Below are 72,089 nucleotides of genomic sequence, written 5' to 3' on the forward strand. Positions count from 1 at the left end.
ATCACGTCATATTAGCGATGCATTTATGACGTAAATTTCACGTCAGTTTTTTGATGTATTCATCACGTCATGTTGGCGATGTATTTATGATCCAAATTTCATGACAGTTTTGTTACTTGTTCCTCACGTCATACAAGCGATTCATTTATAATGTATATTTCACGTCAGTTTTGCGACGTATTTACGATGTAAATTTTACGTCAGCTTTATTATGTGTTCATCACGTCATATTTGTGACGTATTTATGACGAGAATTTCATGTCAGTTTTGTGACGTGTTCATCACGTCATGTTAGCAACTTATTTATGATATAAATTTCACGTCAGCTTTATGATGTGTTCATGATGTCATGTTAGCGACTTATTTATGATTTAAATTTCACTTCACTTTTCTCAATTGTTCGTCACGTCATACTAGTAATGTATTTATCACGTAAATTTCACGTCAGTTTTGGGACGTATTTATCACGTCTTGTCAGTGACGTATTTATGACGTAAATATTACGTCAGTTATGTTACGATGTATTTATGGCGTGAATTTCATATGAATTTCACGTCACTTTTGTCACGCATTCATCACGTCATATTAGCGACGTATTTATGACGTAACTTTCACATCACTCTTGATACGTGTTGATCACGTCATACTAGCGATGTATTGATGACGTATATTTCACGTCAGTTTTGCGACGTATTTATCACGTTTTGCTAGCGAAGTATTGTACTTATGACGTAAATTTTACATCAGTTTTGTGACGTGTTCATCACGTCATATTAGCTATGTATTTATGACGTAAATGTTACGTCAGTTTTGCGACGTGTTCATCATGTCATGTTAGCGACGTATTTATGACGTTAATTTCATTGCACTTTTGTCACTTGTTCATCACGTCATATTAGCGATGTATTTATGACATAAATTTAACGTCAGTTTTGCGACGTATTTATCATATCTTGTCAGCGATGTATTTCTGACGTATATATTTACGCCAGTTTTTTGATGTATTCATCACGTCATGTTAGGGACGTATTTATGACATAAATTTCACGTCAGTTTTGTTACGTGTTCCTCACGTCATATTAGCCATTCATTTATGACGTATATTTCACATCAGTTTTGTTACGTGGTCCTCACGTTATATAAGCGATTCATTTATGACGTATATTTCACATCAGTCTTATTATGTGTTCATCACGTCATATTTGCGACGAATTTATGACGTGAATTTGAGGTCAGTTTTATTATGTGTTCATCACGTCATAGTTGCGGCGTATTTATGACGTGAATTTCACATTAATTTTGTGACGTGTTTATCACGTCATGTTCGCCTATGTATTTATGACGTAATTTTCACGTTAGTTTTGTTCCATGTTCATCACGTCATATTAGCGATGTATTTATGACGTAAATTTCACGTCAGTTTTGTGACGTGTTCATCACATCATATTAGCAATATATTTATGACTTCAATTTCCCATCAGTTTTGCGACGTGTTCATCACGTCATGTTCGCGACATATTGATGACATAAATTTCACATCACTTTTGTTCTGTTTTCATCAAGTCATATTAATGATGTATTTATGACGTAATTTTAACGTCAGTTTTGTTACGTGTTCATCACATCTTATCAGCGACGTTACTCATGACGTAAATTTCACATCAGTTTTTTGATGTGTTCCTCACGTCATATAAGCGATTCATTTATAACGCATATTTAATGTCAGTCTTGCGACATATCTATCACATCATATTAGTGACATATATATATGACGTAAATTTCACGTCACTCTTGATACGTGTTCATCACGTCATATTACCGATGTATTTATGACGTTAATTTCACATCAGTTTTGCGACGTATTTATCACGTCTTGTTAGCGACCTACTGATGACGTAAATTTTACATCAGTTTTGTGACGTGTTCATCAGGTCATATAAGCGATGTATTTATGATGTTAATTTCACGTCAGTTTTTGAATGTGTTCATCACGTCACGTTAGCGACGTATGTATGATATAAATTTCATGTCAGTTTTGTTACGTGTTCCTCACATCATATAAGAGATTCATTTATAACGTATATTTCACGTCAGTTTTGCGACGTATTTATCACGTCATGTTAGCGATGTATTTATGACGTAAATTTCATGTCAGTTTTGTTAAGTGTTCATCACGTCATATTTGCGACATATTTATGACGAGAATTTCATGTCAGTTTTGTGACGTGTTCATCACGTCATGGTTGCGATGTATTTATGACGTAAATTTCACGTCACTTTTGTCACGTGTTTATCACATCGTGTTTGCAACGTAGCGCCTATGTATTTACGTCGTAAATTTCACATCAGTTTTGTGACGTGTCATCACGTCATATTAGCAACATATTTATGACGTAAAATTCACGTCAGTTTTGCAACGTGTTCGAGTCATGTTAGCGACATATCTATGACATAGATTTCACATCACTTTTGTTTGAATTTCATCACGTCATATTAGCGATGTATTTATGACATAAATTTAACATCAGTTTTGCGACGTATTTATCATATCTTGTCAGCGATGTATTTCTGACGTATATTTTATGCCAGTTTTTTGATGTATTCATCACGTCATGTTAGGGACGTATTTATGACATAAATTTCACGTCAGTTTTGTTACGTGTTCCTCACGTCATATTAGCCATTCATTTATGACGTAAATTTCACGTCAGTTTTCTTATGTGTTCATCACGTCATGTGAGCGACGTATTTATGATGTAAATTTCACGTCAGTTTTGTTACTTGTTCATCACGTCATATAAGCGATTCATTTATAACATATATTTCACATTAGTTTTACGACGTATTTATAACGTCAGTTTTACGACGCATTTATCTCGTCATATTAATGACATATTCATGACGTTAATTTCACCTCAGTTTTGCGACGCATTTATCACATCTTGTTAGCAACGTACTTATGACATAAATTTTACGTCAGTTTTGTGACGTGTTCATCAGGTCATATTAGCGACGTATTTATGACGTTAACTTCACGTAAGTTTTTTTATGTGTTCTTCACGTCATGTTAGCGACGTCTTTATGATGTAAATTTCACGTAAGTTTTAATACGTGTCCCTCACGTCATATAAGCTATTCATTTATAACGTATATTTCACATCAGTTTGTTTTGCGACGTGTTCATCATGTCATGGTTGCGACATATTTATGATGTAAATTTCACGTCACTTTTGTTACGTGTTCATCACGTCATAGTTGCGACGTATTTATGAAGTAAATTTCACGTCACTTTTGTAACGTGTTCATCATGTCATATCAGCGACGTATATATGACGTGTTCATCACATCATGGTTGCGATGTATTTATGACGTAAATTTCACGTCACTTTTTTCACGTGTTTATCACGTCATGTTCGCAACGTAGCGCCTATGTATTTACGACCTAAATTTCACGTCAGTTTTGTGACGTGTTCATCACGTCATATTAGCAACATATTTATGACGTAAAATTCACATCAGTTTTGCGACGTGTTCATCACGTCATGTTAGCGACATATCCATGACGAGAACACCTCGTCTAAATTGAACTCACCGTTTTGAATGTTTACACAAGAGAAGCTGCTATCTTAATCCTATTAGGATTTGACTGCCATACCCAGCATTACCAACGGTTAGCTCTCTCATGACAGAGACCCCCCCCCCCTCCTTTGTTTTTATCTCAGTCTGGCAAGTGTAAAATGACTGCATGCATGGGTGCACGCACACATCAGTGTGCTTTGCCGCTCATTGCTGTTGCTATGTTGTCATGAGTATTCTCTCTGCCATTTCTACATGCCGGGAAGGTTGGAAGAGACTTCCCCACCTCCCAGATGTGATATCTTTATACAATCCAGGTTTTAGACCTTGCAATCCCCTAAAACAATGTTGAATCAATCCCTAGACTTGAGTGGTAAAGAATTGTGAAGTACTATTGCAGAAGAAAACAAAAATCCTGCACAAATAAAGATTGCACTTTCTTGAATATGTAATAAAAAAAAACTCGTGCAGCTTGTGTTTGGTAGAAAATTAACACAGTATTACGATGCCCACGTCACAATCATGCAACAAGAAGTAATTTGGTCATCAGCAATGCATTTCCACTGCTGCAAATGTATAAGTGTCTTTGATGTAGACTACACATCTACAAGCTGGTGCTGAAATAATCCTCAAACCCGAGTTGGAGGAGGAGTTGCACGTCTAAAATCTTTCCCAACTCGGGTTTGGGGATTATTTCGACACCGTTTTCTAGAGAAGGGTAGTCTGAATTCCAGACCCTTTGCCAATTAGATCGATTTTGCCACTCGTGTATTACATGGATTCAAAGGAGTACTTTCTTCTGTCATAGGTCAATGTTTGTACAAGGGATTAACTGTGCAGATAAGAAGCTTGGCTGGTGAGACAAAACGGTGTCGAAAACCCGAGCAAAGCATTGTTTTACTCGGGTTGCCTTAGATGGACTGTATTCCTAATGTATGACATAGATTTCACATCACTTTTGTTTCAATTTCATCATGTCATATTAGCAATGTATTTATGACGTAATTTTCATGTCAGTTTTGTTACGTGTTCACATGTCATGTCAGCGACCTATTTATGACGTAAATTTCACGTCAGTTTTCTTATGTGTTCATCACGTCATGGTTGCAATGTATTTATGACGTAAATTTCACGTCACTTTTGTCACGTGTTTATCACGTCATGTTCGCAACGTAGCGCCTATGTATTTACGTCGTAAATTTCACGTCAGTTTTGTGACGTGTTCATCACGTCATATTAGCAACATATTTATGACGTAAAATTCACGTCAGTTTTGCGACGTGTTCAGCACGTCATGTTAGCGACATATCTATGACATAAATTTTACATCACTTTTGTTTCAATTTCATCACGTCATATTAGCGATGTATTTATGACGTAATTTTCATGTCAGTTTTGTTACGTGTTCACACGTCTTATCAGCGACCTATTTATGACGTAAATTTCATGTCAGTTTTCTTATGTGTTCATCACGTCATGTGAGCGACATATTTATGATGTAAATTTCACGTCAGTTTTGTTACGTGTTCATCACGTCATATAAGCGATTAATTTATAACATATATTTCACATTAGTTTTACGACGTATTTAATCTCATCATCTCAAGCGATTAATTTATAACATATATTTCACATTAGTTTTACGACGTATATAATCTCATCATCTCATCGTATTTAATTTCATCATGTCATATTAGCAATGTATTTATGACGTAATTTTCATGTCAGTTTTGTTACGTGTTCACATGTCATATCAGCGACCTATTTATGACGTAAATTTCACGTCAGTTTTCTTATGTGTTCATCACGTCATGGTTGCAATGTATTTATGACGTAAATTTCACGTCACTTTTGTCACGTGTTTATCACGTCATTTTCGCAACGTAGCGCCTATGTATTTACGTCGTAAATTTCACGTCAGTTTTGTGACGTGTTCATCACGTCATATTAGCAACATATTTATGACGTAAAATTCACGTCAGTTTTGCGACGTGTTCAGCACGTCATGTTAGCGACATATCTATGACATAAATTTTACATCACTTTTGTTTCAATTTCATCACGTCATATTAGCGATGTATTTATGACGTAATTTTCATGTCAGTTTTGTTACGTGTTCACACGTCTTATCAGCGACCTATTTATGACGTAAATTTCATGTCAGTTTTCTTATGTGTTCATCACGTCATGTGAGCGACGTATTTATGATGTAAATTTCACGTCAGTTTTGTTACGTGTTCATCACGTCATATAAGCGATTAATTTATAACATATATTTCACATTAGTTTTACGACGTATTTAACACGTCAGTTTTACGATGCATTTATCACGTCATATTAATGACGTATTTATGACGTTAATTTCACCTCAGATTTGCGACGTATTTATCACATCTTGTTAGCAACGTACTTATGACATATATTTTACGTCAGTTTTGTGACGTGTTCATCAGGTCATATTAGCGATGTATTTATGACGTTAATTTCACGTAAGTTTTTTTATGTGTTCTTCACGTCATGTTAGCGACGTCTTTATGATGTGTTTATGATCTTTATGATGTCACGTGTTTATCACGTCATGTTCGCAACGTAGCGCCTATGTATTTACGTCGTAAATTTCACGTCAGTTTTGTGACGTGTTCATCACATCATATTAGCAACATATTTATGACGTAAAATTCACGTCAGTTTTGCGACGTGTTCATCACGTCATGTTAGCGACATATCTATGACATAAATTTTACATCACTTTCGTTTCAATTTCATCACGTCATATTAGCGATGTATTTATGACGTAATTTTCATGTCAGTTTTGTTATGGTTCACACGTCTTATCAGCGACCTATTTATGACGTAAATTTCATGTCACCTTTCTTATATGTTCATCACGTCATGTGAGCGACGTATTTATGATGTAAATTTCAAGTCAGTTTTGTTACGTGTTCATCACGTCATATAAGCGATTAATTTATAACATATATTTCACATTAGTTTTACGACGTATTTAACACGTCAGTTTTACGATGCATTTATCACGTCATATTAATGACGTATTTATGACGTTAATTTCACCTCAGATTTGCGACGTATTTATCACATCTTGTTAGCAACGTACTTATGACATATATTTTACGTCAGTTTTGTGACGTGTTCATCAGGTCATATTAGCGATGTATTTATGACGTTAATTTCACGTAAGTCTTTTTATGTGTTCTTCACGTCATGTTAGCGACGTCTTTATGATGTGTTTATGATCTTTATGATGTCACGTGTTTATCACGTCATGTTCGCAACGTAGCGCCTATGTATTTACGTCGTAAATTTCACGTCAGTTTTGTGACGTGTTCATCACGTCATATTAGCAACATATTTATGACGTAAAATTCACGTCAGTTTTGCGACGTGTTCATCACGTCATGTTAGCGACATATCTATGACATAAATTTTACATCACTTTTGTTTCAATTTCATCACGTCATATTAGCGATGTATTTATGACGTAATTTTCATGTCAGTTTTGTTATGGTTCACACGTCTTATCAGCGACCTATTTATGACGTAAATTTCATGTCACCTTTCTTATATGTTCATCACGTCATGTGAGCGACGTATTTATGATGTAAATTTCACGTCAGTTTTGTTACGTGTTCATCACGTCATATAAGCGATTAATTTATAACATATATTTCACATTAGTTTTACGACGTATTTATCACGTCAGTTTTACGACGCATTTATCACGTCATATTTATGACGTATTTATGACGTTAATTTCACCTCAGTTTTGCGACGTATTTATCACATCTTGTTAGCAACGTACTTATGACATATATTTTATGTCAGTTTTGTGATGTGTTCATCAGGTCATATTAGCGATGTATTTATGACGTTAATTTCACGTAAGTTTTTTTATGTGTTCTTCACGTCATGTTAGCGACGTCTTTATGATGTGTTTATGATCTTTATGATGTCACGTGTTTATCACGTCATGTTCGCAACGTAGCGCCTATGTATTTACGTCGTAAATTTCACGTCAGTTTTGTGACGTGTTCATCACGTCATATTAGCAACATATTTATGACGTAAAATTCACGTCAGTTTTGCGACGTGTTCATCACGTCATGTTAGCGACATATCTATGACATAAATTTTACATCACTTTTGTTTCAATTTCATCACGTCATATTAGCGATGTATTTATGACGTAATTTTCATGTCAGTTTTGTTATGGTTCACACGTCTTATCAGCGACCTATTTATGACGTAAATTTCATGTCACCTTTCTTATATGTTCATCACGTCACGTGAGCGACGTATTTATGATGTAAATTTCACGTCAGTTTTGTTACGTGTTCATCACGTCATATAAGCGATTAATTTATAACATATATTTCACATTAGTTTTACGACGTATTTATCACGTCAGTTTTACGACGCATTTATCACGTCATATTTATGACGTATTTATGACGTTAATTTCACCTCAGTTTTGCGACGTATTTATCACATCTTGTTAGCAACGTACTTATGACATATATTTTATGTCAGCTTTGTGACGTGTTCATCAGGTCATATTAGCGATGTATTTATGACGTTAATTTCACTTAAGTTTTTTAATGTGTTCTTCATGTCATGTTAGCGACGTCTTTATGATGTAAATTTCACGTAAGTTTTAATACGTGTTCCTCACGTCATATAAGCGATTCATTTATGACATATATTTCAGGTCAGTTTTATTATGTGTTCATCATGTCATAGTTGCGACGTATTTATGACGTGAATTTCACGTCAGTTTTCTGATGTGTTTATCACGTCATGTTCGCAACGTAGCGCATATGTATTTATGACATAATTTTCTCGTCAGTTTTGTTAGGTGTTCACGTCATATTAGCGATGTATTTATGACTTAAATTTCAAATCACTTTTGTTCTGTCTTCATAAAGTCATATTAGCGATGTATTTATGACGTAAATTTCATGGCAGTTTTTTGATGTGTTCATCACGTCATGTTAGCGATGTATTTATGATGTAAATTTCATGACAGTTTTTTAATGTGTTCATCACGTCACGTTAGCGATGTATTTATGATGTAAATTTCACATCAGTTTCGTTACATGTTCCTCACGTCATATAAGCGATTCATTTATAACGTATATTTCACGTCAGTTTTGCGACATATTTATCACATGATATTAGTGACATATTTATGACGTAAATTTCACGTCACTCTTGATACGTGTTCGTCACTTCTTATTACCGATGTATTTATAGCGTTAATTTCAGTCAGTTTTACAACGTATTGATCACATCTTGGTAGCGACCTACTGATGACGAAAATGTTACCTCAGTTTTGTGACATGTTCGTCAGGTCATATTAGCAACGTCTTTATGTCAGTTTTTTGATGTCATTTATAACGTATATTTCACATCAGTTTTGCAACGTATTTATGACGTAAATTTCACATCATATTTCCGACATATTTATGACGAGAATTTCACGTCAATTTTGCGACATGTTCATCACGTCATGGTTGCGAGGTATTTATGACATAAATTTCACTTCACTTTTGTTACATGACGAGATAAACACGTCGCAAAACTGACGTGAAATTCGTGTCATAAATACGTCGCAACTATGACGTGATGAACACATAAAAAAACTGACATGAAATTCACATCATAAGTACATCCCGAATATGACGTGATGAAAGCATAATAAAACTGACGTGAAACATAAGTCATAAATCAATCGCTTATAATGATGTGAGGACCACGTAACAAAACTGACGTAAAATCTACGTCATAAATACATCGCTAATATGACGTCATGAACATGTGACAAAAGTGAAATCAAATTTACGTCATAAACACGTCACTAACATGACATGATGAACACGTCGCAAAACTGACGTGATATTTACTTCATAAATACATAGCTAATATGACGTGATGAAAACGTCAAAAAACTTACGTAAAATTTACGTCATAAGTACAATAATTCGCTAACAAGACGTGATAAATACGTCGCAAAACTGATGTGAAATTTACATCATAAATACGTTGATAATATGACGTGATGAACGTGTGACAAAAGTGACGTGAAATTCACATTAAATTCACGTCTAAATACATCGTAACATAACTGACGTAAGATTTACGTCATAAGTACGTCACCGACAAGACGTGATAAATACGTCACAAAATTGACGTGAAATTTACGTGATAAATATATTGCTAATATGACGTGATAAATATATTGCTAATATGACGTGATAAACAATTGACAAAAGTGAAGTGAAATTTACATCACAAATACGTCGCTATCTTGACTTGATGAACACTTCGCAAAACTGACGTGAAACATACGTCGCAAAACTGACATGAAATATACATTATAAATAAACTGCTTATGTGATGTGAGGAACACGTAACCAAACTGACGTGAAATTTACGTCATAAATACGTCGCTAACATGACCTTATGAACACGTAACAAAACTGACGTGAAAATTACGTCATAAATACATCGCTAATATGACGTGCAGAACACGGTAACAAAAGTGACGTGAAATTTATGTCATAAAAACCTCGCACCCATGACGTGATGAACACGTCGCAAAACTGACGTGAAATTCTCGTCATAAATATGTCGCAAATATGACGTTATGAACACGTAATAAACTTACGTGAAATTTACGTCATAAATACGTCGCTAACATGTGATAGATACTTCGCAAAATTTGAAGTGAATCGCTTATATATGTTGTAAATTTGAATCGCTTATATGACGTGAGGAACACGTGTAACAAACTCACTGACGTGAAATTATGAACACGTCATAAATTTACGTTGCTACATGTATGACATGATGAACACGTCACAAACTGAGTGATGTAAATCGTTTGACGTCGTATAAGTACATAGCTAACAAGACGTGATAAATTACGTCGCAAAACTCACGTGAAATTGATAAATACGTCATAAATTTACGTGATGAATCGCTAATATGACGTGATTAACACGTGACAAAAGTGGAGTGAAATTTATGTCAAAAATACATCGCTAACATGACGTTATGAACACATTAAAAAACTGACGGGAAATTAACGTTATAAATACATCGCTAATATGACGTAATGAACACGTCACAAAACTGACGTAAAATTTACACCATGAATATGTCGCTGACAAGACGTGATAAATACGTCTCAAAACTGACGTGAAAAATGAATCGCTTATATGACGTGATTGACACGTAACAAAACTGACGTGAAATTTACATCATAAATACGTCGCTAACATGTGTCCCCTCTAAATCCGCGATTGCGTCAACCACAAATATCAATATTGGATTAACCAAAAATGTCATTACACGTCGACCGCAAATGTCATAACGCGTCCCAGGGGCGGATCCAGGAATTCCGTAAAAGGGGGGGGGGGCGCCTTTACAAAATCAAAGGCTGGGGCGACCACCCTTTTCTTAGTTTTGTTTCTGTTGGTTTAATCTAATATAGTGAGGGTGCACCAGAGGGGGAAGCGCCCCCTCTGGATCCATCATTGCGTCAACTACAAATGGAAAAACTCATTGCTTGCATTACAGGGGCGGATCCAGGAATTTTGTAATGGGGAGGCGTCTTTACAAAGTCAAAGACTGGCGCGACCTCCCCCCCTCCCCATTTTCTTCTTTTTATTTCTGTTGTGTTGACAAAATAAAGACAGGGGCATTAAAGGGGGATGCGCCCCCTCTCAATCCGTGATTGCGTCAAACACAAGTCAAAATCGGGGATTAACCACAAATGTCATAACACGTCGACCACAAATGTCATAACGCGTCACACGGGTGGATCCAGGAATTCCGTAAAGTAGGGGGGGGGGGCGCCTTACAAAATAAAAGGCTGGCGCGACACCCCCCCCCCCAATTCTCTTTCAAAACTCATTGCTTGCATTACGGGGGTGGATCCAATAATTCAAAAAGGGAGGCAGCTTTACAAAATTAAAAGCTACCGCACCACCCTCATTTTTTCTTTTTATCTATGTTGTTTTTAACCAAAAAAAGGAAAAGAAAATTAAGGGGGCACCGATCCATGATTGCGTCAACCACAAATGACCAAACTCATTGCTTGCATAACATGGGCGGATTAGGGAATTTCCTAAAGGGGGGGGGGGCGCCTTACAAAATCAAAGACTGGCGCGACACTCCCCTCCCCCCAATTTCTCATTAAAAACTCATTGTTTGCATTATGAGGGCGGATCCAGGAATTCCGTAAAGGGGAGGCGGCTTTACAAAATCAAAGGCAACCGCAACCCCCCATTTTTTTCTTTTTATCTATGTTGTTTTAACCAAAAAAAAAAAAAGAAAGGAAAGAAAGGGGCACCAGAGGGGGAAGCGCCCCCTCTAGATCCATGATTGCATCAACCACAAATGACCAAACTCATTGCTTGCATTACAGGGGCTGATCCAGGAATTTCGTAAAGGAGAGGCGTCTTTACAAAGTCAAGGGCTGGCCCGCCCCTCCTCCCTCCCCCATTTTCTTCTTTTTATTTCTGTTGTCTTGATGAAATAAAGAGAGGTGGCACTATAGGGGGATGCCCTCCCTCTCAATCCGCGATTGCGTCAACCGCAAATGTCAAAATCGGGGATTAACCATAAATGTCATAACACGTCGACCACATATGTCAACATTTTCAAACTTGGACAGCAAATGTCATAAGGCGTCACAAGGGTGGATCCAAGAATTCCGTAAAGGGGATGGGCGCCTTTAAAAAATCAAAGGCTGGCGCGACACCCCCCCCCCCCGATTTTCTTGTTTTTATTTCTGTTGTTTTAACATAACATAGTGAGTGGGCACCAGAGGGGGAAGCGCCCCCTCTCGTTCCATGATTGCGTCAACCACAAATATTAAAACTCATTGCTTGCATTACAGGGGCGGATCCAGGAATTCCGTAAAGGGGAGTCGCCTTTACAAAATCAAAGGCGGCTAGCGAGACCCCGCCCCCCTCCATTTTCTTATCTTTTATTTCTGTTGCGTTAACAATGTTTTGTTAACGCAACAGAGGGGGCACCAGAGTGGGATGCGCCCTCTCTCGATCCGCGATTGCGCCAACCGGAAATGTCAAAATTGGATTAACCACAAATGTCATAAGACAACAGAAATGTCGAAATTTCCAAACGTACCGCAAATGTCATAACGCGTCATAGGGGCGGATCCAGAGTTTCGTAAAGGGGAGCCGCCTTAACAAAACAAGAACTGCCGCACCCCTATTTTTTCTTTTTATTTCTGTTATTTGAAAAAAAATGAAAGAAGGCACCAGAGAGGAATGCGCCCCTCTCAATCCGCGACTGCATTATAGGGGCGGGGTCCAGGAATTCCTCGAGACGCCTTTAAAAAAATCAATTGCTTGCGCAAACCACCTCTCTCCGTTTTTTTTTTTTGAAATTTAATTTCTTTTGTATTAACAAAAAAAAGAGACAGGGAGGGGGCATACCGCCCCCCCCCCCCTCTCGATCCGCGACTGCGTCAACCACAAGTTTATTGCAAATCTGATTGTTTGCATTGCATGGGGCGGAACCAGAAATTCCGTAATGGGGAGGCCCCTTTACAAAATTAAAGATTGCCGCACCCAAATTCTTTTCTTTTTCTTTTTTTTTTACGCTTAAACGAAAGAAATAAAAGAAATAAATAAGGGCAAGGGGGATCGCGCAAGCCTTTCATTTTAAAAAAGAAGTCTCCCCTTTGCGATTTACGGAATTCTGGGACCCTCCCCCGTAATGTAAGCAATGAGTTTTGACATTTGTGGTTGACGCGATCGCGGATCGAGAGGGGGCGCATCCCCCTCTGGTACCCCCTCTCTATTTTCTGTTGTTGTTGTTAAAACAACAGAAATGAAATGAAAAAAAAATAGGGTGCGGCATAACGCATTACAGGGGCGGATCCAGGAGATTCGTAAAGGGAGGCGTCTTTACAAAACTAGAACTGCCGCACCCCCATCCCCACTTTTTTCTATTGTTTTAACTAAAGAAAAAGAAAGAGAGGGAGCACCAGAGGGGGATGCGCCCCCTTCTCGATCCGCGATTACGTCAACCACAAAATGTCAAAACTCATTGCTTGCATTATAGGGGCGGATGCAGGAATTCCGTAAAGGGAGGCGCCCTTACAAAAGCAAAGCTGCAGCAACCCTAGCCCCTTTTTTCTTTTAATTTCTGTTATTTTAACAAAAAAATAGATAGGGGGCACTAGAGGGGGTGCCCCCCCCCCCGATCTGAGATTGCGTCAGCCACAAATTAATGTTAAAACCCATCGTTTGCATTCCATGGGTGGATCCATAAATTCCGTAAAAGGGAGGCGCCTTTACACAATTAAAGGCTTCCACCCCACCATTTTTATTTATATTTGTTGTTTTAACAAAAAGAGATGTATCAGTCCCTTCCCAATCAATGATTGCGTCAACCACAAATGTCAAAACTCATTGCTTGCATTAAGGGCGGATCCATGAATTCATTAAACGGGAGGCGCCTTTACAAAATAATTACAAGGGCTGCCGCACCCCCTCCCCATATTTTATTGTTATTGTTTTAAAAAAGAGAGGTGGCACCAGAGGGGGATGCGCCTCCTTCTCGTTAACCATAATATCAAAACTAATTGCCTGCCTTACAGGGCGGATCCAGGAATTCCGTAAAGGGAAGCGCCTTCACAAAATTAAAATCTGCAGCACCCCCTATTTTTTCTTTTTATTTCTGTTGTTAAAAGAAAATAAAAAAGGCACCATAGAGGTATGCCCCCCTCTCGATCCGCGATTGGTGAAACACAAATGTCAAAACTCATTGCTTGCATTAGAGGGCGAGTCCAAATTCCGTAAAGGAGAGACGCCTTTATAAAATCAAAGGCTTGTGCAAACGCCTCGCCCTTTTTTTCATTTAATTTCTTTTGTGTTAACAAAAATAGAGACGGGGACGGGGTACCGCGTCTCCCTCAAGATCGGCGATTGTGTCAACCACAAGCACTGACAAGTTAATGGCAAAACCCATTGTTTGCATTACAGGGGCGGAACCATGAATTCCGTAAATTGGAGGGTCCTTTACAAAATTAAAGACTGCCGCTTTAACTGTCATTTAAACAAAAGAAATAAGAAGAAGGGGAGGGGGATTGCGCCAACCTTTCATTTTGAGAAGACGTCTCCCCTTTACGCTTTACGGAATTCCTGGACCCGCCCCTGTAATGCAAGCAATGAGTTTTGACATTTGTGGTTGACGCAATCGCCGATCGAGAGGGGGCGCATCCCCATCTGGTGCCCCTTTCTATTTTTTGTTGTTGTTAAAACAACAGAAATGAAAAAATAGGGGTGCGGCCGGTTTTAATTTTGTAAAGGCACCTCCCCTTTACGGAATTCTGGATCTCTTGATTGCTTGCCCTGTAATGCAAGCAATGAGTTTTGACATTTTGTGGTTGACGCAATCGCGGAACGAGACGGGCGCATCCCGCTCTGATGCCCCTTCTCTTTTTTTTCTCAAAACAACATACATGATAAAAAGAAGGGGGATGCGTCAGGCTTTAATTATACAAAGGTGCCCCCTCCCCTTTACAGAATTCCTGGACCCGCCCCTGTAATGCAAGCAATGAGTTTGGTCATTTGTGGTTGACGCAATCATGGATCGAGAGGGGGCGCATCCCCATGGTGCCCCCTCTCTATATTTTGTTAAAACAAGAGAAAATGGAAAGAAGAAAATGGGGTGAGGGTCGCGCGAGCCTTTGATTTTGTAAAGGCGCCTCCCCTTCACGGAATTCCTGGATACGCCCCTGTGACGCGTTATGACCTTTGTGATCGACGTGTTATGACATTTGTGGTTAATCCCCGATTTTGACATTTGCGGTTGACGCAATCGCAGATTGAGAGGGGGCGCATCCCCCTTTAGTGCCCCTCTCTTTATTTCGTCAACACAACAGAAATAAAAAGAAGAAAATGAGGGGGGAGGGTCGGGCCAGAATGATTTTGTAAAGGCGCCCCCTACTTTACGGAATTCCTGGATCCACCCCTGTGACGCGTTATGACATTTGTGGGCGAAGTGTTATGACATTTGTGGTTAATCCAATATTGATATTTGTGGTTGACGCAATCGCGGATTTAGAGGGGGCGCATCCCCTTTAGTGCCCCCTTTCTTTATTTCGTCAACACAGCAGAAATAAAAAGAACAGAATGGGGAGGGGGAGGGTCGCGCCAGCCTTTGACTTTGTAAAGACGCCTCCCCTTTACAAAATTCCTGGATCCGCTCCTGTAATGCAAGCAATTAGTTTTTCCATTTGTAGTTGACGCAATGATGGATCGAGAGGGGCGCTTCCCCCTCTGGTGCACCCTCACTATATTAGGTTAAACCAACAGAAACAAAAATAAGAAAAGGTGGGTCGTGCCAGCCTTTTATTTTGTAAAGGCGCCCCCCCCCCCCTTTACGGAATTCCTGGATCCGCCCCTGTTACGCGTTATGACATATGTGCTCGACGTGTTATGACATTTGTGGTTAATCCAATATTGATATTTGTGGTTGACGCAATCGCGGATTAGAGTTGGCGCATCCCCCTTTAGTGCCCCTCTCTTTATTTTGTCAACACAACAAAAATAAAAACGATAAAATGGGGGGGGGGTGAGGGTCGCGCCAGCCTTTGATTTTGTAAAGGCGCCTCCCCTCTAATGGAATTCCTGGATCCGCCCTTGTGACGCGTCATGACATTTGCAGTAAATTTGGAAATTTTGACATTTGTCATCGACGTGTTATGACATTAGTGGTTAATCCGATTTTGACATTTGTCGTGGACGTGTTATGACATTTGCAGTAAAAATGGAAAATTTGCCATTTATCGTGGACGTGTTATGACATTAGTGGTTGATTCGATTTTGACATTTGTCGTCGACGCGTTATGACATTATTGGTTGTTTTGACATTTGTTGTCGACGTGTTATGACATTTGTCGTCGACGCGTTATGACATCAGTGGTTGTTTTGACATTAGTGGGCGATTTTGACATTAGTTCGCTCTACATGGATTCTCTTTAATATTGCCGTGATCAACATGTAAGTACGCGGAAATTACTATCAGAAGTAACGCAAAAATAGAGGTTCGGCATCATTATTCTGTAAAACTAAGGGGTTACCTCGTCCCTTAATTCCCAAATTTCCATCAGCTGTTCATCTTATTAATGCGCTTTTAGAAATCATGCCTTATTTCTTATTATTTACAGTCTAGAAAAATATTAATCCCAAGAACAAAAATTGTTAACGTGAAAAAATAAATCATACAATAGGAACGTCACTGTAATGTTATATTTCTGAAATAAGTTTCTTCCTTCCGTTTACATCTAGAGGAAGGTGATATGTTCCACAAACCATGCATTCTTTTGAAGACTTACAATGGAGGTTTGAATGTTATCGCATTTGTGTCTTTGAGACACCTTAGTAATGGGTAAACTTTCCTTGTATTTATTATGATATTACGTTATGAATAACTGATGGCCGGCAAGGAACCAGTCAACAAAATAAGAGTCATTGTGGGGGCGACGGAGCTAGCGAGTTTGAAAATTTTTACATTTTTGCAGTCAAAACTTGCTTGTTCTCGCTTTATCATATCCACATTTACTGCACGTTGATATTCATTTCAAATTGTTGTAGAAAGAAAACAAGAGCTCCTCGGAGGAGGGGGGGGGGGGGGGGGCTAGACGCTCACCCGAGTATCATAGTCACCACATCTGACGCAATATCCCTGTAAATTAGAGCCACTTCTCCGTTTTTTTAGAAGGAGCCCCCCCCCCTTGGGCCACATACCCAATAAAACTGACTTTGGGTTCCTATTCCATAAGAATGATTCCCACCAACTTGGGGTGAAATCTGCACACTGGTTCTGAAGAAAATGAAAATGGAATTTAACCCCCCTCCCCCCACTTTCACTCATCTTTAGTGGCCCGGTTCCCGTAGGGGATTCCCTTAGATATTGCCGTGATCAACATGTATTCTTTATCTATAAGGTATCTACATAAAACATATCTTGACTGTAATGCTTTAGGGTCTAGACAAAAAAAAAAAAATTCTCATTTTTAAGGAGGGGTGGCTACCGCCGGCCCCTGGGGACCACATGAAACAAACACACAAACATCTTTGGGACCCCATCCCCTAAGGATGGTTCCCAGTAAGTTTGGTTGAAATCTGCCCACTGGTTCTGTAGAAGAAGATCCCCTCCTCGAAGCTTTCGATATTGAAGCACTGTAAAGCTTGAAGATTTCCGCTATTTTTAGTTATAAACAGTGACATGCCCATATAGTTTACAAAAGGCCATACGCACAGTTTTTCCTGCATGGAGGGGCACAATTTTCTTAAATAACGTAGATCACTGGAAGCGAGGGTGCGAAGCGACCGAACTCGAAATGTTTGTATTTTCAGAACTGAAATTGAGTGATTAAGTGCACATTTTGGGGGAATTGCCCCCCTCCCCTTGCTGCTTCGTTACGTAAACACTTTGACAAGACTATTTCTATCTTTCTTCCCTTTTGAATATACTGGGTCCCCTCGCGTCTCCAATCTATACTTATGCAGTTATGCAATATGCCGCTCTTCCTTTCCCCTTTTTTCTTCCGTTTACCTTTCTTTTCCTATTCTTTCCTTCACTTTTTTCTCCCCTTTTCCTTTCTTTCTCACTCTCTCTCTTCCTCTTTTTTCCTTTTTTCCTCTCCCTTCATTTTCCTGGTGATCTTTTTTGAACACGTAATAAAACTGACGTAAAATAAGCGTCATAAATACGTCACTAACATATGACGTGATAAATAAAAACTGACGTGAAACATACGTTAAAAATGAATCTTTTGTATGACGTGAGGAACACGTAACAAAAGTGACATAAAATTTACGTCATAAATACGTCGCTAACATGAAGTGATGAACACGTCACAAAACTGATGTAAAATTTATGTCATAAGTACGTCGCTAACAAGACGTGATAGATACGTCGCAAAACTGACGTGAAATTTACGTCATGATTCATGATTTGAAAATTCTTAATGAGAAACCTCTCATAACGTCATAAATACATCGTAACGAAACTGACGTAAAATTTACGTCATAAATACGTCGCTGACAAGACATGATAAATACATCGCAAAACTGACATGAAATTTACGTCATAAATACATTGCTAATGTAACGTGATGAACAATTGACAAAAGTGAAGTGAAATTTACGTCATAAATACGTCACTAACATGACGTGATGAACACGACAAAATTGACGTGAAATTCACATGAAATTCACGTCATAAACACATCATAACAAAACTGACGCAAAATTTACGTCATAGATACGTCGCTGACAAGACGTGATAAATACGTCGCAAAATTGACTTGAAATTTACATGATAAATACGTCGCTAACATGACGTGATGAACGCATAAAAACTAACGTGAAATCTACGTCATAAATACGTCGCTGATAAAAGACGTGACGAACACGTAACAAAACTGATGTGTAAATTATGTCATAAATACTCGCTAATATCCATATGACGTGATGAACACGTAACAAAAGTGACGTGAACTTTACGTCATAAATATGTTGCAACCATGATTTGATGAACACGTCGCAAAACTGATGTGAAATTCTCGTCATAAATACGTCGCAAATATGACGTGACGAACACGTGACAAAAGTGAAATGAAATTTACGTCATAAATATGTCGCTAACATGACCTGATGAACACGTCGCAAAACTGACGAGACATTTACGTCATAAATACATAGCTAATATGACGTGATAAATACGTCGCAAAACTGACGAGACATTTACATCATAAATACAGAGCTAATATGACGTGATACATACGTCGCAAAACTGACGTGAAATGTACGTCATAAATACGTCGCTAATATGACGTCTGACGTGCCCGTGCGAGGACTTTGCGCCTTGGTTTCGCATCTTGTCTGACAAAACGCTCCGTCAGACCGACTCCCTCATATATGTCGCGGCGTTGCAAGAACCCCTCTGCTCCAAATCTCTCACATTGCCTATAATTAAGGGTCAAATAATTCGGAGGGCCTCGCTTTGCATTTGGCCTGACCATAGACCTGCGTTCCAATTCTCTGCCACCGGAAATGCGCTCCCGGTTCCATTTCGGTGTTGTGAACTTCCACTTTCCACTAGAGTGAGCTACTCGATCTCCCGGTCCGCCGGCATGCAAAACCAAATATCGTTCACAGAAACGGCATCCCCTATAATAGGCCCGGCATTACGAGAACCCCTCCCCTCGTAGTGCTGTTTAAGCACGTGTTCAAATGGTAAAACAATTCAAAGAGGGCCGTTTTGGATTCGGACTCGAAAGCACCAGCCCAAGAGAAGGCCATTTGCGTCCCTAGACCGGCCGCACGGTCGCAAACATGCTGCATCAAACCAGGAGGCGATAGTCACCTGACAGGCGGCAGACGACAGCCGCTCCTGCCGGAACTCCGGGGGAGCAGAGGGGCGAGCACCGCCTTCACTTCGGCAGCTGCAGGCCGTCGAACCAAAGTGCGTTTCTGGACACGCCGGACCGGACGGCAGCTTGCTTCAACCACCTCCACCCCTTCCTCCCGTGCCAACGGCCAAAGCTGGACCTTTTTTGGTGGTTGTTTTGCGTTTGTTTTTCTCCCTGTCGTCCATTTTCCCTCATTTTTTTTTCTTTCAGCAGCAGGAAAGCTTTTCGAGTCCTGACCTGACCAATTGATCGCTAGGGGACAACTCCGGTGGCGGAATGGTGCCCGATTCGACGTCAACATTCGCTCCTTGTGGTCCGATTCGTCGCTAGCAATCCAGCGGAACTCTGGGAGCCTCGCCCTCCAGAACTCTGGGGAGGAGGCTGAAAGATAACAGATGGGAGTTCGCCTCTTCGTGCACTATGTTCCACCCCGTCGAATTTTCAGCGGACGTTGACCGTCTGTCCCGCCGGAACTCCGTGGAGCTAACGTTGCAAGCGCCATTGTTCGGGGACACTACACTTAAGTAGCTTCTCTTTTGGCCACTTCCGGTGCCGTAATGGTGCCCGATATTCGACGTCGACATTATCACACGACCACAGGCAAGGCAACAAGATGACCAAAAACAATAGATATGTGATAAAAACCTAAAATGGCATTAGACTAAAAACGCTTTATCCTGGCGAGGAAAGCGCATGATATAGAAACAAGACACCAAACAGGTTAGTCATCGCATTCTTCATCAGCAACCAGGATGCGATGTGATGTTAGATTAAAATCCGTTTCTGAAGCAGACATACACACAAGGGTATACGTCTGCTCCTGGTCGGACGGATTTCAAAACTAACCTGCTTGTAATTGAATGCGTCTACTCTGGTAGTTGCTGCCACAGTGCATGGTAACCGCGCAGTGTGCCTGTGCCTGTGCAGTGTGCATGTCCGCGCAGTGTGCCTGTGCGCAGTGTGCCTCTGCCTCCTCCCCGGAGTTCTGGAGGGCGAGGCTCCCAGAGTTCCGCTGGATTGCTAGCTACGAATCGGACCACGAGGAGCGAATGTTGAAGTCGACACTACACTCCCCCATAAGCGCCAGCTTCTCTTTTGGCCACTCCGGTGCCGCAACGGTGCTCGATATTCGACGTCCTGATAGTCAATCAGACTTTACCTGATAGTCAACCAGCCTTTCCTGCTACAGTGACTACTGATCAAAAACGATATAGATATATGCCGATGTGGGTAGATAGATATATGTCGATGTGTGTAGATAGATACATGCCGAAAGAACGTCTCTGAGGTAACACGCCTTGAAATGGCACATTGAGAATCATGCATTTCTGAGGAAAGTCGTGTGAAGATTTGATATTCCAGCTACATGTGTCGTGGCCTGATTCAATTTCGTCCCCTTTGTCGCCTTTTCGGCACTCTTCTGTTATTTTCAATTTTGAGGGGTGTATTTGCTTGATGCTTTTATAGCAAAGTATGAACAAATCACTTTAGATGAAAAAGAAAAATATGAAATTGACTGCTATCAACTTTGCAATGTGAAGTCCATATCACAGACCACAAGGAGACGAAACTCCATTGTCTGTGTTCTCTTTCTTCTGTTTGTTGCTCATCTTTTCTCTCTCTCTCTCTCTCTCTCTGCGTTGTGTGTGTGTATGTGTGTTTGTGTCTTCATTTCAAAGGACACAAATCATTTAATGCTTGTGACCTTTTGATATCAATTCTTATGACGCAATTCACAACTTTAAGAAAAACTCCTGAAAGAGAAGAAAATAGTGATTCGTGATTTTAACTTTAACTTTTCTTGACTTTAAGCATCAAATTAGGCAATTTGGCTTAGTTTTTGTTAATGTTACCAAACGAACTCACACAATCAGTCTGTGTAATGAGTCTCTACATACTTTGTATACAAAATTATGCTATTTTCTTCAAAGCAGTTTAGATTGACGTAACAATAAGTAGTTAACTTGTTTCAAATCATCAAATTAACAGTACTACACTGGTGAAAATAAATTTTGTCAATGCGTCTTTAAAGCGACAAAGCGTTTGTAAAGCTCAAAGTTCATTAAATTTGTCGAAAGACCTATGTTCGTTTTCATTTCAAATAACGAAGGGATTTCATGAACTTATCTGAAACATTTTAGTTATTGTTAGGCGATGATTTCTCAACATGCTACAGAATCAGAATTTGACATGAATTCACAATATATCAGGTTTCCCTGTTCAATGGAATTCCGTGACTTTTTACGGGACTAGAAAGAGTTAAGCCCTGGCAAAGTTGGTTGCAGTCAATTTCATAGTTTTCTTTTTTCATTTAAAGTGAATCGTTCATTCTTATTTTGCTGTAAAAGCATCAAGCAAAAGCATCATTCAAACTTGAAAATACCAGAAGAGTGCCGAAAAGGCGACGAAGGTGACGAAATCGATTCAGGCCACATCACATATTAAGTCGAATATCGGGCACCATGACGGAAGCGGAGTGGCCAGAAGAGAAGCTGGCGCTTAAGTGTAGCGTCCTCGAAAGAATAATGGAACGTTGCAACGTTAAATCCCTGGAGTTCCGGTGGGATAGACGGTCAACGTCCCGCTGGAAAGCCGACGGGGTGGGGCAGAGTTCACGCGGAGGCGAACTCCTACTTGTTATTTTCCACCTTAATCCCCGGGGTTAATAATAATAATAATAATAATAGTGGCTACTTGTATAGCGCACATTTCCACTTCTCAGTGCTCATGGCGCTTCAAAAATGAAAAGATATCATATATTTACATGCATATACATATTCAAACATTTCAACAAATAAGAAAATGGTAAACAAAAACAAATATATACCAAATAAAAAATACAACATATGCCAATTAAAAATACAATATTGATCCAATATTAATGACATACAGCAATTACAGTCCTCAGTGTGAAAGGAACAGATAAGTTTTAAGTTTGGATTTGAATGACTCTGTCGATGACAGTTCCCTTAACTGAAGAGGTAACTGATTCCACAATTTTGGTCCCATAACGGAAAAAGCACGATCACCATACCCATGTTTTACTCTGGGTGTTTGGAGTAAGAATGCATCTGATGATGAACGCAGCTTCGGATTGTATTTTTGAACAGAATTACTTATGTATATTGGGATATCTGGCGGGCGAGGCTCCAAGATTTCCACTGAAATGCTAGCGACGAATCGGAGCACGAGGAGATAAACTTCTAATGTCTGTTTTTGTTCTTGTTGTTGCTCTTCTTTACTCTGTGTGTGAGTGGGTGTGTGTATGTGTGTGTGTGTGTGCGCGTTTGCGTGTGCGTGTGTTGTGTGTGGATGCCTGTCTGTGGTCGTGTGGGAGCGTTGAAGTCGAATCGGGCACAATTACGGCATCGGAGTGGCCAGAAGAAAAGCTGGCACTTAAGTGTAGTGCCTCCGAAACAACAATGGCGCTTGCACCGTTAGCTCCCCCGGAGTTCCGGCGGGACAGGCGGTCAACGTCCCGCTAAAAAGCCGACGGAATGGAACAGAGTGCACGAAGAGGCGAACTCTCATCTGTTATATTTCAGTTTCCTCCCCGGAGTTCTGGAGGGCGAGGCTCCCAAAGTTCCCCTTTATTGATAGCGACGAATCGGACCACGAGGAAATGGAACTTTCACTGTCTGTATTCTGGTTTTTTTTTTCTTGTTATTGCTCTTCTTTGCTCTGTGTGTGTGTGTGTGTATGTGCGTGTGCGTGCGTTGTGGGTGTGGATGTCTGTCTGTGGTCGTGTGGGAACGTTGAAGTCAAATCGGGCACCGGAGTGGCCAGAAGAAAAAGCGTAATGTCCCCAAAGGACAACGGCGCTTGCACCGTTAGCTCCCCCGGAGTTCCGTAAGAACAGGCGATCGACGTCCCGCTCGAAAGCCCACGGGGTGGAAAAGAGTGCACGAAGAGATGAGCTCCCATTTCCCACCCCTCAGCTCCCTCTCTGGAGTTTCGGGGGGCGAGGCTACCAGCGACTGGGTGGATTGCTAGCGATAAATCGGACCACGAGGAGACGAAACTCCACTGTCTGTGTTCTGTCTTTGTTCTTTTTGTTCCTCATCTTTTCTCTCTCTCTCTGCGTTGTGTGTGTGTATTTGTTTGTGTCTTCATTTCAAAGGAAACAAATCATCTAATGCTTGTGGCCTTTTTGATATCTATTCTTATAATGACGCAATTCACAACTTTAAGAAAAACTCCTGAAAGACAAGAAAATAGTGATTCGTGATATTACAAATAACTAACTTTTCTTGACTTGAAGCATCAAAATAGGCAATTTGGCTCAGCTTATGTTAATGTTACCAAACGAAATCACACAATCAGTTTGTGAGTTTCTACATACTTTGTATACAAAATTATGCTACTTTCTTCAAAGTAGTTTAAATTGACGAACAATAAGTAGTTAGATTGTTTCAAATCATCAAATTAACAGTACACTGTACTACACTTTGGTGGAACGCATCAAAAGATTTGTGTCTTTTAATCAATTTACATTGGTCATCTTGTCTCAGCTAATCTCTTGTTTCATATTACTGTTATAACTTTAATCAATTTTGTTAATACATCTTTAAAGCGACAAAGCTATTGTAAGCTCAAAATTCATTAAATTTGTCGAGAGACCGATGTTCTTTTTCATTTCAAATGACGAAGGGATGTTCATGAAGAACATTTTAGTTATTGTTAACCGATGATTTCATCAACATGCTACAAAATCAGAACTTGACATTGCACCTAATTTACAATATATCAGGTTTCCCTGTTCAATTGAATTCCGTGACTTTTTACGCGGTTAGAAAAAGTTAAGCCCTGGCAAAGTTGGTAGCAGTCAATTTCATAGTTTTCTTTTTTCATTTAAAGTGAATTGTACATTCTTACTTTGCTGTAAAAGTATCAAGCAAATGCAAAACTCAAACTTGAAAATAACAGAAGAGTGCCGAAAAGGCGACAAAGGTGACGAAATCGATTCAGGCCACATCACATATTAAGTCAAATATCGGGCACCATTACGGAAGCGGAGTCGCCAGAAGAGAAGCTGGCGCTTAAGTGTAGCATCCTCGAAAGAATAATAGAACGTTGCAACGTTAAATCCCTGGAGTTCCGGCGGGATAGACGGTCAACGTCCCGCTGGAAAGCCGACGTGGTGGAGCAGAGTGCACTTAGAGGCGAACTCCTATCTGTTGTCTTCCAGTTTAATACCCGGGGTTCTGGCGGGCGAGGCTCCCAGACTTCCACTGAATTGCTAGCGACGAATCGGAGCACGAGGTGATAAACCTCTCTAATGTCTGTGTTGTGTTTTTGTTCTTGCTCTTGCTCTGTATGTGAGTGTGTTTGTGTGTGTGTGTGGGCGTGTGCGTGTGCGTGCGATGTGTGTGGATGCCTGCCTGTGGTCGTGTGGGATCGTTGAAGTCGAATCGGGCACAAAAACGGCACCGGAGTGGCCAGAAGAGAAGCTGGCGCTTAAGTGTAGTGCCTCCGAAACTACAACGGCGCTTCCACCGTTAGCTCCCCCAGAGTTCCGGCGGGACAGGCGGTCAACGTTTTGCTGAAAAGCTGATGTGATGGAACTGTTCCGCACGCACACGCGCACACACACACATATATATACACACACACACTCACACACAGAGTAAAGAAGAGCAACAAGAACAAAAACAGAACACAGACATTAGAGGTTTATCTCCTCGTGTTCCGATTCGTCGCTAGCAATTCAGTGGAAATCTTGGAGCCTCGACCGCCAAAACTCCGGTGATTAAGCTGGAAGATAACAAATAGGAGTTCGCCTCTTCGTGCACTCTGCTCCACCCCGTCCGCTTTTCAGCGGGACGTTGACGCCAGAACTCTTGTGATTTAACGTTGAAACGTTCCATTGTTCTTTCGATGACGCTCTACACTTAAGCGCCAGCTTCTCTTCTGGCCGCTCCGCTTCCGTAATGGTGCCCGATATTCGACTTAATATGTGATGTGGCCTGAATCGATTTCGTCACCTTTGTCGCCTTTTCGGCACTCTTCTGTTATTTTCAAGTTTGAGTTTTGCATTGGCTTGATGCTTTTATATCAAAGTAAGAATGAACAATTCACTTTAAATCAAAAAAGAAAACAATGAAATTGACTGCAACCAACTTTGCCAGGGCTTAACTCTTTCTATTCGCGTAAAAAGTCACGGAATTCCATTGAACAGGGAAACCTGATATATTGTGAATTCATGTCAAGTTCTGATTTTGTAGCATGTTGATGAAATCATCGGTTAACAATAACTAAAATGTTTGAGATATGTTCATGAAATCCCTTCGTTATTTAAAATGAAAAAGAACATCGGTCTTTCGACAAATTCAATGAATTTTGAGCTTACAAACGCTTTGTCGCTTTAAAGATGTATTGACAAAATTGATTAACGTTATTACAGTAATATGAAACAAGAGATTAGCTGAGACAAGTTGACCAATGTAAATTGATTAAAAGACACAAATCTTTTGTTGCTTTTCACCAGTGTAGTACTGTTAATCTGATGATTTCAAACAATTTAACTAGACGGCAATTCAAACTGCTTTGAAGAAAATATTATAATTTCGTATACAAAGTATGTAGAGACTCATTACACAGACTGATTGTGTTTTTGTTTGGTAACAAAAGCTGAGCCAAATTGCCTATTTTGATGTTTAAAGGCAGGAAAAGTTAAAGTTATTTGTAATATCACGAATCATTATTTTGTCTTTCCGGAGTTTTTCTTAAAGTTGTTGTAAATTGCGTCATCATAAGATTTGAAATCAAAAGGTCACAAGTATTAAGTAATTTGTTTCCTTTGAAATGAAGACACAAACACACATACACACACACAACGCACAGAGAGACAGAAAAGATGAGCAACAAAAAGAACAAAGACAGAACACAGTCGAGTTTCGCCTCCTCCTGGTCCGATTTATCGCTACTAAGCCACCCAGTCGCTGGTAGCCTCGCCCGCCGGAACTCTGTGGAGTGAGCTCGTCTCTTCCACCCCGTGGGCTTTTGAGCGTCGGTTGATCGCCTCTCCTCACGGAACTCCGGGGGAGCTAACGGTGCAAGCGCAATTGTCCTTTCGGGGACATTACGCTTTTTCTTCTGGCCACTCCGGTGCCGTAATGATGCCCGATTTGACTTCAACGTTCCCACACGACCAAACAAGATGAGTTTTAGAGAAAAGACTCCCCTACTCTGCAAGCATCTCTCACATGCGAAACCAAGGTGCAAGGTCCTCGCACGGGCATGTGAGACGCCATACACACACACACACAGAGCAGAGCAAAGAAGAGCAACAACAAGAACAAAAAAAGAAAACAGACAGTGAAAGTTTCATTTCCTCGTGGTCTGATTCGTCGCTAGCAATAAAGCGGAACTCTGGGAGCCTCGCAGTCCAGAATTCCGGGGAGGGAACTGAAATATAACAGATGGGAGTTCGCCTCTTCGTGCACTCTGTTCCATCCCGTCGGCTTTTCAGCGGCGCAGTTGTTTCGGAGGCACACCACTTAAGCGCCAGCTTCTCTTCTGGCCACTCCGGCGCCGTAATTGTGCCCGATATTCGACTTCAACGCCCCCACACGACCACAGACAGGCATCCACACACAACGCACACACACGCACACGCGCGCGCACACACACACACACACACACACATACACACACATACACTCACACACAGAGCAAGAACAACAAGAACGAAAAGAGAACACAGACATTAGAGGTTTATCTCCTCGTGCTCCGATTCGTCGCTAGCAATTCAGTGGAAATCTGGGAGCCTCGCCCGCCAGAACTCCGGGGATTAAGCTGGAAAATAACAGATAGGAGTTCGCCTCTTCGTGCACTCTGTTCCACCCCGTTCGCTTTTCAGCGGGACGTTGACCGTCTATCCCGCCGGAACTCCAGGGATTTAACGTTGCAACGTTCCATTGTTCTTTGGAAGACACTACACTTAAGCGCCAGCTTCTCTTCTGGCCACTCCGCTTCCGTAATGGTGCCCGATATTCGACGTAATATGTGATGTGGCCTGAATCGATTTCGTCACCTATGTCGCCTTTTCGGCACTCTTCTGTTCTTTTCAAGTTTGAGTGGTGCATTTAATACTTTGATAGCAAAGTAAGAATGAACAATTCACTTTAAATGAAAAAAGAAAACTAAGAAATTGACTGCTACCAACTTTGGTAGGCTTAACTCTTTCTCGTCGCGTAAAAAGTCACGGAATTTTATTGAACAGGGAAACCAGATATATTGTAAATTTGAGTGCAATGTCACGTTTTGATTTTCGTAGCATGTTGATGAAATCATCGGTTGACTGTAAAAACTAAAATGATTGAGATAAGTTCATGAAATCACTTCGTTATTTGAAATGAGTGGCCAGAAGAGAAGTTGGCGCTTAAGTGTAGTGTTCCCGAAAGAACAATTTAACGATGCAACGTTAAATCCACAGAGTTCCACCAGCGGGATAGACGGTCAACGTCCCGCTGAAAAGCTGACGGGGAGGAGCAGAGTGCACTAAGAGGCAAACTCCCATCTGTTATATTTCAGTTCCCTCCCGGAGTGCTGTACGTAGGGCGAGGCTCCCAGATTTCCGCTGGATTGCTAGCGACGAATCGGACCACGAGGACCGAATGTTGAAGTCGAATCGGGCACCATTCCGCCACCGGAGTGGCCAGAAAAGAAACATGAATTAAAGTTCAGGGCTCCCGAAAAGACAGCGGTGGTGTACAGGAAACTCCCCCAGAGTTTCGGCGGGCGAAGCAGCAAGCGTTCCGCTGGAAAGCCCACGCCTTGAAACAGCTAACGAGAAGACGAAGGGAAGGCGTCGACCCTTGGCATGTCCGTGGCGTGTCCCCTAGCGATCAATTGGTCAGGTCAGGACTCGAAAAGCTTTCCTGCTGCTGAAAGAAAAAAAATGAGTGAAAATGGACGACAGGGAGTAAAACAAAAGCAAAATAACCACCAAAAAAGATCCAGCTTTAGCCGTTGGCACGGGAGGAAGGGGTGGAAGTGGTCGAAGCAGGCTGCCGTCCGGTCCGGCGTGTCCAGAAACGCACTTCGGTTCGACGGCCTGCAGCTGCCGAAGTGACGCCGGCGCTCGCCCCTCTGATCCCCGGAGTTCCGGCAGGGGTGGTTGTCGTCTGCCGCCTGTCAGGTGACTATCGCCTCCTGGTTTGATGCAGCATGTTTGCGACCGTGCGGACGGTCTAAGGACGCAAATGGTCTAGCTTCGCTTGGGCTGGTGCTTTCGAGTCCCAGCGATCCAAGTCCAATTCCGAAACGGCCCTCTTTGAATTGTTTTGCCATTGGAACATGTGCTAAAACAGCACTACGAGGGGAGGGGTTCTCGTAATGCGTGGCCTATTATAGGGGAGGCCGTTTCGGTGAACAATATTTGGTTTTGCATGCCGGCGGACCGGGAGATCGAGTAGCTCACTCTAGTGGAAAGTGGAAGTTCACAGCACTGAAATGGAACCGGGAGCGCACTTCCAGTGGCAGAGAATTGGAACGCAGGTCTATGGTCAGGCCAAATGCAAAGCGAGGCCCTCCGAATCATTTGACCCTTCATTATGTGCAATGTGAGAGATTTGGAGCAGAGGGGTTCTTGCAACGCCGCGACATATATGAGGGAGTCAGTCTGACAGAGCGTTTGTCAGACAAGATGAGTTTTAGAGAAAAGACTCCCCTACTCTGCAAGCATCTCTCACATGCGAAACCAAGGTGCAAGGTCCTCGCACGGGCATGTGAGACGCCATTTTAGCGACGTATTTATGACGTAAATTTCACGTCACTTTTGATACGTGTTCATCACGTCATATTAGCGATGCATTTATGACGTAAATTTCACGTCAGTTTTTTGATGTATTCATCACGTCATGTTAGCGATGTATTTATGATCCAAATTTCATGACAGTTTTGTTACTTGTTCCTCACGTCATACAAGCGATTCATTTATAATGTATATTTCACGTCAGTTTTGCGACGTATTTACGATGTAAATTTTACGTCAGCTTTATTATGTGTTCATCACGTCATATTTGCGACGTATTTATGACGAGAATTTCATGTCAGTTTTGTGACGTGTTCATCACGTCATGTTAGCAACTTATTTATGATATAAATTTCACGTCAGCTTTGTGATGTGTTCATGATGTCATGTTAGCGACTTATTTATGATTTAAATTTCACTTCACTTTTGTCAATTGTTCGTCACGTCATACTAGTAATGTATTTATCACGTAAATTTCACGTCAGTTTTGTGACGTATTTATCACGTCTTGTCAGTGACGTATTTATGACGTAAATATTACGTCAGTTATGTTACGATGTATTTATGGCGTGAATTTCATATGAATTTCACGTCACTTTTGTCACGCATTCATCACGTCATATTAGCGACGTATTTATGACGTAAGTTTCACATCACTCTTGATACGTGTTGATCACGTCATACTAGCGATGTATTGATGACGTATATTTCACGTCAGTTTTGCGACGTATTTATCACGTTTTGCTAGCGAAGTATTGTACTTATGACGTAAATTTTACATCAGTTTTGTGACGTGTTCATCACGTCATATTAGCTATGTATTTATGACGTAAATGTTACGTCAGTTTTGCGACGTGTTCATCATGTCATGTTAGCGACGTATTTATGACGTTAATTTCATTGCACTTTTGTCACTTGTTCATCACGTCATATTAGCGATGTATTTATGACATAAATTTAACGTCAGTTTTGCGACGTATTTATCATATCTTGTCAGCGATGTATTTCTGACGTATATATTTACGCCAGTTTTTTGATGTATTCATCACGTCATGTTAGGGACGTATTTATGACATAAATTTCACGTCAGTTTTGTTACGTGTTCCTCACGTCATATTAGCCATTCATTTATGACGTATATTTCACATCAGTTTTGTTACGTGGTCCTCACGTTATATAAGCGATTCATTTATGACGTATATTTCACATCAGTCTTATTATGTGTTCATCACGTCATATTTGCGACGAATTTATGACGTGAATTTGAGGTCAGTTTTATTATGTGTTCATCACGTCATAGTTGCGGCGTATTTATGACGTGAATTTCACATTAATTTTGTGACGTGTTTATCACGTCATGTTCGCCTATGTATTTATGACGTAATTTTCACGTTAGTTTTGTTCCATGTTCATCACGTCATATTAGCGATGTATTTATGACGTAAATTTCACGTCAGTTTTGTGACGTGTTCATCACATCATATTAGCAATATATTTATGACTTCAATTTCCCATCAGTTTTGCGACGTGTTCATCACGTCATGTTCGCGACATATTGATGACATAAATTTCACATCACTTTTGTTCTGTTTTCATCAAGTCATATTAATGATGTATTTATGACGTAATTTTAACGTCAGTTTTGTTACGTGTTCATCACATCTTATCAGCGACGTTACTCATGACGTAAATTTCACATCAGTTTTTTGATGTGTTCCTCACGTCATATAAGCGATTCATTTATAACGCATATTTAATGTCAGTCTTGCGACATATCTATCACATCATATTAGTGACATATATATATGACGTAAATTTCACGTCACTCTTGATACGTGTTCATCACGTCATATTACCGATGTATTTATGACGTTAATTTCACATCAGTTTTGCGACGTATTTATCACGTCTTGTTAGCGACCTACTGATGACGTAAATTTTACATCAGTTTTGTGACGTGTTCATCAGGTCATATAAGCGATGTATTTATGATGTTAATTTCACGTCAGTTTTTGAATGTGTTCATCACGTCACGTTAGCGACGTATGTATGATGTAAATTTCATGTCAGTTTTGTTACGTGTTCCTCACATCATATAAGCGATTCATTTATAACGTATATTTCACGTCAGTTTTGCGACGTATTTATCACGTCATGTTAGCGATGTATTTATGACGTAAATTTCATGTCAGTTTTGTTAAGTGTTCATCACGTCATATTTGCGACATATTTATGACGAGAATTTCACGTCAGTTTTGTGACGTGTTCATCACGTCATGGTTGCGATGTATTTATGACGTAAATTTCACGTCACTTTTGTCACGTGTTTATCACGTCATGTTTGCACCGTAGCGCCTATGTATTTACGTCGTAAATTTCACATCAGTTTTGTGACGTGTCATCACGTCATATTAGCAACATATTTATGACGTAAAATTCACGTCAGTTTTGCGACGTGTTCGAGTCATGTTAGCGACATATCTATGACATAAATTTCACATCACTTTTGTTTCAATTTCATCACGTCATATTAGCGATGTATTTATGACATAAATTTAACGTCAGTTTTGCGACGTATTTATCATATCTTGTCAGCGACGTATTTCTGACGTATATTTTATGCCAGTTTTTTGATGTATTCATCACGTCATATTAGGGACGTATTTATGACATAAATTTCACGTCAGTTTTGTTACGTGTTCCTCACGTCATATTCCCCATTCATTTATGACGTAAATTTCACGTCAGTTTTCTTATGTGTTCATCACGTCATGTGAGCGACGTATTTATGATGTAAATTTCACGTCAGTTTTGTTACGTGTTCATCACGTCATATAAGCGATTCATTTATAACATATATTTCACATTAGTTTTACGACGTATTTATAACGTCAGTTTTACGACGCATTTATCAGGTCATATTAATGACGTATTTATGACGTTAATTTCACCTCAGTTTTGCGACACATTTATCACATCTTGTTAGCAACGTACTTATGACATAAATTTTACGTCAGTTTTGTGACGTGTTCTTCAGGTCATATTAGCGATGTATTTATGACGTTAACTTCACGTAAGTTTTAATACGTGTTTCTCACGTCATATAAGCTATTCATTTATAACGTATATTTCACATCAATTTGTTTTGCGACGTGTTCATCATGTCATGGTTGCGACATATTTATGATGTAAATTTCACGTCACTTTTGTTACGTGTTCATCACGTCATAGTTGCGACGTATTTATGAAGTAAATTTCACGTCACTTTTGTAACGTGTTCATCATGTCATATCAGCGACGTATATATGACGTGTTCATCACGTCATGGTTGCGATGTATTTATGACGTAAATTTCACGTCACTTTTGTCACGTGTTTATCACGTCATGTTCGCAACGTAGCGCCTATGTATTTATGACCTAAATTTCACGTCAGTTTTGTGACGTGTTCATCACGTCATATTAGCAACATATTTATGACGTAAAATTCACATCAGTTTTGCGACGTGTTCATCACGTCATGTTAGCGACATATCTATGACATAGATTTCACATCACTTTTGTTTCAATTTCATCATGTCATATTAGCAATGTATTTATGACGTAATTTTCATGTCAGTTTTGTTACGTGTTCACATGTTGTATCAGCGACCTATTTATGACGTAAATTTCACGTCAGTTTTCTTATGTGTTCATCACGTCATGGTTGCGATGTATTTATGACGTAAATTTCACGTCACTTTTGTCACGTGTTTATCACGTCATGTTCGCAACGTAGCGCCTATGTATTTACGTCGTAAATTTCACGTCAGTTTTGTGACGTGTTCATCACGTCATATTAGCAACATATTTATGACGTAAAATTCACGTCAGTTTTGCGACGTGTTCAGCACGTCATGTTAGCGACATATCTATGACATAAATTTTACTTTTGTTTCAATTTCATCACGTCATATTAGCGATGTATTTATGACGTAATTTTCATGTCAGTTTTGTTACGTGTTCACACGTCTTATCAGCGACCTATTTATGACGTAAATTTCATGTCAGTTTTCTTATGTGTTCATCACGTCATGTGAGCGACGTATTTATGATGTAAATTTCACGTCAGTTTTGTTACGTGTTCATCACGTCATATAAGCGATTAATTTATAACATGTATTTCACATTAGTTTTACGACGTATTTATCACGTCAGTTTTACGACGCATTTGTCACGTCATATTTATGACGAATTTATGACATTAATTTCACCTCAGTTTTGCGACGTATTTATCACATCTTGTTAGCAACGTACTTATGACATATATTTTACGTCAGCTTTGTGACGTGTTCATCAGGTCATATTAGCGATGTATTTATGACGTTAATTTCACGTAAGTTTTTTAATGTGTTCTTCACGTCATGTTAGCAATGTCTTTATGATGTAAATTTCACGTAAGTTTTAACACGTGTTCCTCACGTCACATAAGCTATTCATTTATAACGTATATTTCACATCAGTTTGTTTTGCGACGTGTTCATCATGTCATGGTTGCGACATATTTATGATGTAAATTTCACGTCACTTTTGTTACGTGTTCATCATGTCATATCAGCGACGTATATATGACGTGTTCATCACGTCATGGTTGCGATGTATTTATGACGTAAATTTCACGTCACTTTTGTCACGTGTTTATCACGTCATGTTCGCAACGTAGCGCCTATGTATTTACGACCTAAATTTCACGTCAGTTTTGTGACGTGTTCATCACGTCATATAAGCGATTAATTTATAACATATATTTTACATTAGTTTTACGACGTATTTATCACGTCAGTTTTACGACGCATTTATCACGTCATATTTATGACGTATTTATGACGTTAATTTCACCTCAGTTTTGCGACGTATTTATCACATTTTGTTAGCAACGTACGTATGACATATATTTTACGTCAGCTTTGTGACGTGTTCATCAGGTCATATTAGCGATGTATTTATGACGTTAATTTCACGTAAGTCTTTTAATGTGTTCTTCACGTCATGTTAGCGACGTCTTTATGATGTAAATTTCACGTAAGGTTTAATACGTGTTCCTCACGTCATATAAGCGATTCATTTATGACATATATTTCAGGTCAGTTTTATTATGTGTTCATCATGTCATAGTTGCGACGTATTTATGACGTGAATTTCACGTCAGTTTTCTGATGTGTTTATCACGTCATGTTCGCAACGTAGCGCATATGTATTTATGACGTAATTTTCTCGTCAGTTTTGTTAGGTGTTCATCACGTCATATTAGCGATGTATTTATGACGTAAATTTCATGGCAGTTTTTTGATGTGTTCATCACGTCATGTTAGCGATGTATTTATGACGTAAATTTCATGGCAGTTTTTTGATGTGTTCATCACGTCATGTTAGCGATGTATTTATGATGTAAATTTCATGGCAGTTTTTTAATGTGTTCATCACGTCATGTTAGCGATGTATTTATGATGTAAATTTCACATCAGTTTCGTTACATGTTCCTCACGTCATATAAGCGATTCATTTATAACGTATATTTCACGTCAGTTTTGCGACATATTTATCACATCATATTAGTGACATATTTATGACATAAATTTCACGTCACTCTTGATACGTGTTCATCACTTCTTATTACCGATGTATTTATAGCGTTAATTTCAGTCAGTTTTACAATGTATCGATCACATCTTGGTAGCGACCTACTGATGACGAAAATGCTACGTCAGTTTTGTGACATGTTCGTCAGGTCATATTAGCAACGTCTTTACGACGTTAATTTCATGTCAGTTTTTGATGTCATTTATAACGTATATTTCACATCAGTTTTGCAACGTATTTATGACGTAAATTTCACATCATATTTGCGACATATTCATGACGTAAATTTCATGTCAGTTTTGTGACGTCTTCATCACGTCATATTAGCAATATATTTATAACGTAAAATTCACGTCAGTTTTGCGAAGTGTTCATCACGTCATGTTAGCGACATATTTGTGACGTAAATTTCACGTCACTTTTGTTCCGTTTTCATCACTTCATATTAGCGATGTATTTATGACGTAATTTTCACCTCAGTTTTGTTACGTGTTCATCGCATCTTCTCAGCGACATATCTATGACGTAAATTTCACGTCAGTTTTTTGTGTTCATCACTTCATGTTAGCGACGTATTTATGATGTATATTTCATGTCAGTTTTGTTACGTGTCCATCACGTCATATAAGCGATTCATTTATAACGTATATTTCACGTCAGTTTTATGACGTATTGATCACATCAGTTTTACAATATATTTATCACGTCATATTGACTTATTTATGATGTAAATTTCACATCACTCTTGATATGTGTTCATGACGTCATGTTAGCGTTGTATTTATGACGTAAATTTCACTTCACTTTTCTCAATTGTTCATCATGTCATATTAGCAATGTATTCATCACGTAAATTTCACGTCAGTTTTTTGACATTTATCATGTCTTGTCAGTGACATATTTATGGCGTTAATTTCACGTCAGTTTTACGATATATTTATCACGTCTTGGTAGCAACCTACTGATGACGATGTTCATCACGTCATATTAGCAATGTATTTATCATGCTAATTTCACGTCAGCTTTGCAACGTATTTATCAAGTCTTGTCAGCGACGCATTTATGACGTAAATTTTATGTTAGTATTGTTACGATGTATTTATGACGTGAATTTTGTTACGTGTTGATCACGATTATGTCGTTAACATGACTTGATGAAGACTTGGAAGACTTATGTGAAATTTACATCATAAATACGTCGCAACTATGACGTGATGAACACATAATAAAACTGACCTGAAATTCACGTCATAAGTACGTCGCGAATATGACGTGATGAACGTATAATAAAACTGACGTGAAACATAAGTCATAAATCAATCGCTTATATGACGTGAGGACCACGTAACAAAACTGATGTGAAATTTACGTCATAAATACATCGCTAATATGACGTGATGAACACGTGACAAAAGTTAAATCAAATTTACCTCATAAATACGTGGCTAACATGACATGATGAACACGTCGCAAAAGTGATGTGATATTTACGTCATATATACATAGCTAATATGACGTGATGAACACGTCACAAAACTTACGTAGAATTTACGTCATAAGTACAACACTTCGCTAACAAGACATGAGAAATACGTCGCAAAACTGACGTGAAATTTACATCATAAATACGTCGCTAATATGACGTGATGAACACGAGACAAAAGTGACGTGAAATTCACATTAAATTGACGTCTAAATACATCGTAACATAAATGATGTGAAATTTACGTCATAAATACGTCGCTAATATGACATGATATGAACGCGTAACAAAAGTGACATGAAATTCATGTAACAAAACTGAACATGTAACAAAACTAGAGTGAAAATTATGTCATACAAACATCGCTAATATGATGTGCAGAAGACGTCGCAAAACTGACGTGAAATTCTCGCCATAAATATGTCGCAAATATGACGTTATGAACACGTAATAAAACTGACGTAAAATTTACGTCATAAGTACTTAGCTCACAAGACGTGATAAATACGTCGCAAACATGACGTGATGAACACATCAAAAAACTGACATGAAATTAATGTCATAAATACATCGCTAATATGATGTGATGAACACGTATCAAGAGTGACATGAAATTTACGTCATAAATACGTTGCTAATATGAAGTGATGAACACGTATCAAGAGTGACGTGAAATTTACGGCATAAATGGTCGCTAATATGACGTGATGAACATTTGACAAAAGTGACATGAAATTCACATGGAATTCACATCATAAATACATCGTAACAAAACTGACGTTAAATTTGACATGAATACGTCGCTGACAAGACGTGATAAATACGTCGCTGACAAGACGTGAAAGATACGTCGCAAAACTAACGTGAAATTTACATGATGAATACATCGCTAATATGATGTGATTAACACGTGACAAAAGTGAAGTGAAATTTACGTCAAAAATACATCGCTAACATGACGTAATGAACACATTAAAAAACTGATGGGAAATTAACGTCATAAATATATCGCTGATATGACGTGATGAACACGTCACAAAACTGATGTAAAATTTACACCATAAATATGTTGCTTACAAGATGTGATAAATACGTCGCAAAACTGACGTGAAATTAACGTCATTAAATACATCGCTGGTATGACGTGATGAACACGTATCAAGAGTGACGTGAAATTTACGTCATAAAAACGTCGCTAAAATGACGTGATGAACATTTGACAAAAGTGACGTGAAATTCACATGAAATTCACATCATAAATACATCATAACAAAACTGACGTAAAATTTACATCATAAATATGTCGCTGACAAGACATGATAAATGTCAAAAAACTGACGTGATGAATACATTGCTAATATGACATGATGAACAATTGAGAAAAGTGAAGTGAAATTTCCGTCATAAATACAACGCTAACATGACGTGATGAACACATAAAAAAACTGACGGGAAATTCACGTCAAAAATACATCGCTAATATGACATGATGAACGCACACGAAGAGTGACGGGAAATTCATGTCATAAATACATTGCTATTAAATATGACGTGATGAACACACATCAAGAGTGATGTGAAATGTCATAAATACACCGCTGACAAGACGTAATAAATACGTCGCAAAACTGACGTGAAATTTACGTGATGAATACATTGCCAATATGACGTGATGAGCAATTGACAAAAGTAAAGTGAAATTTACGTCATAAATATGTTGCTAACATGACGTGATGAACAATACGTTGTTAACATACGTGATAAATACGTCGCAAAACTGACATGAAATACACGTTATAAATGAATCGCTTATATGATGTTAGGAACACGTAACAAAACTGACATGAAATTTACGTCATAAATATGTCGCTAACATGATGTGATGAACATCTCACAAAACTGATGTAAAATATACGTCATAAGGACGTCCCTAACAAGATGTAATAAATACGTCGCAAAACTGACATCAAATTAACGTGATAAATACATCGCTAATATGACGTGATGAACACGTATCAAGAGGATGTGAAATTTACATCATAAAAACGTCGCTAATATGACGTGATGAACACGTATCAAGAGGACGTGAAATTTACGTCATAAATACGTCGCTAATATGACATGATGAACATGTGACAAAAGTGACGTGAAATACACATAAAATTCACGTCATAAATACATCGTAACAAAACTGATGTAAAATTTACTTCATAAATATGTCGCTGAGAAGACGTGAAAAATACTTTGCAAAACTGATTTGAAATTTGCGTGATGAATACATTGCTAATATGACGTGATGAACAATTGACAAAAGTAAAGTGAAATTTACGTCATAAATACGTCGCTAACATGACGTAATGAGCACTTGAGCATAACTGAGGTGAAATTCTTGTCATAAATATGTCGCAAATATGACGTGATGAACACGTAATAAAACTGACGTAAAATGTACGTCACAAACACGTTGCTTACATACGATGTGATGAATACGTCGCAAAACTGACATGAAATATACGTTATCAATGAATCGCTTATATGACGTGAGGAACAGATAACAAAATTGATGTGAAATTTACGTCATAAATACGTCGCTAACATGACGTGCTGAACATCTCACAAAACTGATGTAAAATATACGTCATAAGTACGTCCCTAACAAGACGTGATAAATATGTCGCAAAACTGATGTGAACATTACATCGCTGATGAGACGTGATGATAGATATGTCGAAACCATTACGTGATGAACATGTCGTAAAACTGACCTGAAATTCTCGTCATATATACGTCGCAAATATGATATGATGAACACGTAATAAAACTGACGTAAAATTTACGTCATAAATACTTCGCTTACATATGACATGATAAATACGTCGCAAAACTGTGATACATCGCTACTATGACCTGATGAACACGTCAGAAACTGACGTAAAATTTACGTCATAAGTACGTCGGTAACAAGACGTGATAAATACGTCGCAAAACTGACGTGAAATTAACGACATAAATGCATCGGTAATATGACGTGATGAACACGTATCAAGAGGGACGTGAAATTTACGTCATAGATACGTCATTAATATGACCTGATAAATATGTCGCAAAACTGACGTGAAATTAACAACATAAATGCATCGGTAATATGACGTGATGAACATGTATCAAGAGGTGCCTTCGAGCGCTCTAAAGCGAACCAAAGCGAACTGAACTAAAGCGTACCGTACCGTACTGTGCCAGTTTGGGAGCGTTCGAATGCTCTGTGGAGAAAGCGTACCTCTCGAGTTATTTTTAGAAAAGTTCACGCTTGTTTGTAGCAAGAAGGTCATTCACCTTGCGCTTGACCTACTTACAGCTGTCCCGAACAAAGAGAATGATGTTTTTGCATTGTGACGTATGCGCATGATACGCGCATGGTTTACAACGAACTTTTGGTACGCTTTGGTACGCTTTTGGAGCACATCGGGAAGTGGTCCACTTTTGGCTCGGTACAGTACGGTACGGTACACTTTAGGAGCGTTCGAACGCTCCTGTAGCGCGGTACGGTACGGTACAGTTCACTTTAGGAGAGCGCTCGAACGCACCCTAGAATTTCAAAGTTCATCCTTCGTTTCCGTTTCCGACACTGTCCGAGATACCAGGATTTTTCTTACAATTTTTTTTTTTGCATGAGCCTGCAGAGTGGGTGAAGAGATAGATAAAAAAAACATAAATTATGACGAAATTTATGAAAGTTGCCACTTGATCTTAAATTCAACAAATTGAAAATAATTATAAACCAATCTATCCGATGAAAAAGACAAAGTACAGGGAAGGATAAAGTGACCTTGCACTAATCCATAGAGTAATGTATAGTGATGTGATTGCCCGATAACTTTGATGTCAAGACCTTGTTTTGGTGGTAAATATGCATAGAAAATGGGTGAATATTTGCATAATTTATCATGCAAATGAGATAATAGATGTGTGTTGTTTAGTATTTGCAGTTAATTTTTGAATCTCTTAATCACATCAGGAATCATGTGATGTAATAACTGTTATGAAACATATTCATATATTGCGGCGGTGCGTTGTAGAATCTCGAAAGCTGCCTGGTCTACGGCCTCTTGAATATCAATTTGCAAACAAATGTTCTTTTAGTGTCATTCAGTTCTCCTTTATTGATTGATTCCAGTACTTGATTTACTTCGGACTCTGACGACATCATAATGTGCAACTTGTTTGCCCGATAACTTAGCTGTATTTTAGTACGCCAAGGTACATTTTGATAGCAAGACTTTGTTTTAGGTAATATATCCATAGAAATGGCCAACTATTTGTGTAATTTATGTGCAAATTAGATTATTAGGGTATTTCTAATAGCTGTTTTTTTCTTGTATCTCCTTATCACGAAAGAATCATCAACTTATGTCTTGATATTATAACTATAATGATTCAGATTCATGTATCGCAGCAATGTGTTGTAGAATCTCGAAGCCTGTCGTATAGTAAAGCCTCTTGCATACCAATTTGCATACGTTATTGCAAATATTGTTATTCATTTTTTTGTTCTGAATTGGTTGATTCCAGTACTTGATCTTACTCGGACTCAGATGACACTATATGTACACTTTGTTTGACCGATAGCATATCTATTTTTTTTCACTACGTCAAGGTACACTTTAATAGTAAAACTTTGTTTTAGGGGAAAACATGTTGAAAAAATGGAAAAATATTTGCATAATTTATTATGCAAATGAGATGCATATTGTATTTTGATATTTAAAGTTGGTTCTTGTATCTCTTTATCATACTAGGAATCGTGAACCGGTCTTGATACAATCATAACTATCATCAGATTTATGATTCAGATCCATATATTGCGGCAATGCGTTGTAAAATCTAGAATCCTGCCAGTTATGTATCCTCTTGTATACCAATTTGCATCTAGATATTTGCATAGGCCTATGTGTAATTCAATTCTTTTGAATTGATTGAATTCTTCTGAATTTATTAATTTTGATTCAACTCTGGCGACACCAAGTACTTTTTGTTTACCCGATAACTTGTTAAAATGATTAAAATCAGAAGTGAACACGATGGTATACTATACATGTGCATACATGCGGTAATGCATTGCTGTATCAGCGGCAACTCCTAATCTGCATATTTCACTTCTTAATTTGTATATATAAGTTGTTGTTGTTGTTGTTCATTTTCCATCCGTGAAGATGGCTGGATAGCCCATATTCAGCTACACTAAGCTGGTCTTCCATGGGGTCCAGTTGGATGTGGGGTGGGACCACTTCACCGGGTTAGACACCCTGCTCTTTACGATGAATGAATGACGCGGGATCTTTTACGTGCATGAGCTGTGACTCTCTCATACACGGGACCTCCATTTTATGTCCTATCCGAGGGACAGAGTGTTTTGCCTCTTGCTAGAGGGGGCGGTATGTTTACACACAACATTGCTCAGTCCAGACTCGGGTTCGAACCCGGGCCGCGTGATCGTGAGGCATAAGTGAAAGTTATGAACAATTTATGACCTAACTATTGTCTTTGCACCTAAATTTCTGAAATTATTACTATTTCTGCATGTCTATGGAGATTTTATGAAAATTAGATCATCGAAACACCTTTAGTAAAAAGCAATGCCGCGGCCATTTTGTTTATGCAAATTAGATGCTCTTAGACTCAAAATTCCGCTTGGGAACCGAAATTTTTGGATTCAGTGTACTTGAATTATACAAAATAGACCGGTTCCCAACTTTTACTAAAAAATGCCTCTAACAGTCATATTTTCCCCAAATCCCACTAGACTATTACGCAGAATACTTAAGGAATCATAGTGGCCATGGATGCAGCAATCTGTAATGACGTTGTTACGGCAGACATTGTCGGCCCGTGAAATAGGCGACAAATAATTGTGCAGGGTACTGACGGCACAAATCATTGCCCTTGCACAATTGGCGACAATTTGTGCAGAGGGCCGACGGCACAAATTGTCGCCAGGCGACATATTGTGCAAATTGTGCTATGATAATTGAGTGTCCGTTTGTGTGTGTGTATGTATGTATGTGTGGGTGCGCGTGAAGAGGAGAGAAATGGATCAATAAGGTGTGGGTTTGAGCAGGGAGGTGTTAGAAAAGGAGAGGCAACTCTTCGTAATTCATGCAAACACATGTTTTGGTTCAAAGCGTTACAATGGGATGTCTAGCATAAATCAGTGGCGTATCTAGGGGAAACGGCGCCGCCCAGGGCAAGCGCGAAAATTGCGCCCCTAATTTCTGAAAAAGTGTTCAACCCCAACCCCATCCCGGTAAGGGACTTTAAACAAAGTCTACATGATATGCTTTTATGCTTTTTTCAAGCACTTAAAATGGGTCTTTTGAGGGTGATTTAAATGTAGCGAATTTTGATACATTTTGGCGAGCGAGCGCAGCGAGCGAGCCGAAAATGTTTGTATTTCAGCTTACAAAACATGGAATTCTTGCCATTTTTTGCTTATCAAATCTTATAATTCTAATCAAGATATAGTGACGGCCTTATAGATAACGATTTATACCAACAAACTGAGGACTTTAAAAAAATACTCTAAATTAGTGCGCGCGAGTGAGCCGAAATTTGTATATTTCTGCGTCATCATCACGTTTTGTTCTTATCTCTCTTTTTCATATACATATATATATATATAAATTTTGGCGAGCGAGCGCAGCGAGCGAGCCGAAAATTTTTGTATTTCAGCTTACAAAACATGGAATTCTTGTCATTTTTTGCTTATTAAATCTCACAATTCTAATCAAGATATAGTGACAGCCTTATAGATAACAATAAATTTTTGTATTTCAGCTTACAAAACATGGAATTCTTGCCATTTTTTGCTTATCAAATCTTACAATTCTAATCAAGATATAGTGACGACCTTATAGATAACGATTTATACCAACAAACTGAAGCCGAAATTTGTATATTTCTGCGTCATCATTACGTTTTGTTCTGATCTTTTTTGATTTTTTTTTGCGCCCCCCCGTATGTTCGAAACCGTTGGCGTCCTCTTTTGATCCAATCGGCGATCGCCTTCAGAACGAAAGAAATTGCAGTCGCTACTCAGTGAAACATTTTGCCTGCTAAATATTAAATGACATGTGTGAACACAATACACATTGTCATTTTGTCCGCGTCGTCACGTTTTGTTCTTATCTTCTTCTTCCTTTTTTTGATAAATTTGAGTGAGCGCAGCGAGCGAGCCGAAAATTTTTATATTTCAGCTTACTAAACATGGAACTCTTGTCATTTTTTGCTTATTAAATCTTACAATTCTAATCAAGATATAGTGACGGCCTTATAGATTAGTGACGATTTATACCACCAAACTGAGGACTTGAAAAAATACTCTAAATTAGTACGGGCGAGTGAGCCGAAATTTGTATATTTCCAAGTCATCATTGCGTTTTGTTCTTATCTTGTTTGATTTGGGGTTTTTTTGCCCCCCCCCCCCGTATGTTCGAAACCGTTGGCGCCTTTTGATCCAATTGGCGATCGCTTCAGAACGAAAGAAATTGCAGCCGCTGCTCAGTGAAACATTTTGCCTGCTAAATATTAAATGACATGTGTGAACACAATAGACATTGTCTTTTTGTCCGCGTCATCAAGTTTTGTTCTTATCTTCTTTTTTATATATATTTGGCGAGCGAGCGCAGCGAGCGCGCCGAAAATTTTTTTATTTCAGCTTACGGAACATTAAATTCTTGTGTGAACACAATAAACATTGTAATTTTGTCCGCGTCATCATCATGTTTTGTTTTTATCCTGTTTGATTTGGTTTTCTGCCTCCCTCCCCCCCCCCCATCATTCTCCCTCCCCCCTTTCCGGCCGAGTTTTTTTCTTCTTCTTCTTCTTCTTCTTTTTTCTTCTTCTTCTTCTTCGTTTTTTTTTTTTTTCGTTTTTTGCGCCCCTAAGGAGTGGCGCCCGGGGCACGTGCCCCCTTGCCCCCCCTAGATACGCCACTGCTAGCATTCCACTATACACTTTTAAGTCATGCGCTGCACCGCTCTAGTTGCAAGGCGAAGTTCGGAGACGAAGAACGCATTTCACCTTTCGTTGAATTACAAGCGTTATTTCCCCGTAAGAATTTAAATGAAATACTCGAATTGATTAAGAGTAGTTTAGGAAAGAATTCAATATCATACACATGTATTTCTAGTTTCTTCGTAATGCGCAAATTGAAATGAAATGAAACTTAGGCCATCTTAAAAACCTAATATTTTTCTATAATGCGCACATTTCCGCATGTTAGTTTTCTATCCTTTAATCTGGGATATTTTGATCTTTCAAATAAAGTACTCCGCTAAAGCGTGCACCAGCTTACTTTTAAACTATTTGCTGTTTAAATTGTCAGTTTTACACTGCATTTTGATTCGCTGCTCCAATTCAAGGTACACAAATTCATTGTTGCCATCACATTGAAAGAGAGAGAGCGACATGCAGTAGGGGCAAGTATTTCCTGATGTGAGAGCGCTAGATCCAATTATTGATGCTCTCTTTTGTCAAAGCACCTGATTTCCACCTGTAGTTAAGCGCATAACTTCTCGGCGGTGCCGCGCATGACTTCAAAGGAGAGCAGGAGTTGTCTCTCCTTTTCTAACACCTCCCTGGTTTGAGGGACGGTGTGAATGTGCATGTGTGTATGTGTGTGTGTGTGGAGTGGGTGGATAATGGATGAGTGTAAGGGATGTGTGTGAAGGCGGATGTAAACGTGAACGGGATATGTATGTGTGTGCGTAAACGCGTGTGTCTGTGTGCGAGTGTTTGTGTTTAGGCGGGGTTAGTACCAGTTGATGGTGAGTGGTGGTTTTATGAGCAGGTGTTAGGTTTATCTGTGTTTTTGGTGTGTGCGTGCGCGCGCGTGCGTGTTAGTGGTGTGTGAGGGTGCGTGTGTGTGTGGGGGGGTGTGGAGTAACGGGTGTGGTGTGAGAGGTGCTTTATGGTATTGGAGAGTGTGTATGTGTGCGTATGTGCGTGTGTGTTATTGTATGTGTAAGGATGTATGATGGAGGTGGTATGTCCATAATGAGGATTTGTGTTTGTTGGTGCTTGCGCCCTACTTTTAACCACACAATTTGTAGTGGATCTAACATTATCTTCTGCGACTTAAAAACAACGACCCATAACAATTTTTGCATTTACGTTTCATTTTACCTGCACAAATTTTCGCCATTGAAGTCAAAACTTGGGAACTGCATGAGCAGCACAATTTTGGCAGGCGATAAATTGTGCAGGGGCGACAATTTGTGCAGGGGCAACAATTTGTGCCTCAACGGACGTAATCAGAATATGAGACGAATATGAAGAATACGAGGCGAGATTCATCAGAATACAAGAGAAGTTTCGACACTAATTGCAACAGGGCACACTATTTACTCCAACCGAAATGGAGTTATTTCACATCTTCTGAACTATAAAAGCTTTTTTGTATTTCTATTTAGCAGAACAAATTATAATTGATATCTTGTTTTCGTAAGTTTTAGTATCATCTTAATATCATCCAGAGTCAGCTACTGCTCCCTCGAAATAGGTTAAAACCATCAAAATGTTCTCAATTTTTGTTACATTTAAATGTCCGTTTTTGATGGCCATTTTGGCAATGATTTTGAATATTTCAAAAGACTCAAGGATTCAATAGTTGCATCATAAAGATTCGGATTCAGCATCCTCAAAATAGGGTAAAACGACCAATTGTTTACAATTTTTGACGATTTAGATGACAGTAGGGCCTATACATAGGAATTTCCGGTTTTGGCGGCTATTTTGGCGGCCATTTTGAATATTTCGAAACCCTCAAGAATGCAAGAGTTGCATCATCCAGGTTCGGATTCAGCACCCTCGAAATAGGGTGAAACCATCAATTGTTTTCAATTTTTCACGATTCAAATCGAAACAATCCAATCGTGTAACAAATCATTCCTGTACATGTATTGCGTATCCGGGCACTTACCCCCTGGGCAACTACCTTCCGGATAACTACCACAAGGATAATTACCCCCCAGGGCTATTCCCCCCTAGGGCAACTACCATCCGGACAACTACCCTCCTAGGGTAATTACCCTCCAGGGCAATTACTCCCTAGGGCAACTACCCCCCGGACAACTACCCTCTTAGGGCAATCACCCCCAGGGCAATACCCCCTATAGGACAACTACCCAACCGGATAACTACCCACCGGTTAACTACCCCCCGGATAACTACCACCCATATAATTACCCCCCGGAAAATTACCCCCTATATAACCACCCTCCTGATAACTACCACCCAGATAACTACCTCCCGGACAACTACCCCCTGGATAACTAACCCCCGGATAACTATACCACCAAGATTACTACCACCCTGATAACTACCCCCCGGATAACTACCACCCGGAAAACTACCACCCGGAAAACTACCCCCTGGACATCTACCCCCCCCCCCCCCCCATAACTACCACCCGGAACCCCCCCCCCCCCTGGTAAAAAAAAAATCCCTGGATAACTAGGGCCTATATCCCTTGGTTAAATACCTCCCTCGCCGTGAAAGACGTTAGCAGCTGTAGCCGTGTTCCCCGACATTTTGTGTGCATTTCGTGCGATATAAGACATTCATGCACTAGTATATCATTATTGTATACATCTGCAATGAAGCCTGCTTTTATGTAAGCCTACATCTACATTGTGTCTAGGTTTTATACGTACGCACACGTGTGTTTCACGCACTGAAAATGATGATTATTGAGTTGCTGCAGAGGAGCATTATGTGATAATTGGTTATTGCTTTTTGGTTATTTGTTATTGGTTATCCCAGGGTTCTGTTGGAGGCCCGTTATTTTGTTTTTGTTTTTGTTTGTCTGTTTATCTAACTAATCAGGAAAGTATTGCGCAAACGTTGTATTGGTTATCATTGTTATGCATATGATACACAACTTCATTTTCTTTCAAACCTGCTGTGTCTTCACTGTCATCGGCCATTGCAAAACTTGGTAAGACCTGAAGAATCTGGCTTACATCCAGTGGCCTTAAACTGAATGATGATAAATCTTGAGTTGTTTTCTTTTTTAATATATGTATATATTGATTTAGAGAATTATATGTTAAGTAAGGTCGATCATTAATGATGTTATGTCCATATCGGTCCGGTCTGTAGCACTTGCATACTTCATCAAAAACAGCCCGTAACTTAGGTGTGATAGTTGATCACGAAATCTCATTTCGAAGTCATATAACTCAAGTTCAGCGGAATGAGTTGGGTAATTTAAGTTTCATAAGATTTATTATTATACCTGGCAACGCTAGGGTAATAATAATGGCAGGGCCCTCTGGTAGAGCAGTGGAACCACTGAAGAGGCTACCCTGGGTAAATAAGACCGTATTATTATTATTTTTTTTTTTTTTTTTTTTTTTTTTTGGGGGGGGGGGGGGTCAAAATCTGCAGCTGATATCAACGGCGTAAATCCGGACTGGGTAAGGGGGGGGATGATCGGCGATAGTCACCATTACCACGATTACAAGCCCATAACCGCACCGGCGCAGCTTTTTTTTTTTTTTTTTGGGGGGGGGGGAGAAGCTTGGTGCCCCCCCCCCCCCCACACACACACATACACTTTACAGGGATCGAATGTCCCACTCTTTTGCATGAAATATAAAGTGGAAGGGAAGTGGCAGTAAAGATTTGAAGTCTTTTTGTTCTGGTTTTTGTTTGTTTTTTGCTTGTCAGCCGTCTTTCGGCGGAAGATCAGATCTTAAAAGTATGAATACTTTTTTGTTGTTGTTTCTCTTGTCTTTTGATTTTCTTCTTGACTGAAAGGCAATTTTGACCCCCAACCCTTTCAAAAACGTAGCGCAGCCCTGAATAATGCCAAAATAAATTCAATAAAAAGGTAACATTCCTTTTCTGTAATAAAATTATGTAATAAACCGAGAATAGATATTTTCTTATAGTTATTGTATTTTTCAATTTTCTTGATTTAAGTCAATACAGCATTCATCCCAGGGGCATCGTTCCGTTTTAATGATGGTGGGTGGGGGAGGGACTTGGAGTTGGGATATCTGTGCGAGGGTATGTGGGGGGGGGGGGGGGAGATTTTACATTTTCAGACCTGAAACTCAGCGATCTGGTGCACACTTTTGGTGAAATTTGGGATTTTTTTCCAATCAAAAAACAAGAAAGCAAAAGAAATATTCATAGATAATTGAATGACTAAATCGTGATATTTCAGCTCTTGCTCCGCCTGTGCGACATCACTGTGAAGGCGTACTAAATAGTGGTGCCTATCACCGGCGTAGACAGGATATGATCATTAGGAGGAGCGGTTAGATGCGAACGAGAGGAGCGAGCGAAGGAGGGGAGGGTGTGGGAGGGGGATGTTCCCCTCCCAAGGTGAGAACTTTTTGCATTTAGATGTTGTAAAGGTGTAATTTGATGCATGTTTTTGCTTGTTTTATCGACTTGAAATAGTCCCACGTGTTTACGGTAGCTACGACTACTACTACTACTTATTCGAGGGCATGTACTTGCTTCAGCCGTTGCCAACTCGGGTTCCATAAACAAAGTTACGCCTCCAAACCTCTCTATCTAACATGAATGACTGTCCGTAGGTCATTAATGCTATCAAGGCCTGCATCCTTCTTCAGGACACTGATTGAAGTGGCCTTACGTCTTCCTCGTTTTGCAGTTCCCTGTTTAGGTTCCCAGAGTACGAGGGAATTCGCAGATAGCTCAGGGTGTCGCGCACAGTGTCCCGCTAATCGCATCCTTCTCTCACGCACTTTGTCAGACACCTTTGGCAATGTACCATACAAGTCATTATTTCTAACGTAGTCACTCCATGGCACATTAAGGGCTATCCTGAGCATGCGTGTGTACACTCTGTCCAATCCTTTCTCTTGTCTGGCTGTAAGTGTCCACGTCTCTGCTCCATACAGTAATACAGACTCAACTGTTGTGACAAAAAGTCGCCGTTTTATGTCGTCGCTAAGCTGAGATTTCCACACTTTCCTCATACTGTGCAAAGCATTCCATGCGTGGCCACGTCTGATCCTGATGTCTTGTTCTGTCGAGGCAATCCAGGAGCCCAGATCCTTGAAGTCGTTCTTCACATCGAGTACTGCGCCGTCTAAGGTTGTGATAGTGGTATCGTCGATATTAAATGCCATCACCTTTGTCTTCTTTGCATTGAGCCGTAGACCAATCTTCTTGCACTCCTTTTCCACTGCAAATAGCAGCTCCCTTGCCTTTTCAGTCGTATCTGATATTAAGGCAATATCGTCAGCAAAATCAAGATCAGTGACCATTACGGGCGGAACACGACGGCTTTGACGGGGCACCAATGTAAATCCAAGCTCCTCCTCCTTGCCTTTGATGGCAAGCCTCAAAGCATAGTCAAGGGCTACGATAAACAGAAAGGGTGCCAATGTGTCTCCTTGAAGTACTCCAGCCAGTATTTCAAAATACTCTGTCTCTCCATCAGGCGAGCACACCTTTGCATGCGTCTTGGAGTAAATGATATCAATCGCACGAACTAGTTTCTCAGGAATGCCATAAGCGTTGAGAATCTCTAGGAGCTTCCCCCGATGGATGCTGTCAAAGGCCTTCTTGAAATCGATAAATGTGATCACTGCAGAGAGGCTCCTATCTCTCACTCCTTCAAGTATTCTTCTAAGTGCTAGGATCTGTCCTACAGTCGATCGTTCCTGTCGGAAGCCATTCTGGGAGTTCCTAAGCAGTGGGTCAATGTAGGGTCTGATACGGTTCAAGATCATTCTGTTATATGTTTTGGAAACTACTGAGCTCAGACAAATCCCACGGTAGTTGTCAGTCTTGGAGAGATCCCCTGACTTTGGTACTGGGATGATGTTAAGTGTAGACCACTGTTCCGGCTTTTCCCCATCCTCATATGAGCGGTTGATAAATTCTAAGATAATATCATCCACAGGAACATATTTCAGAACTTCAGGGGCTACCCCATCCTCCCCACTGCTTTTGTTGTTCTTCATTTCTACTTTAGCCTTCGTGTACTCACTCATCGTAAACGGACCATCTGGTATGGGAAGGTCACTAAAAATAGGTGTTATTGGTTCATTACTTTCTAGAAGCTCAGGAGGGTTGCCCAAGAGGTTCTTGAAGTGTGAGTACCAGGTCGCAACTCTCTTTTCTACACTTTCACCTCGAATCCTGACAGACTGAGATGCCTTTCGTCCGAAGATGTCATTGATGAGCTTCCAGCTCTGTCCATATTTTCTATTTTCATGTGCTTGCTCTACTTCAGCTATTTGCCTACGCAATTTTTCCTGATCCAGAATTGCATGTGTTCTGTACAAGTTTTCCCTTGTCCTTGCATATTCTTCTCTGCTCTTGCCATCTTCACCCTTGTCTGCGATGAACGCCCTATATGCAGCTTTCGTCTTCTTCCTGGCAACAGCAACTTTAATTTTTAAGCTTTGCTCCTCCCTCCGAGCCTTTTTGATCTGCTTGAGACATGTTTCTGCTGCTTGTTGATTTGCATCAATAAAGCGTTGGTACGTTTCTGTGGCAGACTCATTCTCCTCCTGGAGTACATGAAATCTGTTTCTTATTTCCACTGCGTATTGCTCCTGTAATTGACGGTCGGTTGTTAGATCCTCCCAAGCATATTTCACTCTTTTCACTTTCTGCTTTTTCGGCGCCCTAAGACTAAGTCTTATTGTTGCAGTCACCACCCTGTGATCAGATCCGAGAGAGGAAAAGGACCCATAAGCTTCACTGTTAACGATGCTTTTACGCCACTTCTTACGTGTCAGAATATAATCTAACTGATGGGTGGTCTTGTTTGGTGACATCAATGTCCATAGTTTTCCCTTTCGTTTCTGAAAGAGCGTGTTTGTGGCCAATAACTGATATTCTTCCATCACATCAAGCAGTCGTCTGCCATTGTCATTCGTCTGGTCATTGCATGTGAACAGGACATCATCTGGACCGAGTCGTGCGTTGAGATTGCCAAGCACCACCAAGAAGTGATGGCGAGGAACAGCTTCAATTGCTTGACGAAGATTGTCATCGAAGTCAGTTTTGTCAGTGCTAGCTGCATATTCACATGGTGCATATGCAACAATTACAGTTAATGCAGGATTTCCCTGGAAGGTTGCTTTAATCAGCCTGTCTGAAATACGATCTACACCAATAAGAGCCCTTTGAGCTATCTTGCCGATAACAATACCAACTCCTCCTGTTGCCGCTTGCATTGTATTCCTCCATGCTGATGCCGTGTAGATTTCATACCCCTGACCAACTTTATAGCAGTTGATGTCATCTATCCTGTCTGTCTCATGCACCTGTCTGTGCTCCTGGATCCCACATATTTCTACACTCTGCTTCGTCATATTCCAGGCCAGTTCATCGGCTTTAATAATAATAATAATAATAATAGTGAGACTCTTATAAAGCGCACATTTCTACCTAAAAAAGATACTCAAGGCGCTATAGAACAGAGTACATTTTGTGTCACGTTACAACAGTATCACAGAAAATAATAAGACAATAAACCAACAAACAATAGTCCTTTATACGTACACATACTATACATACAGGTATACAATATCTTCAATTCAAATTAAAAATATATGTCTTGAGATTCTTTTTGAAACTATCAATGGAAGATGCTTCTCTAAGAGATTTTGGTAGACCATTCCATAGTTTTGGGCCCATATATGAAAAAGCCCGATCCCCCCAATTATGCTTGATTCGAGGTACCTGTAATGTTAGCGAGTTTGATGAACGGAGATTACGTGGTGGTTGGTGAAGATGAAGAGTATTTTGAAGGTAGACAGGGGCAAATTTACGCAATGTACGGTAAACAAGAAGAAGAATCTTGAAGTTAATACGTTTTTCTACAGGAAGCCAGTGTAGGGAACGAAGTATTGGGGTAGTATGCACAGTTTTCTTCTTGAAAGTAAGTAATCTAGCGGCACAATTCTGAAGACGTTGCAGTTTACTGAGTTCTTTTTGTGGAAGGCTACAAAACAGAGAATTGCAGAAATCTAGACGAGACGAAATAAGAGCATGCATCAGTTTTTCTGCTGCTGATCTAGTTAAATATCTCCGAATTGAGCCCAGGTTACGCAAATGAAATCTTACAGATTGGGATACATATGAAATGTGGTCTTTGAATGTCAGATTTGCATCATAAACAACACCAAGATTACGAACTTTGTTCGAAGGCTTGATATTACTATTGCCAATCCTAACAAAACATGTATCAGAATTCACTTTAGACAACATCTGTTTGGATCCTATTAGAACAAATTCTGACTTACTGTCATTAAATTTGAGACCATTTCTTTCCATCCATGCCTTAACATCATCAATACATAATTCCAATCTTTTTACAGCTTCAGTGAGTTCAGTCCTGGTTGGTGAAAAGGATACAAATATTTGTATATCATCTGCATAACAGTGATACTGAATGTCGTGTCTTTCAAAAATGTGTCTAATCCTTGAAAGATATAATCAAAATAGAAGTGGTCCACCTACAGACCCTTGCGGGACTCCGCAAGTAAGTGCAGCCGGATCAATTGGGCTCAGTTGGGCTCAGTTACATTCCTAAATTCTAATTACAGTCAATTACACTTTTAACTCAGTTTTTCAAACCTCTGCACTTGTCATGATCAATATGATTATAGACTCTGTTTGGACTGGCTTGTTCGGCCTGTAGACAAGTGGGGATGGAAAGTTTTGCAGGGATGATTAAATCATCCCTGAAACATGACTGAGAATATGTTGGGGTTGTGGCTGAGCCCAACAAGCTGAGTGGACTCGGTTCTTTGTTTTTGGTATAAATGAGGGAGTTTTTAGCCTCCCCCTTGCATTGTATTACAATTTGTTTTTTTACCATTGCAAAAAAGAAAACATTATACGGTACTTATATATGCAGCAAAGTCAAAATTCTGTATCTGTTAATCTGTGAAGAAGCAAAATAAAGACGGAAAAAGAAAAAAAAAAAGTGCAGCCGGATCAGAGTTACTGTCATTGATCTTAACATATTGTGAACGGCTGGCAAGGTAAGATTGAAACCACTCTAATGCAAGTCCTGTGACACCAACAGATCTGAGAGTCTGGGTGAGAATGGAATGGTCAACAGTATCAAAAGCTGCCGACATATCAAGTAAAACAACTGCAGTGATATTCCCAGCATCCATTTGTCTCAAACATTGATCAGTTAGGTCAGTAAGTAATGTCTCTACACTATGATCTGGGCGATACGCTGATTGGTAGATATCAAGAAAATCATTCTCCTGCAAGTAGTCTCGTAGGCGTGAAAAGGAAACACGTTCCATAACTTTGCTAACAAATGACAGGTTTGAAATTGGTCGATAATTGTTTAACATGTTCTTATCTAAATGAGGTCTTTTGAGGATTGGAAATATCATCGCTGTTTTCAATTCATTTGGCACAACACCTGCTACAAAACTGCCATTTATAATGCTCGTAATGGCAGGGGCAGTCACTGATACACATTTTTTTATCAGATCCGTACAAAAATTCACATGACTTATTTGGAGACTTCATAATCATATTCTTAACCTCAGTTACAGAGGTTGGATTTAGTGAGTCTAATTTTGAAGTAGTTGCAACTTCAGCTTCACTTTTAACCACACGGACACATGGTAAGGATGAGCGTATATTCGCTATCTTATCAACAAAAAACCGATTAAACTCGTTAGCCAACTCTTTGTCAGAATCATGCTCAGGTAGAGGGGATTTCTGTTTTCTGCCAAGAAGCTTATTTACAACCTGAAAGAGTTTCTTCGTGTCTTTACCACAGTCATTAACTTGTTTAGAGTGATATTCAGTTTTCGCTTTCCTGAGCAGTGAACGGACATACTGACGCTGTTTACAATACAACTGCCGATCAATCTCTAACGACTTCCTCCATTTTCTTTCTAATTGCCTTCGACGCAGTTTCGCACTTGTAATTTCTTCATTGTACCATTGAGTGTTTGGGCGAAGGTTAATACAGCGCTTCTGGATAGGGGCGTACTTGTCCAGAACCGCCGACAAAGTAGAGTTATAATTAACCCTGAGTCACCATCCGCGATCTTTGGCATCGTCAGAGTTTGGATGTTAAACGTGGCCATCTTGAGAGGCTGCTTACATCTTAACATTGCCACGGGTTTCTTACACCTATTAGTCGTACCCCTCCCTGAAGGGTTTAAGGGCACGCCATCATCATGTCCGCATTGCGAACGTGTTCGAACCCTCGCAGCATTAAATCTCCTGCGGACTCCCGCCGCGGGAAGTATAGGATTTGGTCGGGCATTTGCATTCATGGTTCTATTCATAGCTAAAAGTACGAGCGAGGGTCGCTACTCCTCTCGCCCAGAATAGTGATACAAAAGTAAGAAGAGAAAAATTCAACATTAGGTCCAGTTGTACCGGTAAGCCATATGGGTTATACTCTATGCCTACCTCGTTGGTGATGGTTTAAGGCAACTGACAGTTGAGGAAAAAGGAACAAGAAAATGTCACGCGACAGTTACGAAGACACTCTCTGATTCTAAACAGGTCGAGATCCAGTAAAGTGCAAGCATAACATCAGGTGACACAGATGTCCGGGGTTTTTATTTGTTTGTTTGTTTATTTTGCTGTTTCTAGTTTACCTTTCGAACTTGGTTGGATGTTGCTCCTAGCAGTTCTATATCGAATAATCTATATTATCCGCGAATATTTATACTGTTTAGAAAGTATTATGTTGTGCATAAAAGAGAAGGTATATAGGAAAAGAGAAGTAGAGTTTGACCTGTCTGGTTACGCCGTTCCCGTTAACACAGAGTATACCCCATGTTAACACCAGTGAAGTCTCGGCCTTTCCCGGGGGCAGGCGCATTTCCCCTATCTGACCTAGTATAGGATCAACACAAACCTAACAGACAGGGAACTCTGTGAATAAGGTAGAACGACAGGAAAGAAGAAGAAAGGACATAGTAGATGAGAGAAGGGAAATCTAGGGCGATTCAGTACCAGAGGACGAACAGCGTAAATCTCTGTGACGTCATAATCATAGGCAAAACTATAGGCGCCCTGCTAGCCAGCGCGTACTTGTAGTTGAGGAGATCTATAGTGACATCACAATTAGTTGCATTCCTTGCGTAGCATTATGCGCGCGTCTATTCAGCGTATTTTTGTTTATACTTGTTATTGTGGCACGCTAAATTTGTAATACCTCTTCTACAAAATCGATCAGAAATGAGTCAAAAACCCGGAAAAAACTCAGAAACACTCAAATTACGTGCTACGTACCAGACATCATCGGCATCAGCGCAGTGAATGCAATCTAGCTGTATGAAAAAGTCCTTTCGATGAAATGCGTAAGTGCTGAAAGCACAGCATAAAGACGGAGCTCCAATCCAGCACGTCCGTCCTCTGGTACCCTCTTATAACCCTCTGAAGAATATCATACATCGGTAGCAGAATATTTTGATGTAGATTATTATTGATAAATTGCCCTAATTTGCCCTACATCGACGTAAATATATTTACGTCGATGTAGGGCAATTTGTCAATCAGTTGCAATGAAAACATCTCGACGGAAGAATTTCTTGAATTTGAATAATAAAGCAGTACCCGCTGCATGCTAGAAGGATTAGAACCAACACTTGGTGTCGGGCGAAAGCTCGGTGGTCTAGTGGAGCTGATGTCTGTCCGGTGATCAGGAGGTCGCAGGTTCGAGTCCTGCTCGAGTGTGTACGACCATGATTTTTTTTTTATCATGGCAACTACTAAAACACTGATCAATTCAGTGCTAATTTACGTCGCTGTAGGGCACTTTGTCAATCAGTTGCAATGTATGATATGTTCTTTTTTATTTTTTGAAACGCCATGAGCATCGAAAAAAAAGTGGACCTGCGCACTGTGCAAGTATAGCCACCATTATCATTGTATTATTATTATTATTATTATTATTATTATTATTATTATTATTATCATTATCATTATTATCACTAGTAAAGCAAGCATGCTTTTCACTATTGCATTCCTAGACTCAATGCAGAAATGGGGATTTCTGAGCGTTAGCCTTGGATGACCAGCACGGCCGCAAAGCAAGCAAGCAAACAAGCAAAGGGACGAGACAAAAACACAGATGGTTAATGTATTATCGGCACGAATGCGGCTCGGGAATACCGAAACATTAACAAGAAACGAATAATTTATCACTGTGATTGCTTGGACTTTGTTGATACCCGTTATTTTTCGCTGTTCACAGAATATGAGTTTTTCGACTGAAATAACAAACGATGTTAGAAAAAAGAAATGGGAGGGGTAATTTTCTTGTGGAAAATTAATCGGTGGAGAGGTGATTGTTTGGGGCTTCATTTTAGAAAAGGACAATTTTAAATGGAAATAATGTTCTGTGTTAGCTATAATCTATAGAAGTTACTGCAAAATGATGCAGCAGGGAAATACTGAAATGAGTGCTACGGTATAAACAGAAAATCGCATCGAAATTCTCCTAGCCACATCTGGAGGCAGTGATAAGCATTGTCAAAACAGATACAGTAATATATTCATTAATTGATGAAATAAATGTAATATATGTGGGCCTATAACTAGACATAATTATGGGATATTGCGGCTACTCCATGACCTTTCATCCCAGACAGAACTGCTTCTGAGTAGTTGACTTGGGCCGTGGGTTCGGGTGCCCGATGGGAAATAGTCCTGGTGAATTGGCCTGGAGGGTAAGAAGTTTGATATCCGAAGGTAGTTGCAGGCTATCAAGATTGGTGGGAGAGCCCTATATGGAGTAATCACCCGGGTGATGTTTATCTGGTGGGTAATTGCCCTGGGGAAATTTTCCTGGTGGTATTTATCGGGGGGGGGGGGGGTAGTTTGAGTTGCCCTATATGGGGAATAGCACTGGAGGTAAGTTGTTCGGGGCCAGCCCTGGGATTGCCCTGGCGGGTATAATTGCACTCTGAAAGTTGAAGATTGCAGTGGTAATTCCCCAGAGTAGTATCAATTATCGGGTAGAAGTTGTTATACCAGGGGTAGCAATGCGGGTAGTAGTTATCCCGATTGTAGTGCAACCTTCGTCATTTGTCGGTGTGAGATAATGTTTTACGGAAACAGTATTTTTAGAAAAAAAAATAAATTACCAGTGTTTTTCTCACTCCATTTTTCAGGTTTCTGCATTGAGATTTCTGTGCTCTGAGTTGTTTATGATTTTTGTGTTGTTCTGTGATATTATTTTTGTGTCACTGTGCCAACTGTATTGTATGTGCTTTGTGAATCTCCTGGACCATTTTTGTGTTAAGTAATTCGAGGATTTGGCTGAAAATCGGCAAACTGGATTTGGGGTTTGATATCGTTTGTACGGGAGCCACACTACAGCCTTCATATTCAGGTATGTGTTTATGCGCTCATGCGAGCCTAGAGCTGTTAAGCGCGTAGAAGTCATACGCGTTTGTGTTCATGCGCTCAACTGTTGTACTTGAATGAGCTGTAGCTTTTTTAAATTTTTATGTACGTTTTGCACAATGCAGTGATAATGATCAGTATAATGGAACGAATGAGGTATATGTTTGTTGTGAGTCTAATACTGACTCTTTTGCCATGTATGTATTGTTGTACAGCCACATGCACTTTTAGTAGGTCTATACTACCAACTGTGAAGAATGATAAGAACATGTCTAGTACCGGTATCAGAGTAAAAGGCTACTCAAAAGCATGCATTTTGTATTATAAGAATGCAAGCTCTACTTTTCACATGTCACTGCTTACCAGTGGAGATGTTGAAATCAACCCAGGTCCGTCATTTAGTGTGTCAGCTACCAAAGATCATGCTGTTGATAACAATACAAGACGTGCTGAACCCTTACAATGTTTACTCCACTAAACCTTCTTGTAAGTGCCTTAGGATTAATGAAGTGACATGGCAACGAATAACAGCACTACAGATTAACAGAGTGAAAAAGACTCACAGAGGTAAAAGAGTAGTAAGACAAAATAGGGATCAAACTGTGAAGTTGTTACACGAAAGAAAATTTGTGAATTCTGATATTTCATGTATGAATTTGAAATTTGCTATGTTAAATGCCAGATCGCTGAAGAACAAAACCGCTGAATTTGTAGATTATATTCTTGATCATGAATTAGACATTGTTGCTATTTGTGAAACATGGCTTACGCCTAATGATGCTGCTCCGATTGGTCAATTGCCACCACATGGCTTCACATTTAAGCACATTCCCAGAGTTGGCAAACGAGGAGGAGGAATAGCTGTGTTGTTTAAAAGTCAATTAGATGTCAGAAATGTAGATTCCCCAAATGTTACAACATTTGAAATGATTCAGATGACTCTGAATTATATGCAGAAATCGTTGCATTTCATCAATGTATATCGTCCACCCAGTTCAGCACAGTTTCAGATTTTCTTGGATGAGTTTTCTAATGTGCTCGATAGACAGCTTCTCTGCTCGTCTGACTTGTTGATTGCAGGTGATTTCAATATACCTGTGGACTCATCAACTTCGAATTCGAAGTTGTTCTCTGAATTATTGTCAGCCTTTAATATGATTCAACATATTAATGAGCCAACTCATAATCGAGGCCATGTATTAGATCTGCTTATAACTCACAAAGGTAACACTGTACAACTTTGTAATACCGGTGTTGTGGAAGGTATATCAGATCATTCAGCAATAATGTGTGAATTGAACCTTCCTAAACGTTGAATCAAAAAAACATTTGTTGTGACACGGAATTTGAAATCTGTAAACCCCACAAGAGTTTGTTGCTGATACTCATGTTAAGTCTCTTTTATCAGCTGAATCTCAAGTTAATAATGTTGATGATGAAGTGAATTTGTATAACACCTTACTCACTGCCACCCTTGATAAGTTGGCACCTGAGAAACGAATCAAGGTCACAATACACCCCAATACGGAATGGTATACCCCAGAAATAGCTCAAGCAAAACTGCTTCGTAGACAGTTAGAAAGGAAGTCAAGGTCCACAAAACTGGAGATTCACAAGCAGATGTATCATGCGCAAAGGCGATGTGTAAATGCCTTGATTAAAGATGCTAAGTTACAATATCATTCAAAAAAGGTTACGGATTGTGGGAAAGATACAAAGAAGTTGTACAAAGTTGCTAATGCTTTACTTTACCGAAAACAGCAATCACCTTTGCCAGAACACCTCACTCATGGTGATCAAGTTGAGTTAGCCAATTGTTTTAATCAATATTTCATTGATAAAATTGTGGCAATCCAACGGAGTTTCCCAACTCGTTGTGAACAGCCAAATGACATTGTATGTGAAGTCAAGTCAGAATTGAGTGAGTTTCAGTATGTCACTGTTAATGAGATAGAAAAGCTTATTAAGAACTCACCTAACAAATCATGTGAACTTGATCCAATCCCAACAGATTTGGTTAAGAAGTGTGGCAGAGTTTTAGCACCCGTTATCACAAGAATCATAAATGCTAGCCTGAGATTAGGTGTAGTTCCACAGGTGTGTAAAAAAGCAGTTATTCATCCAACTTTGAAAAAAGCAGGCTTAGATCAGGAGTGTCTAAAAAATTACCGCCCAATTTCAAATTTACCTTATTTAAGTAAATTGCTTGAAAAGGTTGTTTTCTCACAACTGACAATGTATCTGCAAGATAATGAATTGCTTGATTCATTTCAATCTGCGTACAAGCCTGGTCATAGTGTAGAAACACTGCTAGTCAACTTATCAGATATTGTGTTCAGAGAATTAGATAGTGGTAACATCACTGCTCTTATCATGCTTGATATGAGCTCAGCTTTTGACACAGTCGATCATGCTATTCTGATTCAACGACTGAGACATTTGGGCATCAAAGGAGCTGTTCTTGATTGGTTTATGTCCTACTTATGTGATCGATCTCATTATGTCAGAATTGGTGATTCTACCTCTTGTAAAACTATGACAAAGTTTGGTGTACCTAAAGGTTCTGTTGGAGGCCCGCTGCTTTTTTCTCTGTATATGCAACCAATTAGTGAAGTATTTCGCAAGCATTGTATTAGTTATCATTGTTATGCGGATGATATACAACTATATTTGTCTTTTAAACCCACTGTGTCTTCATTGTCATCCGCCATTGCAAAACTCGAAGCATGTTTGCAAGATCTGAAAATCTGGCTTACATCCAATGGCCTTAAACTAAATGATGATAAATCTGAGTTTCTGTTATTGGGATCAAAGCATATGTTAAGCAAAGTTGATTATCAGTCATGTCATGTCAACATCGGTAGCACTTGCATTACTCCGTCGAAAACAGCCCGTAATTTAGGTGTCATATTTGATCAGGAAATGTCATTTCGAAATCATGTAACTCATATTCAGCGGAATGTTCGATATCAGTTGCGTAATTTAAGTTTCGTAAGGAAATATTTGTCTAAATCTGCAGCTGAGATACTTATTCATGCTTTGATTTCTTCTCGGTTGGATTTTTCGAATTCATTGTTGTGTAATCTTTCAAAAAAAGATGTCACAAAACTTCAACGGTTGCAAAATTCTGCTGCCCGTTTGTTAACTTTTACTAATAAGTTTGATTCCATGTCACCAGTTCTCCGTTCCTTACATTGGTTACCTGTAGAAAAAAGGATTATTTTCAAGATTCTGTTATTAGTACATCATTCAGTTCATTCTTTTTCCCCAATATACATAAGTAATTCTGTTCAAAAATACAATCCGACACGAAGGCTACGTTCATCATCAGATGCATTCTTACTCCAAACACCCAGAGTAAAACATGGGTATGGTGATCGTGCTTTTTCCGTTATGGGACCAAAATTGTGGAATCAGTTGCCTCTTCAGTTAAGGGAACTGTCATCGACAGAGTCATTCAAATCCAAACTTAAAACTTATCTGTTCCTTTCATACTGAGGACTGTAATTGCTGTATGTCATTAATATTGAATCAATATTGTAATTTTAATTGGTATATGTTGTATTCTTTATTTGGTATATATTTGTTTTTGTTTATCATTTTCTTATTTGTTGAAGTGTTTGAATATGTATATGCATGTAAATATATGATACCTTTTCATTTTTGAAGCGCCATGAGCACTGAAAAGTGGACCTGTGCGCTATACAAGTAGCCACTATTATTATTATCATTATTAAAGATAATCAATTTTTAATGAGCTGAACATATCTTTGTTTGATCATCGTTGGGCAGTGTGTTGCCGTGGTACTATAATAACACATTTGTTTTTTTGAAAGAACATAAATCAAATCACCAGTTTTGCTGGATGAGCTAACGCCATCAGGTCAGGGTGGGGCATCGGTAATATCCAGTGATTGTTTAAGTTGTATTTTGTATTTGAATTCACTGCTATTTTTGTTGTAATAATGTATTATTTGATAGTACTATCTGGGGGTAGTCATCCGCGGGATAGTTATCCAGGGGGTAGTTATCCGGGGGGTAGTTATCCAGGGGGTAGTTATCCGGGGGGTAGTTATCCAGGGGGTAGTTATCCGGGGGTAGTTATCCGGGGGGTAGTTATCCGGAGGGGGGGGGGGGGGTGGTTATCCGGGGGGGGGGGGTAGTTATCCAGGGGGTAGTTATCCGGGGGGTAGTTATCCAGGGGGTAGCTGTCCGGGGGGCAGTTATCCAGGGGGCACATATGTGGAGCCGGGAAATGTGCAAACGCCGGGAAATGTGCAAACGCCTGGAAATGTGCAAACGTCTCGCCGGGAAATGTGCAAACGCCGGGAAATGTGCAAATCTCTAAATTTCATCAACGGGAAATGTGCAAACGTTACGCCGGGAAATGTGCAAATGATCAATTTTGCCGGGAAATGTGCAAAACGTCGCCGGGAAATGTGCAAACCATTCATTTCACCTATATTATGTAGAGATGGAAGAGAAACTCTCAATCAAAGCTGCGCACGAACCATTACCATCTTTACCACCTGTCTTAGCGACCATCTGTCTTTTTATGCCTCGGCCACGAAGTGGTGCCGGAGGCATTATGTTTTCGGGTTGTCCGTCCGTCCATACGTACGTCCGTCCGCTTTCGTTTACGCGATAACTTGAGTAATATTGACTGGAATTTTACCAAACTTGGTCCAAGTATAAAGTATGATGGGGCAATTATTTGATAAGATTTTGGGTGAAATCTGCCTAAGATCAGAGGTCAAAGGTCAAGGTCAAATCATGAAATTGTATCCGTTTACGCGATAATTTGACTCAAGACTGGATTGAGCAAATCTCACCAAACTTTGTCGGAGGATGATGTATGATGGGGCAATTACTTGATAGGTTTTCTAGTGAAATCGGACAGAGGTCAAAGGTCAAAGATCAAGGTCAAATCCTAAAATTTATCTGTTTACGTGATAACTCAAAACTGGATGCAGCAGCTTTCACCAAACTTGGTCCAAGGATGATGTATGATGGGACAATTAGTTGAGTAGATTTTAGTGACATTGGCAAGAGGTCAAAGGTCAAAAGGTCAAGGTCGAATGGTATAAATGTTGCTATTTCCCCCATATCTATGCAATGCCCAAAGGTATTTTCTTGAAACTTAGTGTAAACATGCGCTACTGCGTAAAGATTCTCCAAAGAGAGTTTCATGTCATAAGGTCAAAGGTCAAAAGGTCAAAGATTAGGTGAAAATGTTGCAATATCACTTTTCTCGCAAATGGTTCAATGTATCTTCATGGAACTTGGTGCATACGCATGTACTGACTAGCAGGGATTATCTAGGGAATTCAGGGGTCGTGGGTCAATAGTCAGGGGTCAAAGGTCAAGGTCAACTCCTCAAAATTATACTATTTCCCTCATATACTAGTATATGCAATGCTTGCATTATTAATTTTAAAACTTAATATATACGTGCATTACCTGATGGAGATTCTCCAGGAAATTTCCAGCCAGAAGGTCAAAGGTCAAAGGTTAAGGATCAAGGGCCAGGTTTCAATGCCCCCCCCAAAAAAAAAACAAAAAAACAAAAAAAAACAACGACTATTTTGTACTGTAATTACATTCTTTTTTCATACCTTGGAAATTACTCAATGCGTAAGGGGCCGTCAGAAGTCAAGTAAAAATTCTCAATTCCCTAAATATGTGTACCTGCACTCTTAGACAATTATAGCAAACCCAGTTTAAGGAAAGTGAACATTCAAGATATTTCTGACAAACCTGTCATTTCAGTATTTTGCCAGTTATGTGAAACTGTCATCACACATTGTGAAGACATTGTACTATACACCTATTGGGAGAATCATGCATTATGGCGGAGGCATCAGTCGCCATAGCGACATTTGTAGTTTTTTATTACATTTTCAGCATTTTCTTGCAAACCCTACAACGATTTTTCACCAGATCTGGCAGATAGCATCTTAATGGTGATATGTTCGTAATTTGTCAAAATGAGCCCCCCCCCCCGACACCAGCCCTAAGGAGGGGGGGGGGAGAGTTGAAGCCTCAGAGTCCCTATACCATGTATATAAACGCTTGATTTTTTTTTCTTCATCTGTCGAACCGAAAAAGAAAGGGCTAAGTTAGTGCTATGAAGACATTAATGACTAAAATTTCATGTTTGATTTTGGCGGACCCAGGGGTGCCCTGATCGGGGGTGAGGGGGGTGAGAGGGATTTTCCACATTTTCAGCACATTCTCGAAAAATCTAGGACGGATTTTCACCCAACTTGTGAAATACAGTCATATTTAACGTAATATAATCTTGATTTGTTAAAATGCGACCCCCCCCCCATCGCCGAAGGGGGGGGATTAAAGCTTCACTTTTAACATCCCAAAAATCTGGATTTTTTTATTTTAATCTTCTTCTGTCAAACCGGAAAAGATAGAGCTAAAGTTAGTGCTATGAAGACATTAACGTGATTAATGAATGAAATTTCATGTTTGATTATGGCGGATCAAGGGGTGCCCAGATCGGGGGGGGGGGGGGGGGGAGGGTGATGGGTGGCGGGGGATATTCCACATAGCATCTTCTTGAAATATCTATGAGGGATTTTCCACAAACTTGACAGATAGCAAGATTATGGTAATAATTATGATCTTAATTTGTTCAAATGAGCCTTCCCCCCCTTCCCCAACCGCCGAAGGGGGGGGGGGGAACTGCGGGGGGTTGAAGCTTCAACGTCCCTAAACTCTGGAATTTAATCTTCTTCTGTCAAACCGATAAAGATAGAGCTAAGTTAGTGCTATGAAGACACAGCGTTAATGAATGAAATTTCATGTTTGGTTATGGCGCGGATCAAGGGGTCTCCAGATCGCGGGGGTGAGGGCAAGAGAGGAATTTTCCACATTTTCAGCATCTTCTTGAAAAATCTATATAAGACAGATTTTCACCAAAATTGGCAGATTGCCTCTTTACGGTGATATGCACTTAATTTGTTAAAATGAGCCCCCCTCCCATACACACACACACACACACACACACACACACACACTGCTTAAGGGGGGGATTGAAGCCTCGGCGTCGCTAAACTCAATTTTTATCTTCTTCTGTCAAACCGGAAAAGAGAGCTTAGTTAGTGCCTATGAAGACATTAATGGCTGAAATTTTATTTCACGTTTGATTGTGGCGGATCGAGGGGTGTCTTTATCGGGGGGGGGGGGGGTTGAGGGGAGGAGGGAGATTTTCACATATTCTGCATCCTCTTGAGAAATCTTTGACGGATTTCCACCGAACGTGGGAGGTAGCATCTCTAGGGTAATAGAATCCCACTTTGTTCGAAGGGGCAACAAGTCCAGGTTGCTCCCCTTCCCCAAAGCTAGGGATAAGACCAGGGTAGCCCCCACGTCATTTAGTAAGCAGAAGTGAAATTTCATCAAAGTATAGATCTACCTTCTAAAAATGTGATAGGATTGTGTTCTATTACTCTTGGTTGTATAGAAAATTTCTTTAAAAAGTATGTATTCCGGTTTTTTTTTTCATATGTATAGGGTTTTCAATAAAATTCTGAATTCCACCCGAACGACCCCACCCCCTCGTGTTGGTCCCTTTCAAGTTCAAGGGGTGCAGATGAGGTGGGGGGGGGGGGTCTCCATCTCCTCCCAATTTAGGGGTTAGGGCAGTGCTCATTTAGACAAATTGAGGTCATATCACCAGATAAATACGCTACGCTACGTTTCAAGCTTGGCAAATATCTATTATATAAGGGTTTCAAGAAGAAGCTGAATGTGACAAATCCGCCTCCGCCGCACTTAACAGTAATATTCATGAATTAACTTACCATAACAGGCACCGGCACTCTATTAGCTCCATTTAAAAATATTCGTCATTGTATCTTTTCAGAAGGAGGGGGATGTTGTGTTATGTGAGCGCACTACACTTATCACAAGTGTACGCATATTCCATGTATTCTATATTCCATCATTTTTTATAGAAGTTTTTTTTTTTTTTTTTTTTTTTTTTTTTTTTTTTTAAGCTGATATATAATCTCATTATCCGAGGGATGCGTCTTGAGTTTTCAGGAAAAAGACAAACAATGTAAAAATTAAGCCTCCTTCCTACCCACTCACCTTTTTGGGCATCCCTTCATCTGTCATTGTAAACTTGAGCCTACATCATGCATTAACTGTATTTACAGTACTATCACCATAAAGATGCTACGGGCAAGTTTGGTGAAAATTCGTCATAGATTTTTCAAGAAGATGGAGAAAATTTTGAAAATCCCCCTCCTCCCCCTGGTTACAGCTCGTTATTCCGAAGGTTCGTTATTCCGAAGGCTCTTTATTCCTAGATTCGTTATTCCGAAGGTTCATTGTTCCGAATTTCGGAATAACGAACCTTCGGAATAACGCCACTAATTTTCGGATTAACGAACCCTTTTTCATTTTCGGATTAACGAACCTCTAGGTATAGGGACTTTGCGTATTTCGGATTAACGACCCTTTGGAATAACGTACCTTCGGAACAGCGAACCTTCGGAATAACGAACAGCACCCCCTCACCCTCACCCTCACCTACCCCCGATCAGAGCACGCCTAGACCCGCCATAATCAAACATGAGATTTCGGTCATTAATGTCTTTACAGCACTAACTTTTTCGGTTCGACAGAAGTAAAATAAAAAATCAAGAGAATAGGGACTCTGAGGGTTCAACCCCCCCTCCCTTGTCGGCGGGGGGGGGGGGAGGGGAATTAAATTTAAAAAATTAAGATCGAATCACCATAAATGTACTATCTGCCAAGTTTGGTAAAAATCCGTCATATATTTTACAAGACTATGCAGAAAATGTGGAAAATCCCCCTCACACCCTTTATCAGCGCACTCCTGGACCCGTCATAATCAAACCTGAAATTTTAGTAACTGTAGTGTCTTCATATAACGTAGTTCCATATTCTTCGGTTCAACAGAAGAAGATTCCAGATTCCAGAGTTTAGGGACCTAAAACTTCAACTCCTGCTCCCCCCCCCCCCCCCCTTGGCGGTGGGAGGGGGTGGAGCTCATTTTACCATATAAGACCATATGACCGTAAAGATGGTATCTGCCATCTGCCAAGTTTGGTGAAAATCCTTCTTGGGATTTATCAAGAAAATGCAGTAAATGTGGACAATCCCCCTCCTCTCCATCACTTCCCCTCCCCCACCCCAAATCAGGGCACCCCTGGATCTGCCATAATCAAGCATGAAATTTCAGTCATACAAGGCACTAACTTAGCTCTATCTTTTTTTTTTTGTTCGACAGAAAAAGATTTGTAAAAATCCAGAGTTCAGGGACTCTGAGGCTTCAACTCCCCCCCCCCCCTTTTTCGGCCGGGGGGTGGGGGGAGGATTGGGGGCTAATTTCAATTCATAAAGATCATATCACCGTAATGAGGCTATCTGACAAGTTTCGTGAAAATCTGTCCTAGACTTTTCAAGAAGATACTGACAATGTAGAAAATCCCTCTCCTCCCCTCACCCCCTCCCCCGCGATCCGCACACCCCTGGATCCGTCATAATCAAACATTAATGTCTTCATAGCACTAGTTTAGGGACTCTGAGGCTTCAATTTGAAGACTCCTCCCCACTTATGGCCCCGTGCCTTGCATCCCTGGATCTGCCATTAAACGTGAACTCCTGTCATCAATATCTTTAACCCTAAAAGGGCCGGGGGGGGGGGGGGCGCCCCCCCCCCCTCGACGTTTCGCGCTGTAAATCTGTAACGCGAGAAGACCTCGTCGCGAGGCTTCTTGACTTTCTTTGTTCAAGTCTCGCGCAACTTTTGAGACCAAATTTGCAACGTCCGCGCATACTTTTGCGAAGCCACGCCCATTTTTGTAACGGAATGTCGCCCCAAAACGGGCACAAGTTTGTGATTTTGTGTACATTTCCTATGGAAAAACAATGTTCTGTTATGAAAGTCATAAAAACCTGATTATTTTTACAATTAATCACTTTCTTTTATTAATTTTGTGCTAGTTATGGTAGAAGAGTGGTCAGTGACAATTTCCAATGAAAAAACAAAGAAAAAACAAAAGTTTAAAAACAGGGAAATACATAAGAAATTCTGAAAACAATGAAATACATAAGAATTGAAATGAGTTTTGGAAGTTTTTGTGATGTACAATTGTTGAATATGCAAAAACAGATTTACAGATCAAAAATTAGACTCTCAATGCTTTTAATTAGGCTAAAATATCATCTTGAGCTTAATTTGCATAATCAATTAATTAAAATTAGAAATTGATTGTTTCAAAAAATCTTATGACACAATCTTGTAGATTATGACGTGGGTCTCACGCATGCAAATTTCATCGCGATCGCACCACCAATGGCCGAGATCTCATGGTGGGGGGGGGGGGGGGCGGAATCCATTCCCCCCCCCCCCCCCCCCGGTCTCAGCATAGCCAAAAAATCCCGGCCCCTTTAGGGTTAAAGAACCATCCGAGCTCATTCTTATTTGGTTATATAATACAAGAAGAATTTCGATAATACCGTAGTTCTGGGACTTAATTGAGCCCCCCTCCCCTTTTTCGGGGGGGGGGGGGGGGGGGCTACTATATAAACAAATTGAGATCCCATCGCCATAATCGTGCTACCTGCCAATTTTGTTGAAAATCTGTCAAGGATTTCATTAAGAAAATCTAAATGGTGGAAGTTCATGGGCAGTTTTGATATGGAGTTTATCTACTATCTTTGTACACAATATCACTAAAGTAAATGATTTGCACATTTCCCGGCGACGTTTTGCACATTTCCCGGCAAAATTGAACTTTTGCACATTTACCGGCGTCATGTTTGCACATTTCCCGTTGATGAAATTTGCACATTTCCCGGCGAGAAGTTTGCACATTTCCCGGCGTTTGCACATTTCCTGGCAAGACGTTTGCACATTTCCCGGCGTTTGCACATTTCCCGGCGAGACGTTTGCACAATTCCCGGCGTTTGCACATTTCCCGGCGTTTGCACATTTCCCGGCTCCACAGGGTACAGGGTTCATATACTTTAACATTTTCAAAATTCCCTGACTTTCCATGACTTTCCAGAGCAGAAAATGTAAATTTCCATGACCATTTTACACGATGTACACATCTTATTCTAAAGTGTGTAAAAAAACACAAAACAAGTGTGTATACTCGGTTATACACACTTATGCTTTGTTCTGAACGCAGCTCCTTAAAGGGGAATTTTCCCCAAACAACAATGTGGGCTAGGTGAGTAGAAAACAATTTTAGAAACCCAACAGTAAAATGTTGAGCAAATTTTAATAACCTGTTAACAAGAATTATGCAAAATTGTGTATATGTTGCCCTCTCTGGACGGAACTGTTTTCTTTCATGTTTTCTTCTAAGCGCGATAAAACACAGGAATGCCTTCCGATGTTCCTACTAAATTACTAAACATAATCATTCGATTTTCTTTTTCGCGAGATAAGCGTGCGTGATATTAGGTCAGACCACAGCGCAACGAGAAAAAAAAAAAAAAGATGTAGCGACACTTGTGGCCAAATATGGACAACTGGAATGCGTGTGCAACTCATCATTATATCCTTTCCATTTTTAGTTCCGACTTCCAGTTTCCTTTGCTGGTTAGCAAATATGAGTGTGGATGATTAAAGCCGAAATAATTAATGAAATCATTGCAATCTCGCCGGGTGACAGTAGCGTAAAAATAGTTGAATAACGCATGTTAACCTATCATAATTAATCGGTGTTTAGAAAAAGAAACAAACGCATCTTACAGTTCAAGAAGGGATGTACAAAAGGTGAAGAGATTTTCGGAAGAAAATAAAGAACGCATTTTTAATCTCTTCGGGCGCAACGATCATACATTCTATAAAATTACAGCCGAAATGATTTATGAAATCATCGAATTCCCGCTGGGCACCAACAGCGTAATATACCTCGCAAGTTAACGGTAAACAACGCATAAACGGTAAACAACGCACGATCTCGCCAGGTGACAGTAGCGTAAAAATAGTTGAATAACACATGTTAACTTAAATTAGAAAAAGAAACAAACGCATTTATTAGTTTGAATAGATCTGGATTTGTCCATTATCATTTAACAAATGATAATTTAAATACGAGTGTGTATGATTAAAGCCGAAATCATAAATGAAATCATCGCGATCTCGCCGGGTGACAGTGGCGTAAAAATAGTTGAATAACGCATGTTAACCTATGATACTTAATCTGTCTTCAGAAAAAGAAACAAACGCATCTAACAGTTCAAGAACGGATGTACAAAACACGGAGAGATTTTCGGAAGAAAATAAAGAACGCATTTTTAATCCCTTCGGGCGCAACGATCACACATTGTATAAAATTATAGCCGAAATGATTTATGAAATCATCGAATTCCCGCTGGGCACCAACAGCGTACAATACCTCGCAAGTTAATGGTAAACAAGGAAAAGTAGAAATTACGCGGTGCGTAATATATGTCCCAGCCGGAAGTTTAAATCTTTGGACTGGCATCAATGAGTTTGTCGCAGCTAAAGATATATATATTATTTAAGTAGTATATTGTGATTACCGTACAGTGTCATAACAAGTAGTTGATATTTAGTTATAATAAAGTGGAAAGGTACACGTCTCCAGTGGAGCTATATCCTGTAATAAAAAGAATGCTTCTTACAAGGTAAGTGAAATTATGTCATAAATTGTATGATCTGCTGCGTGTGGAGACAAATAGGAGAAAAGTTGTTAATGGGAAAGGATTGAAGTTGAAGTTAGATACTATAAAAAAAAACCTTTATAAGTGGATATACACTTACTGTGGTAAGAGTATAAAGTGGTATTTTGTTAATATTACACACTAACTCAGTTATATTTTTGTTGTAGTAAATACAATATTAGCAGGTTGTGTAGTCATTTAGTCTTGTTTGCTTAGAAAGCAGTATGTTAATGTACGGATATAAAAGGGTTTTGTCTGTATACATTTAAACAGGGATAAAATGGTAATTTGTTGATACAATGTTTACCTACGGGATAGGGGCACTTGGTAGTCTGTGGATGATGGGTCGCTGTGGTCCAGACAATGCAGTGGTCACTGTATGGAATTGGGGATACTCCATACTGGTCCTGGGGTGTGTTGGTGAAGATCAAATCTAGTACTCCTCCACGTTGGTGAGTAGGTGTGCTGATAAGTTGGTTGAAGCCATGGCTGTGAAATACTGTCTCTAGTTGTTGTTTGGCAGAAAGATCCATATCAAAATCTCCCATGACGTATGTAGAGTACTGTGTAACAGGTGCATTGCTTAGGAAGTTGTTGATATGACTTGCATAACCTTGCAATGGTCCAGGTGGCCTATAGACAATGACTATGAGGCAGGAGTGATTGTCTACATTCACAATGCATGGGAGACACTGGAGATGAGGAGCTGGAACTTGAAGCTGCTTTATTGAAGCAGTTGTGCCTTGTACAAGAAGTGCAAGACCATGCTGAGTGTGATGATGAACAACTTGCCATTTGTCACCAGGCAGAGCTAGGTTGGAGGAAGATGGTGATGTATGTGTTTCTGACAGGCCTAGTATGGTACACTTTGATATAAGTGGATCCTTTATTATATGCCTGTAATGGGACTTCCATGATCTCATATTAAGATGAGCAATAGTCAGTTCTGTGTGATTCTCAAGCAATTGGTGCTGCCACTTGAATACACTTGAGTTGCGCATTCGGACAGTTTCTTGCAGTGCAGCATTGTTGACCTTGATTTTGTCTGGAGTAAAATTTATGAGCTTTACACCTTGACGAGTTG

General features: G+C 39.8%; 1 protein-coding gene across 1 annotated transcript; it reads right to left on the reverse strand.

Annotated features, from left to right (window-relative positions):
• Positions 1-23,886: 23,886 nt before the first annotated feature.
• LOC139740105 (uncharacterized) lies at positions 23,887-52,281 on the reverse strand. The gene is made up of 3 exons (XM_071650689.1): positions 49,504-52,281; positions 26,942-27,187; positions 23,887-24,045 (listed from the first exon to the last, which is right to left on the reverse strand). The coding sequence occupies exons 1-3, from the start codon at positions 52,279-52,281 to the stop codon at positions 23,887-23,889; spliced, it is 3,183 nt and encodes a 1,060-aa protein (XP_071506790.1).
• Positions 52,282-72,089: the final 19,808 nt, after the last annotated feature.

The sequence above is a fragment of the Diadema antillarum genome, unplaced genomic scaffold, assembly GCF_040938485.1.
Source record: "Diadema antillarum isolate AM-2024a unplaced genomic scaffold, OU_Dant_1.0 seq00000835_RagTag, whole genome shotgun sequence".
NCBI lineage: Eukaryota > Metazoa > Echinodermata > Echinoidea > Diadematoida > Diadematidae > Diadema > Diadema antillarum.

Bases quoted from the DNA above. Each gene is read 5' to 3' on its own strand.
- LOC139740105 (XM_071650689.1), bottom strand. From the start codon at position 52,281: ATGACGAAGCAGAGTGTAGAAATATGTGGGATCCAGGAGCACAGACAG. The intron at 27,188-49,503 runs GTTAGATAGAGA...GGAACGTTGAAG, and splicing joins ACCTACGGACAGTCATTCAT to TCAAATCGGGCATCATTACG. The intron at 24,046-26,941 runs GTTCTGTCTTTG...ATTTATCGCTAG, and splicing joins AGGAGGCGAAACTCGACTGT to CAATCCACCCAGTCGCTGGT.